Source organism: Ceratotherium simum, chromosome 30 (genome assembly GCF_057802395.1).
Source record: "Ceratotherium simum simum isolate JZ-2026a chromosome 30, ASM5780239v1, whole genome shotgun sequence".
Classification (NCBI taxonomy): Eukaryota; Metazoa; Chordata; class Mammalia; order Perissodactyla; family Rhinocerotidae; genus Ceratotherium; species Ceratotherium simum.
In genome coordinates, this window is record NC_141929.1 from 5,467,130 (window position 1) to 5,537,947 (window position 70,818).

The 70,818-nt window shown below is 50.9% G+C and overlaps 1 protein-coding gene across 1 annotated transcript; it reads left to right on the forward strand.

Moving 5' to 3' along the window:
- Window positions 1-2,200: 2,200 nt before the first annotated feature.
- COTL1 (coactosin like F-actin binding protein 1) lies at window positions 2,201-45,019 on the forward strand. The gene is made up of 4 exons (XM_004437056.3): window positions 2,201-2,413; window positions 2,670-2,752; window positions 26,847-27,004; window positions 43,691-45,019. The coding sequence occupies exons 1-4, from the start codon at window positions 2,337-2,339 to the stop codon at window positions 43,799-43,801; spliced, it is 429 nt and encodes a 142-aa protein (XP_004437113.1). The 5' UTR covers window positions 2,201-2,336; the 3' UTR covers window positions 43,802-45,019.
- Window positions 45,020-70,818: the final 25,799 nt, after the last annotated feature.

The following is a 70,818-nucleotide window of genomic DNA, read 5'->3' on the forward strand; positions in this document are numbered from 1 at the left end:
AAGGAGGAGGATTGGCAATAGATGTTAGCTCAGAGCTGGTCTTCCTCAGCGAAAAGAGGAGGATTCGCATGGATGTTAGCTCAGGGCTGATCTTCCTCAAAAAAAAAAAAAAAAGCCATTTGATCTGTCTGGTGGTATCCTGTACCCATTCTACTTTTGTTTTTTTTAGGTTGGCTTCTCTATAAGTCAGCAAGACTAATTCTTTGTGATTTGAGTTGCAAATAATTTTCATTGCTTTGTCTCTTGTTTTTACACTTTGCATGAGGTGATATGTTTTTTTCTCCCTTGAAGATTTTATATATATTTGAATGCATCCATCTTTTTTATGGCTTCTGGATTTTGAGTCATAGTTAGAAAGGCCTTTCCCATTCCAGACTTCCAAAGGGTGCTTCCCATGTTTTCTTTTGGAACTTTTGTGGCTTCTTTTGTCTATATTTAAATCTTTGACCCTTTTGGAATTTATCTGATCAATGGTGTGAGATATGGATCCATCCTTGTTTGTTTTTCTTTCTAATGGCCAACTGTCTCATCACCTTTATCAAGGAGTAAGGCAGGAACTGCTTCAGGCTGCATCAAATTCTAATTTCTTTGTTTTTGTCTTTTTATTTATAGCAACAGCTGCTCCATTTTCCTGAAAATGGGGGCCCATCCACCCACGCATTTACCCATCCACTGATTGATTGATGTTGTTTGCCACTGAGAATTTCATTTTATTTATTTATTTTTTGTGAGGATGATCAGCCCTGTGCTAACATCTGCCAATCCTCCTCTTTTTTCTGAGGAAGACTGGCCTCGGGCTAACATCCGTGCCCATCTTCCTCTACTTTATATGCGACACCGCCACAGCATGCCTTAACAAGCGGTGCAGAGGTGGACGCCTGGGATCCGAACTGGCGAACCCAGGGCCTGCGCAGCGGAGCGCGTGCACTTAACCGCTTGCGCCACCGAAGAATTTTATTATTAATTGGACATGATCCCTGACCTTTTGGGTTTCTATTTAGGATTTATTTTAATTACTTAATGACCGACAACAATGACCTTTTATTGAATATCTAACATATTTGTTTACATGTGTCATTTCACTTAAACCATAAAACAAACCTACGGGGTCAGTACTATTATTATTCCCTTCGAGGAAAGTAATCTCAGAGAGTTTCTGAGGCTTGCCCGAGGGCCCACAGTTAGAGAGTGGCAGCACAGTATACAATTCAAGAGCCCGGTCTCCAGGGTCCCCCGTTTTTACCTGCCTTGACACTGTAACTGGTCTTTGTGGAAGGACTGGAGGAGGGAACGAATGAGTGAGCCAGAGAGGGGAGGAAGAAGACAGAATGAGTCATCTCTTGCTCTCAGGGGACCCAAAGGGCGAGATAAGACCTGAATGCAAATAACCAGAATACAAAGTAAACAGTGATTCCCCCTCAGCGTTTTGGAAGCAATCCACTTTCTACCCTCTCCAATTGGAAACGCTTAATTCTTTCCAATTCCTCCTCACCTAGAAACCTTGGAGCCGAACACTGGGGGCGGGGGGCAGTCTCCTTTGGTTTGGTGCATTGAGTCACCCACCCGGAGGTCCCCTGTGGGGCTGTGGAGCGCTCCGCAGCCTAGTGGGGGAGGGAGGAGGGAGGGAAAAGGAGGAGGAGGAAGATGCAAGGAAGGGGAGGGAAGAGGAAGCAGGGAGAAGGGAATAGAGGAGGAGGGGAGGGAGGAGTGAGGAGGGGGAAGAAGAGAGCTTGAGGAGGAGGGAATGGGGAGGAGGGAGAAACAAGGAGCGGGAGGAGGGAGAGGGAATAGAGAAGAAGGAGGGAAAGGAGACACAGGGGTTGGAGGGAGGAAATGGAAAGGAGCAGTTGGGGGAGTGGGAGAACGAGGAGCGCGTTGAGAGGAAGGGGAGGAGGAGGAAGAAGAGAGGAGAAGGGAAGAGGGAGACAGAGGAGAAGACGAGGAGGGAGGAGCAGGCGGGAGGAGGAAAGAGCCCCTTCTCCAGCCCCCACCGCGGAGTTGCGCAACCCGCCCGGGCCGGGATTGGCCGCCGGCGAGTAAAGACGCCCCGCCCCCGACGCCCGGTCGCCAATGGCGAGGGGGGGCGGGGCGGGCCGCGGCCCGGGCGACCAATGGCCGGGGGGGGCGTGGCGGCACGGCCTGGGTCCCGGCGCGCGCTCGGGGCGCACTCGGAGCCGCCGCCGCGCTCGGAGCCCGCAGCTCACATCGCCGCGCCGCTCTCGCCGCCGCCGCGCCCGCCCGCCCTCCGCGCGTCCCTGCCGCGCTCCGATCCCTGCGGCCAGCCCGGGGCGCGCTCGGTGCTCCGGGCAGAGTGTCCCCGCTGCGGCCCTGCGGCCATGGCCACCAAGATCGACAAAGAGGCTTGCCGGGCGGCGTACAACCTGGTGCGCGACGACGGCTCGGCCGTCATCTGGTGAGAACTTCCCATTGCTCTCCGAGCCCCGCTCCCGAGCTCGCGGCGGGCCTGGTGCGCTGAGCCGGCTTCCAAACCGGGCGGATTAAGGGTCATCTGTGCCGTCTTCCGCAGCCCTAACCCGGGACAGCGTGGGAAGCCAGCGCTGGCTTCTCCCCAGCCAGAGCATCTCTTAGCTTGTCCTGCTGGAAGCTTGGCACCATGCAGCTACCAACGCTGATGTGTGTGTGTGTGTTTTTCTTCTCTCCATCCAAAGGGTGACTTTTAAATATGACGGCTCCACCATCGTCCCCGGCGAGCAAGGAGCGGAATATCAGGACTTCATCCAACAATGCACAGGTAGGGAGACGCGCTTTTGGGGGGAATTCCTGATCTTTTGGGAAATTGTCAAAGCCTGGGGAGGAGCGACGGAGGCCAAACTGGGAGGAGCCGTGGCCACTCTAGGCGCCTCTGGCGCTGCAGGAACCAGATTTGAGCGTTTTAAAACCTCATCAAGTCTTCTCCCCTCTGGACATCCAGAGGAGCCCGAGGTGACCACCTGGCTTCCTTGCTTCCGCAGTACTCTCTCCAGATGGGACAGCTCCTTTGCCCTCTGCGGGTCACTGGTTTTCCACAGTCAGCTCAAGCGGTTCCAAACTCCAGTGCTCAGCCCTCCCACCTCCCCTTTGATGGGTCAGTGAGCCAAAATAAAAATCCTGGAGCTTACTGCAGGAGCAGGAAACTGTCAGCAGCACCCTCCTGTCTCTCGCAGTCATTGTCCCTGTGCTGGTTATATACGTGTCTTTTATGTGAAGAATATAAAGCCGGATATGAAAGGGTACACACCATATGCCACTATTTATGGGAAATTGTAGAAAAGGCAGAGCTAATCTATGGTGTGAAAAGTCAGAAGAGTGGTCCCATTTTGGGGTAGACAGCTACTGACTGGGAGGGGGCACACGGAAGGCTGGGGTGGGGTGGGGTGGAAATCTCTCACATTTTGATCTGGGAGGTGGTTACACAGGTGTGTACCTATGTAAGAAATCATCAGCAAAATACTTAAGATTTGTAAACTTTGTGCACTTCCCTGGGTGTGTGAACCACGAAAAGGAAAGAACGCACGGTGTGTATGACTGTTAACCCCTCCGTAGAGGCGGAGGTGCAGCCTCATTGGTAATAGGACCCTTTAAAGCTGAGACTGGAGAACGGGCTCTCTGGGTCCCTGGTCTCTAGCTTGGAGGCAGATATGTTCAGACAAAGGCAGCGCAGCCTGGAGGTTAGGGCAGGGACTCTGAGCCAGCCGGTGGGTCTGAATCCTGGAGTGGCCACTTCCTAGCTGTGTGGTTTGGCGCAGGTTGCTTAACCTCTCGGGGCCTCGATTTCTTCTTCTGTGATTTTGGAGGGCTCATGAGGATAAATGAGTCCGTGTGTGTGAAATGCTCAGGACCGTGCCCATACAAGCTACATGGTCATTTGTGAAATAAATAAAAAGTACAAAATTGTGCCAAGGTTCGTGTGGCTGCGCCTTTTCTTAACTGCTTCCCTAATCAGATGATATTTGCATTTAGTTTGATTCAAAGAATATTTATGAAGTATCTGCTATGGGCTGGGTGGTACTATGGTTTGTTTGGGTTTTTTTTAATGTTCTCCCAACTAAAATGTCTCCCTGAGAGCTCTCTCTAGACAGTCACTCATTGCTTTTGTAGAGGGTAGGTTTAAAATATTAGATGCAGTAAGTACTATAAAAACTCACGTTTAATTAGGTGCACAGGGCCTCTTGTGGAGAGTCGGTGGGGCAGGATTTGAACCCAGACCTCTGGCTCAGGAGCTCTGTCTCCACGATGTCTTTCCCTCTGCCACCGTGGTGAATGCTTCTGCAAGTAGAAAAGTGCGAACTATTGACTTGGTCCTTGATTTGGTGCACAGCTAGGAGATTCAGCACAACTGGGATGTTTTTTGCCTTGCCGTCTCTGAGGCTTTGTCTCACAGGCCAGCTTCCCTCCTCCCGGAACTCAGGACGGTCAACTAGCAGTTTCTTTCTCCTGCTGGCCATCCATCACCCCACCCCCATCAGACCGGGTTCCGCCTTTGAAGCTATTGTTCTCTCCACCAAGGAGGACAAGGTGACAGAGAAGAAAGAGCATCCTGTTAGTAGATTTCCAACAGATGCTCCTGGCCGTGGGCGAAGCTGGGAGGGCTCGGTGCGGTCACCGCTTCCTTCCTCCCTCTGGCTCTGCCGGTGTCTGCTCCGACCCTTCCCCCTACGACTCGGGTGGGAGTGGGGAGTGTCTGGTGGGGGAACTAAAAATGTTTTGCCTGCTGCTTGTTGATCTTATGAATGGGCCGTGGGATCTGCAGGCTCTGTCTGCTTTGGCTAGAAGTCTGCCTTCCTTCCCCAGCCATCTGTTGGACAAACGTACAGGCGAGGTGTGGTTGCCGTGTTTGCTCTTGTTCCTCTCGGAAAAGCTTGTTCCCTCCCACTGTCGTGTCCCCATAACCCAGTGACAAAGGAATCAGAACACCGACTGGTAACTTTCTATATGCAAATCACTGCACTTGACATGCCTTGTCTCCATTACTGAGATTGTTCCCCTTCCACAGAAGAGTAAACCAAGGCCCAGAGAGGTTAAGTGACTTGCCTGAGATCACACAGCTAGGACGTGGCAGAGCTGGGACTTGAACCCAGGCAGGCTGGCTCTGAGGCCCATGCTCTTGGCCTCCTCCCTCAGGAAGTGGTTTAGATTCTCATCTTCAAGCCATGAGACTTCTTCAGTGGCGCAGCAGGTTCTGGTCGGGGCTTGTGGGATTGTCTGCAGGTTATGAAGACATATTTGCCCACTTGTGTGATGCAGGGAGGGCTCTTTGTGGCCCTAATTCCCGGCCAGGTATCCTGACAGGCCCATGCTGTGAAGACAAGCACCCAGTCTGGCACAGCCTTCCTATTCCAAACATCTTCTCGCAGGGTGCGCAGGGTTCTTGGAAGCCCGAAAGAGCACCTGGTCTCTTCCTCCATCAGCTCTGGGGGGGTGAAGGGGGGGTTTCCTCCTGGGCTTTCTCTCCTCCCTGACAGCCCCCCCTCAGGCATTCTGTCTCTGAAACACCCTCCTTCCCCTTTCCTCTGCCCTCTGGCTAATTGTCAGCGTTTTCTCCTGCTCTCATCTCTCCTCAGCCCCCTGGCCTGGCCTTTCCTTGTCTACTGCAGCTGTTTTCTGGAAGGTCGCCGATCTCAAAATTGCTGGGCCCTCATGCTGCTGTTTCTTTCTGCTGGCAGGCCTTGGAGCCCTCTGTGCCCCTGCTCTTCCTCGTCTGGCGCTGGACTTGCCTGGCTTCTTTCTTTCTGTGCTGACCGCTCCGTCAGCGCCTCTGCTCTTGCTTTTTGCCCCATTCAGTCCCGGTGGGATGCTCAGAGATCTTTCAGGTGCACTGAGAGAAGCCCAATGCAGATTAGTTTAAGCAGAAAGTCAGTCTGTAGCTTCCCCACTTGGAGAGTCCAGGGGAAGTATGAGGTGCAGGGAAGGCTGCCCGAACTCGAAGCCCGTCTCCTCCATCTCCTAGCTCTGCCTTCCTCTTTTATCCCTCTTCTTGGGGGCCGGAGGGCAGATTCTCCCTGAGTGGTGATGCAGATGACCACCAACTGCCCCGGCTTCCAGGCCACGGGCAAAGCCATCCCCATGGGGAGAGCGAGACCCTTTGCCAGTGATTTCAGTGGAAGTCTCCAGACTGACAGACTCGCCTTGGTGGGCATTTGAACCCATCCTGACCCAACCACTGGGACTCCTGAACCTCCGCTGGCTAGGCCTGGATCAGTGCCCACCCTGGAGCCGAGGAGGGGCAGCTCCACCCAAGCCAGGAGACAGAGTGGGGGCGGGTGGCCTCCTAAGGGAAGAGTGGGGGGGCGTGCCACTTCTAGAAGAGGGGCAAACCAAAAACAGGTCCCTTGCTCCTCACCCCCTACCCCTTTGTTGCAGGTCTCAGCCCTTGGTCTTGCTTGTCTTATATCCATTCTACCCTCCATTGCTGGAATAACTTGCTAAAGCACATCTCTAATCAAGTCACTCCTCTGGTCATTAACCTTCCATGGCTCCCCTCTACCCACTGAATTAAGCACAGGCTGTCTGATAGGCATTCCACTCTGTTTGTCCTCACCCACATCTCCTGCCCAGTAGCTTCCCTCACCCTGATGCTATGTAACACTCCCAGCCTGGCGGCCTTCAATTTTGGAGGTTCCCACTGGGTAGAATTCCTCTTCCCTATCTCAGCCCATGTAGGAGTCAGCCACCCACCGAGCCTACTGTGATCCCTTCTTTATTTCAACAGCCAGGACACTTTGGAATCTGAAAAGCTCTAGATTCACATCCCAACTCTGCCTCTCACTCACTGTGTGGCCTTGGGCAAGAATGTCCCTTCCTCTGTGCTGCAGTTTCCTGAGCTGTAAAATGGGGGTCCTGACAGTGTCTACCGCTGATGGTAACTGGGAGGGTTAACTGAAATAATCTGTCTCAAGTGAGAACACAGGCCCCTGATGCACATTGGCTGTCGTTACTGTTGCTTTGGTATCGTTATTTTTACTCTTATAGCACCTATGATGACAGTGTGCTTTCTGTTCTGAAGCTTCCAGTGCATGCCCCAGCTCAGCGCACAGTAGGCACTCAACCCCAGTTAGCTCACAGTGGGCGCGTTAGGCATTCGGCCCCATGTGGGCACACATTAGACTGTTGGCCCAGGTGCGCATGCAGTAGGTGCTCAGCACATGGTAAGAGGTGGTTAGCACAGTGGTTAAAGGTTTAGGCTGCATCGGACAGCCTGGGTTCAAATACTCGCCAGTCATGTGAGCTGGAGCAGGTGAGTTACCCACCTGCTCATCCTTCTGCTATAATGTGGTCATTAGGAGGATTAAGGAAGCAAGCAAGTCCATGGTGCCAAGGACGTAGTAAGTACTCCATAAGTGTTAATAACTGTGATTGCCATCTCATTGGTGGAATGTAATTGACACGGAAGTAGAGTATGTAGTCTGAGCACCAGACAGGTGGGAGGGTGAAGAGATGATGGGGAGGAAATGGGTACTGAGCTGTGCTAGAGGGTCTCTGGATCCCCCGACAGAGCCATGGGGAGTCAGGAGCCACGTGGAGGAGGAGCAGGGCTCAGCTGGCAAAGGCCACGGGGAAGGAGCCATTTGGCAGACTGATTGGACACAGGACCTCTCTGCGGCAGAAAGGCTTCCAGATCACGTCTGTGTGATGAGGCAGTGTCTCGGGCTGGCCATGAAATCACGTTTTGTTTTGCACCTTACAAGTAGTACATGTTCCCTTGTAGAATTTCAGAAAGCAAGACTGAGCAAAAAGAAGAGAATCAAAACCAGATGTAGTTCAGGTATAGCTTTCCCACTCAGAAGTTTGTTCATTCATTCTCTTTCCTTCCTTCCTGCAATGTACAGGAGCAGCTATTCTGCAGGGTACTGTTCTGGGCACAGAGGATAAATATAGAAGCAGAGAAGGCCCCTGTCCTCATGGAGCTGATAATTTATTGTCCTCCCCCAGCTTTTAAAATGGCTGCATAACGTTCTCTCATATAAATGTAACATTGTTTAACGGATCCTTTATTGATGGACCCCAAAGTATTCTGTTGCAAGCAGTTTTATTTTGGAAAGAATCCAGGCATCTGGGAATGAATCCAGTTTTCTGTTGGTGCAGATTTTAGAGCTGGTGGGTTATGAGCATCGATGCTGGAGGCAGGGTGTCTTGCCTTGACTTGTAGCCTTGGACAAATCTCCCAGATTCTCTGTTTCCTCATCTGTAAGATGGGGATAATGATTGCACATAATACACGGGGTTGTTGTGAGGATAAATTGACAAGATACCAGTGCCTGGTATCGCTTCAGTGCTTGATAAATGTGGTTATTGTTAACGTAGCACCTTCTTGGAAGGTGTTGGACATCAATGGATAGGTTGAAATAAGCTTGATGTGTGGGGTGGTTACCAGAAAAATGCATTCGTTGAGGACGGTGTCAGCATGAAGCTGGATTTGGGGTAGATGCCCTGTGACGTGGGCTGAATGATGCTCTGGGTGCACATGATATTCCCCTGATGCTGTGGAGTGTTCAGCTGAAAACATCACTCACAGAGAGATGTGGGGTTCGATGTTTTTGTCTGTTCAGCAGCCCATCGTTTAGGGGAACTTCTCCCGCTCATTTCATGATAATCCTGCTCAGCTAATGTAGTTCCAGTGGGGCTGACTCTGCCCCTCCCCACTGGGAAGGCACATGACCCAAACCTGGCCAATCAGAGTAAGCCATCCCTTCTGTTAACTGATTGGTTCAGGGTTGGGCCCATGTGACTCAAGTCACCCAATCAGGTTCATCCCTGAGACTTTGGATAGAGTTGTTGGGAAAGAGTCCTTTTGTCTTTCCCTGGGATTAAGACCTGTAAGCATAATGAAGGCTTGGAGCTTGTGGGACCTGTCTACCGTTTGGAGAGAGAACCTGTCTGAGAACTCAGGAACAGAGCCAAAGATGGGAATGAAGACCAGATGACATGGCTTAAACTCTGGGATCCAGCCATGCCTGAAGCTCTTGCTTTAGCTTGTTTGCTTTATGAGCCAATTAAATTTGTTTTTTCTTAAGCCAGCTTGAGTGGGTTCTCTATCATTTCTATCTAAATGAATCCTTGGGCCGGCTCCGTGGCTTAGCGGTTAAGTGCGCGCGCTCTGATGCTGGCGGCCCGGGTTCGGATCCCGGGCGCGCCCCGAGGCACCACTTCTCTGTCCAACCCGGGGCCGAGTCCCACGTACAGCAACTAGAAGGATGCGGACCTATGACGTACAACTATCTACTGGGGCTTTGGGGGGAAAAAATGAATAAATAAAATCTTTAAATGAATCCTGGCCATAGCCCCAGGGGAGACAGCTTGACAGGCTAAGAGAGGAGAATCCGGGTTGGGCAAGGAATTCAAACCCTCTCATGTGAGAATTGACTGAGGAAATTGAGCATTTTTAGCTTGGAGAGTACCTCAGGGGGACATGAGTGTTGTCTTCAGATGTTCGAAGGGCTGTTGTGTGGAAGGTGTGGACTTCTTCAGTGTTCCTACCCACCCCCCCAACCCCATGTGGTAGAAGAAGGTTAAATAGTAGAAATTTCAGGGGTAGATTTTTGAGTTCACCTAAGGAAGAACTGTCATCAAGTTAGAATGGGCTGTCACTGGAGGTAGTGAGACCCTCATCATAAGAGGTATGTCAGGAGACATACCTGCCCAACCACTTGGCATAGGTGTTTAAGAAAGGGATTGAAAGAGGCCTTCATTGGCCATGCACTCTCCTTCTCTCTCACAGCCCCCTTCTCTGATCTGTTCTGCTCCCAGGAAGAGTGACACAATGCATTAGCAGAGGCCTGGGTGATGCCCCTCTGGGATGGGGTCAGCCCTACCCGGGACTGAGGGTGGTAATGGGATAGTTCCTAAGGAAAACGGGGGTGTGTTTACTGTTAAAGAAAAAATTATTCATTCTGACACTCGTTAAAGAACGGTAAGGTAGACTTGATGCAGGGGAACTGTTGGGGTGGGGATGGGGTTTTGCAGTAGGGGCGAGAGATGGGCTCAACTCTGAATACAATAAGGAAAAGTGGGAATTTTTAGTCGAGGAGCAGGATGGGAGGTCAGAAAGTTACCAAGAGGAAATGTGAGGGTGAGGGGGGATTCTGGTAAACTGACCTAACAGGATTCTTGCTGAACACAGGCCAGGTGGTCAGACGTCACCTGGGGGTGGTGGAGGATGAGGAACCCATTAGATATCGAGGGTGATCTGACTCACAGTGTGGGAGATTCTGGCTAAACTGACTTAGCAGGATTCTTGTTAAAACTGGATAGTGCAGAGATGAACACGGAAGCCCAAAAGTTGAGACCTAGTTGAAAAAGAACTCAGAAGAGCCTGATTAGAGTTTGTTCAAGGAGAGAATCTTTGCCGTTACCAAGAGAAGAGAGATGGGTGCAGAAGAGACAAAGACACTGGCTGTGGGTGGCCTGCGTGTGTAGCTGTACAACACGCATGCGGTCGGCAGCCTATTCATCATGCCGTTGCGTGCTTGGATTTTTCCCCCTAGCTGCACATACACATATGGATTTCAGAAATTTGAGTGAGAAGGAAGCGAGAGAAATTGTCTAGTGAGTCTCAGGGAATATGAGGTCTAAAGGAAGCTTTAAATCTGTGACAGTGCTTTGGACACTGCAAAGTGCTGAACAGTCGGTCAGTCATGCAGTCAACAAACATTAATTGAGCATCTGCTTTGTTCCAGAAACAACGTTGGGTTATGATTTTTAAATGGCACCCTGAGGGCTATTGAGCCATTACCTTCATAGTTTTCTGCAATATCCAGTCTCCCACTGCCTTTTTTTCCTGCACATCTATTGTTGGAGGTCCTGAGCCACATTGCGTGCCTTCTTTGTGTCATGAGATGCATGGGCTTTGTGACAGATCTTTTGGATTGCCTCTTGATATTTGTGTTTGCTTTTGAGTTTGTGGCCACGTCTCCCATGGGGAAGGTTAGTAGATGTCCATCTTCCTGGTGAGAAGGGTGTCCCTTGTTCAGAAAAAGTCTTCAGTTAGTTGAATTGAATTGAGTTTTTGCTCCTTGAAAATCCTTTGGAGTTAATGCAAACTTTTTGAAAGTACTGCTTGTGGACTGTAGAGGTGTAATCTCTGCCTCCTCGTCTCTATCCTTTCCTCACCCCCTTCCATGCTGCTGTCCCCCCGCACCCAGAGCGTGGAACCCCTTGCGTAGGTCTTCAGGAATCTTCTGGGTGCCAGATTTCGTGGCTGTTTATTCCTCTTCACCTCCCTCCAGCATTTGGCAGTGACTTCTGCTTACTGAAGAAATGATTTCCCCGCCCCCTGCTTCTGCCCGACACCGACACCGCTCACTCAGTTCTCCTTTTATGTCTCTCATCTCTTGTTCTCGCTTCCTGCTGCTGGTTCTCCTTCCCCTTTGTGTGGGTGTTTCCAAGGGCTCCACCCTTGACCATGGCTTTCCCTCTCCAGGACATGTCGAGCGGCTACTGTGCGCTGAGCCCTTCCCCGAGTGCTGAGTTGGGCCCTTCCCATGACCCCAGTGAACTTGCGGTCGGGGCCAGAGGTGGCTTCTGAACTTCCCAGCAGGTTGCATCCACTCCTCTCCCCTTAGGAACCTTTGGGAGCGTCTGCCCATATGGTCCAGAATCTTAGAGATGACATGGAATGCCCTTTATGACGGATGCTTACCAGCTAACCCCTCCAGGGCACGTCCCCAACATGTTTGATTCTGACCTCATGGATGGCCGAGTGCCAGGCACTGTGTGGGCGCTTTGCATGTGTTAGCTCATCTGATTTTCCTTCTCCAGGAGGGAATCATGAATGCAGTGACACCTGTAAGTAGGAGTTATCCCCATTTTACTGATGAGGAATCTGATGGTTTCCTTGGAGAGTCGAAAGTCACTTGCTTGAAATGGCGCAGTACGTGGAAAAACTGGACTTGGAACCCAGATCTGTGTTGGAGGCTCCTAGCTTGTCCCCTGCACTGTGCTGCCGTGCCCTCCCCCTTCTGTATGACTTGTGCACAGTCTCCCCTCTTCCTGCACTGTCTTCATCCATTTTGCTTTTCTGGAGGACTTCTATACATCCGTCAAGACCCAGCGTAAATGTCCCCTCTGCTCAGATGCCCTCCTTGTCTTTGTGATGCTTGCCACATTGTGTGGTGGTTGTGTGCGTGTCTGTTTCCTCAATTCCATGGCGAGATCCTGGAATGAGGGACTTTGTCTCTCTGGAGGTGGTGTCCTCAGTGGAGAATCCCCAACCCTCATGGTCTGCCAGTCCTTGGGTGTGTCACTCCCTCGTGTGGGCCCAAGTCATGGGCGGTAGCACCTACCAGTTTCCCAAGCTATATCCGCATGACACTCATGTATCTGTCGTCTGACTCTCCTGCTAGAATCTGAGCTCCTGCGGGGCAGAATCCTGGTCCGTTTGGCTCTGCTGTACCGTCAGTGCCCGGAACAGCACCTGCCGTTCTCCTCAGGTGATGGCTGAGTAGAGGAATGCACGAGTCCCCTGACACGTGTGCGAGCTGAGCTCGCCCCTGGAAGGCCTGCTGTCCCCTCTGCTGGCCCGGATGGAGGGTCTCAGGCACTGGGGCTCCCTGGCCGATGCCCCCGTGCTCCACTGGCCTCTGGCCTAGGTCTTCTGCCCCGGAGCCCCTGCTTGGCTGCATTCCGCACAGACTTAATTTTTTACGTTTGGCTTTCAGATTCAGCTCTGTGGCCTCGGCAGGGCCGGGTCCGCAGAAGCCTGTGTCTGAAGGCGGGGCTGTTACCTCAGCATTTTGTATTTTATTTCATCAGTGAATTTGAAGTTAACCTTCCTTAGATCCTGTTTTAGTTCTGGACTTAGTCTGTGGTCATCTGTCTCATTTTTCTGTGTGCATTTGTTTTATCTTCTATGCATTTATGTAAGCTTCCTTGCCAATAATAAGTAATAATTATGCTTAAAAAAATATGGTGAACACTGGGCCTTTATTGTGCCAGGCATTGTGCTGAGGTCATTGTATGTATGTCTTATGGCTGCTGTAACAAATGACCACAAACTTAGTGGCTTAAAACAACATAATTTTATCATCTTACAGTTCTGGAGTTCAGAAGTCCAAAATCAGTCTCAAGGGGCTAAAATCAAGGTTTGAGCAGGGCTGCTTCCTTCTGAAGGCTCTGGGGGAGCATCATTTCCTTGCCTTTTCTAGCTTCTAGAGACTCCTGTGTTCCTTGGCTCATGGCCCCTCCCTCCACCTTCAAGGCCAGCAATGGCCGGTTGAGTCCTTCTCACGAAGCCATCTCTGGTTCTGCTCTCCTGTCTCCCACTGCCCCATTCGAGGATGTTCATGATGAGATTGGACCCACCCGTGTCATCTGGGATCATCTCCCCATGTCGAGATCCTTCACTTAATCACTTCTGCCAAGTCCCTTTTGCTGCATCAGGTCACATAGTCCCAGGTCCCAGAGATTAGGACACAGACATCTTTGGGGGCCTTTGTTTTGCCTGCCGTAGACGTCTAATCATGATTTCCTTTCATCTATACCACGACCCAGTGTGGTTGGCCCTGTTCTTGTCCCCACTTCATAGATGGGGAAACTGAGGCTCAGAGACATGAAGGCAGTGGCCTAAGGTTGCACAGAGGCTGAGCTGTGTTCCTTCCCTGGTGCCTGTGCTCCTGGCGCCACTCCTCACACCATGCTGCTTCCAGACACTGGCAACTGAAATTCTTTTGAACAAGGAGGGAAGATCATAGACAAGCTCTTTTCTTTTTCTTTCTCTCTTTTTTTTTTCAGTTTTATTGAGAAATAATTGACGTACATCACTGTATAAGTTTAAGGTGTACAGCATGATGGTTTGACTTACATATATTATGACAAGATTACCACCATAGGTTTAGATAACATCCATCATCTGGTCTAGAGACAGTAATAAGAAAAGAAAAAAAACCTTCTCCTTGTTATGAGAACTTGTAGGATCTACTCTTAACGACTTTCCACAAGCTCTTTTCTTGAAAGTTGAAAGTTAGGGGACGGACCTGAGGCCGGTGTCTCTGGCTGGTGGCACATTTGTGGGAATACGCAGCTCAGAGCTACTTTTTCTGCCTTTGTTGAAGTGGAAACCCTGTGCTGGTCTCTGGGGAGCGACACTCTGTAATTCAAACGCCTCCATCCTTCCCAGGGTAAAATTCTTTTTTTTTTTTTTATTTACTTTTTCTTTTTTTATTTTTGTGAGGAAGATCAGCCCTGAGCTAACATCCGTGCTAATCCTCCTCTTTTCGCTGAGGAAGACTGGCCCTGAGCTAACATCTATTGCCAATCCTCCTCCTTTTTTTCCCCTAAAGCCCCAGTAGATAGTTGTATGTCATAGTTGCACATCCTCTGGTTGCTGTATGTGGGACGCGGCCTCAGCATGGCCCGACAAGCAGTGCGTTGGTGTGCGCCCGGGATCCGAACCCCAGCCGCCAGTAGCGGAGCGCGCGCACTTAACCGCTAAGCCACGAGGCTGGCCCCCCAGGGTAAAATTCTGATTTCGCTACTTTTGTCTGAAAGGATGTCCCTTGGAGGTCGTCTGATCTGACCCGGAAGTAGTTTTCTTCCCTTTTTTGGCTATAATTCTACCCTGACTATAGAATGGAGTGGATTGTTCATGGTTTGCAAATAAAGGAAGTTGCTGCCTTGGGCAGGCCAGGGGCCCCTGTGGGTCATGCTGGGGCTTCTGGGGAGGAGGGAAAGGAGCCAGGCTCTGGGCAGCCCCTGGCTGAGCCCCCTGCCCGACAGAGGAGGGCCTGTGTGCACTCCTGTGAGCTCTTGCAGCCCTGAACTGGGATACCACTCACTCTGTGGCTTTTTTTTTTTTATTGGTGAGGAAGATTAGCCCTGAGCTAACATCTGTTGCCAGTCCTCCTCTTTTTGCTGAGGAAGATTGGCCTTCGGCTAACATCTGTGCCCAACTTCCACTACTTTATGTGTGGGACGCCACCACAGCATGGCTTGATGAGCGGTGCGTAGGTCTGTGCCCAGGATCCGAACCTGGGAACCCTGGGCTGCCGAAGCAGGGCGCGCGAACTTAACCGCTGCACCACCAGGCCGGCCCCTGACCCGCCGTGTTCTTGATTTGGCAAAACCTACTGCTGTGTGTCCGATTTTGGGAAAGTAACTTACCTTCTTCTTTGGCGACTTGTAATTACTCATTCATCCAACAAATATAAATCGAGGACCTACTATGTGCAAGGTGCTTTGGACCCTGGGGAGGTTGAGTGAGCTGAGTCACAGGCCTACGTTCTGCTGGGAGAGCAGGGACAGGTGATAGACAAGCCAGCAAATCAGATCATTTCAGACTGAGATGAGGGCCATAAAGAGAAGAGAACAAAGCAGTGGGCTGGAGAGAGACTGCAGAGAGGCCGCCGTTAGCCAGCGTGCTCAGGGGAGGCCTAAAAGGAGGTGACACCAAGACAAGACCTGAACGAGGAGCTGGACTTGCAGGTATCTGGGTGAGGATTGGGCCCAGCGAAAGGGAAGGCCCTCAAGTCACTAGAATCCGATATTCTAGTGTCCAGAATATATAAAGAACTCTTACAACTCAATAACAGCAAGACAAACAATCCAATTAAAAATGAGCAAGGAATTTGAATGGATATTTCTCCAAAGAAGACATACAAATGGCCAATAAACACATGGAAAGATGCTCAACATCATTAGCCATTAGGGAGCAAATCAAACCACAGTGAGATATCACTTCACACGCACTAACAGGCTGTAATAACAGGTGTTGGTGAGGATGTGGAGAATCAGGACCCTCGTGCACTGCTGGTGGGAGAGGAAAATAGTGTAGCCACTGTGAAAAACAGTTTGGTAGTTCCTGAACAGATTAAGCCTAGCAGTCCCAAGAGAATTGAAAACATATGTCCTCACAAACACTTGTAAATAAATGTTCACAGCAGCATTATTCATATTAGCTAAAAAGTGGAAACCACCCAAGTGTCTTTCAACTGATGAATGGATAGACAAAATGTGGTCTGTCCATACAATGGAATAGTATTCAATCATGAAAAGGAATGAAATAGTGACACATGCTACAACATGGCTAAAACCTTGAAAACATTGTGCTCAGTGAAAGAAGCCAGGTATGAAAAGGCCACATATTGTATGATTCCATTATATGAAGTTTCCAGAACAAGCAAATCTGTGGAGACAGAAAGCAGATTAGTGGTTGCCAGGGGTGGGGACAGGAGATGAGGAGTGACTGCTAATGGGTATGAGGTCTCGTTTTGGGGTGATGAAATGTTCTGGAATTAGACAGTGGTGATGGTTGCACAACCTTGTGAATATACTAAAACCCACTGAATTGTACACTTAAAAGGGGTACATTTTATGGTGTGTAAACACTATCTCAGTTTTTAAGATGTAAAGAAGAAAAGGGGTGAGCGGCAGGACAGAAACCGAGCAGGGCCCGGGTGCCTGTGTGCAGGGAGCTGGGGCTGGGGGTGGGCGGGGGCCAGAGCACGGGGCGGGCCTTGAGGGCAGTGGTGGTGAGGACTCTGGATTTTACTTGAGTGCTGTGCATTTTATTCCCACTCCTTTGGTTCTACGACCTTCTAGAATTTCACCTTGGCCCTTTTTGTGGCTAATTCCCCGGTCAGTTCTGTCCCTTTTCCATCCATTTCAGACCTACCTTTCCCCTCGGGGACTCTCCAGTACCCCCATCCCACAGCTGCACTCAGCCCGCCCCTGCCTGGCGCGCCTCCGTGTGGACTTGACTGTGTGTGTTCTCATTTGCCCGCTGCCTCCACGTGCTCCGTAATGTTAGCACTGTCCTTCTCCTGGGGGTCATCTAATGCTTCTCGCCACCTGCCATGTGCCAGGCCCGATTCCGAGGGCTTTCCACTATTGACTCATCCCGATGACTTAAGAAAAGCCGGCACTTAAGAAAAGTGGAAGCTCTGCCTTGGGTATTCATGTGGGTTAATAAATAAGGGAATCAATTCAAGAGTAAAATGAGTCAGCTGTCAGCATGGGGGCAGACTCCAGGGCTGCCAGTGTGAACAGCCACGGGCATGGAAACCCTCTGTGGTTCTGTCCCCACCACCCAGGGGCTCTGGGGCAGAGACGGAGAAGCCACCCCAGCCCAGAGAGCTGAGGGTTGGGAGGGGAAGCCACTGGGCTGTGGTCACAGGTGGAGAGGCAGAGCCGGACGTGAAGGGTCTCCTGGCCCTCTGGGGCTGCTGAGGATGAGCGCTGGCTTTGCTCCTCTGCGGTGCTGCCCTTGGTGACGTGGGCGGGAAGGTGGAGAGGAGCCCCCACAGTATGCAGGCGGTGCCCACTTAGCCGCATCGCGCTGTTGGTCTGCCCTTCCCACACACTTTGACTTAAAGGGCACTTTTGTCCAGACCAGTCGGTTGTTATCTGTCCACTTCTGATCATTCTGCCCGTCTATTCATTCCTGCTCTCTGTGGGTGGAAGCCACACCTTTAAAATCCGGGAAGGGGATTGGTTTTGTCCTTACAAGATGGCATGCCCCATGGAATGGAACACAGCTGAGAACTGGGGACTGAAAAACCTCTGGGCAGCTAAAGCAGAGGGGCAGAGGCTCTTCATTTCCTCAAGAAGCGTTTATCAAGTGTGTCAGGCACCATTCTGGTGGCCTGAGCTATAACAGAGAGCAAGATTCCTGCCCTCCTGGAGTGGGGATGAGCAGGCGGGAGGAGCCCTCAGGGAAGTCACTCTGAGCCTTTAAACTCTTATTTTACGCACTGTAATAATAAGCCAGTTATATGCCCCTCTAGCCTGTGGCAATCAGAAATAGAGAGGAGGGCTGGTAGAGGAAAGCATTTTGAACTTGCCCGCAGAAGCTGTTGCTTTTGTCTGTGGAGTTCTGCCAGAATCTATCCCTCAAGTTGCTAACATGAGTCCCCTTCATCCGTACCCTGTTCGCTGGATGAACTCTAAGTCATCCTTAAAGATCCAGGGCAAACATCACCTCCTCTGTGAAGCCTGCCCTGATCACTACCTTCCAGGCAGAGTTAATTTCCTCCCTTCTTTGATGTTCCTGTTGGCCCTGTGATAGATAACTCGCTGCTGTAGCACTAACTTCATTGTGTTCACATACTTCGTTTTTGTTTGCCAGGCTGGATTGTGTATTTTTGGGGAGTAAGGATTGTGTCTTGTTCAGCAAAATCCCTGGATCACAGATTGTCAATAAGTGTTTGTCAAATGACTAACTGATAGCACTGGAAGAAACAGCAAAGTGGCTACAAGAAGGCAGAGCAGTATACACCAGGGGCATTCAGTGCTCAGGCAAACAGACACTGAATCCTTCGTGGCTCCCCAGGGTGTCTCATTGTGGATGCTGTAATAATGTGCTCAGAGCCTCCAGGAACTGGTTGGCTCCGCAGTTCTCTAAGTCAGAAGGTGAAGTTGGGTGTAACACACTGACTTCCATTTAAGGAAGTAAAAGTAACCATTTAAAAAAAAGTTCTGGTGCTTTGTCATGGGGGGGGAACCTTTAGCTCTCCTTATAATTTGGATATCTGGATCAGCCCAGTCCCTGAGGGTTCCTCAGTAGTAATCATCTTTCTTTCCTCTGGCTATCCTGTACTCCATTTTCTTGTGTTCTCTGTCAGACTAGGAAAGCTGGGTCATTTGGCATTTGATGAAAATTCATTAATCATTTGAGAAGTCTACTGCTTTGAGGAATGGGTGGAACAAAGTATCAAACTGGATATACAGTGAGATCTCAAATGCAGACTATGTATATATACATATATATACGTATAGTATAACTCATATAAATACATGAAATCTCCATTCATTCTCTGTGAGGAATAACCCAAAATGTGAACATGGGTTTTATTCCTGGGATAATGAGTTTCTTTATTTTTTATGCTTTTTAATACTTTCTAAAATGATTTTGAGTGGGATGGGAGGGTTTTTTGTTGTTTGTTTTAGCAATCAGGGCTAGCAATAAAAGTCACTTTGGAAAAGAGAGAGCGCGTGATTTGGGGCTTTTCAGTAACGAAGCTGTCGCTTCAAGGGAGGAACCCGGCTCCTCTCAGCCTCAGGCGTCAGTCCCCTCCGGGGCACCCCGCAATCCCTCCATCCTCTGTGTCTGAGAGAGGACATCTTCCTCTCCCCAAGTCCTTGTCGCTTGTCCTGTCGCCGCCTGGGCTCCCGCATTAGCAGCCAGCTGGGAGCGAGCGCTGCCGTGGCCACTGTCCAGTGGTCCCCTCGCCCCGGGCGGGCGGCAGGATGTTAGAATTCTTTCCATTTCCTTTCATACCCTCTCCGTGAGCTCGAGCTTGCTGGTAGAAGCTGACAGCTCAGCTTTTTGGTGTGTGGGTTTCTTCCTTACTGACCCATGTTTGCATAACTTCTCAGGGAGTCTATATAAGGTAAGGTCAGCCTTAGAGCGAGCTGCAATCATGTCGTGCTCTGGGGCAATTTCCTCCCCTCTTCTTCCTCCTTTCTTTTGTCTTGCTCTTAAGTTCAGTGTTGGGTGGTAATTATGAAATGATGAGTTCTCTCTCCTTTTTCTTTCTGTTGACCAGCAGACATGTGGTGGGCGCCCACTCTGTGCCTGGCCCTGGGGGAGTAACAAGAACTGGACAGATAGGAAAGTAGCTAAAAAGATCAGGAGGACGTGCACCAACAAGTTTCCCTAGGTGTGACTTAGGGTGTTCACTTAGGGTTATAGGTGGTGAGACACTTCTTTTTGCTTATTTGTACTTCTAATTATTCTATGTTTAGTATGTTTTGTGTGTAACAAAAAAAATCGTTCAAAGCATTTGCAGAAGTGTGTGAAAGTTGCACACTGCTTGGCCCATTGCGGATCCTCAGTCCCCTCTGGGTTTGTCCTCCAGCCGGGACTGGCTTTGGGGGCAGGCGGAGGGGAACTCTAGGATCCCTTTTGGGAGAAGGTGGGGGGCCCTCGATCAATGTGGATCCTGTGTTGGGTCACCCTGGTGAGAATTGATCAGAATCTGCCCCTCAGTGATTACCTGAACCTCGGGAGATTTCCAATCTGGGTGGGAGGGGTGGGGAGGGCAGGGGGAGTCCTTGAGAACTTGGTGGGGATTATATGCTGTTCATAGTTTTTGGAAGAATATTAGAGCGGCTCATCCTTGTGGCCTTGGTGAGTCCAGAGAAGTCTGAATTCCCCCTTTTTTCTTTATCCCTCTTCCCATGCCCTTTTATGGTCATCTCCCCCTCTTTGTGTCATTATATTTCCTCCCATGTCCCCTTGCTATAACTGCTTAGCATCACACCTTTGGTCCTCCTGCCTTCCCTCTCTCTTCCTATATCCCTCCCTCCTTTATAGCCCTGGACAGAGAGTGCAGGAGGAGAGAAGAGATGGAGCGAGGAGACCTGGATGGGGAGGAGGTGAGGCATAGTAAAGGCAGTGGACAGGAGAGAAAGAAAGGAAATGCAGGATCTCGGAGGGGTGTTAGAGGAGAGCGAGGGAGGACGGGGCTGCAGAGGAGAGAATGCAACGTGATGACAGCCAGCATTTCTGAGTGCTTACTCCGTGCTGGGCAGTATCCCAAGAACTTTACGTGTGGTGACTTACTGCTGTGAATTAACTGACTTAGTGAATGAAGATGAGGAGCCTTGAAGAGAGGACATTGAACCGAGGGGCCCTGCCTAGGGCTTCTCGGTCCCGAGGGATCTGTAAGGGTGGCGGGATTGGCTGGTCCAGGAGCTCTTCCAGATTGATAAACCATCACTGGCCTCTGACAAGGCTTCACAGATCAACCAAAGGGTCAAGTTCATTTGGGAGTGGAGTTTTATTAACACCATGTGAGGACCAAGGGGAGGGTGTCACAGTCCCTCACGGGGACACCTAACGTGCAGGAGACCTGGGCTTGGAGCTCACGGCGCCGGCCAGAAGGCAGCAAACAGTGGTGTCGATAGTCCTCGGGGACGGCGCTCCTGCCCTTGCTTTGTCCCTGGCTGACGTCTCCCCTGGGACGGGCCCTGTGTGATTTTATGATGCACTGGGAGTCCTGGTTAATGATGGCTTATGTCAAGTAGATGATCTAGAGGCAACAGAAAGAACTCCCTGACACCCAGTGCCGAGTTCAGAGGCTCTTTTTCTGAGTACCACTCTTTGCCCTGTCTTGGGCTGTGGGGTTTGGGCGGAGGGAGACTCACTGGGGGCCAGTCCCAGTGGTCTTTGGTGGTGAGATGCTCGGGAACCATGCCTAGATACCTCGAATTCTGTAGATTATACTGTTGAGAAGCGAGGCCATAGGAAGCTCCTTGACATGATCACTTCCTTCAAATGAAAGGGGTGTGGGCGGGAAGGAAGAGGGTGGGGGCTGAACTGTGAGCACTTCAGCGTTTCTGCCGGGAGACTTGTCTCGCCCTCTTTCCCTCCAGGGATGGAGTGCTTTCCCCCTGCTGAGAGCCTCACTGTTTCCTCTTCTCACATCTTTCTCTAGGTCAGTGGTTCTCAAGCCCTGGAGGCATCAGAATCCCCCTCGGGGCTTGTTCAAACCCGGTTTCCAGGCCCCGTTCCTGAGTTTCTGAATTCACATTTCTTATGAGTTCCTGGGTGATGCTGACGCTGCTGGCCCAAGGACTCTCACTTTGAGAACTGCTGCTCTGGACTTAACTAGTTCTCCCTCGGGCAGGGAAAGGGTTGCCTGGCTCCTCATCGCTTCACCTCTCTGAGCCCCAGTTTCTTTATCTGTAAAATGGTACTGTGAGCAGAGCTGACCTCACAGAGAGGTTGAGATGGAGAAATGTGCGAAATTGTTTAAATGCTTAGAAGGGTGCCTAGTACATCGTAAGCGCTCAAAAATGGTGGCCTGTCATCCTCAGGACCCTTACTGGTCTTATCTGTACCGCCAGTGCTAAGCACTGTGCTTGGCATGTAGTGGATCCTCAAGAAATACTCATGGAACGAGTGATGAAATGACTGAGGAGTGAGCGTTAAGACACAGAACACCAGCAAAGAAGGCAGAGGCAGGGAGGCTGTCCGTTGGGTTTGGCTGTTAGGAGGCCACTGGGGACCTCCAAGTGCAGTGTCACAGAAGAGGTGGGGATAGAGAAACAGCGACCATCCCCATCAGCCAAGCCCTTCACGTCTCAGTTTTTCATTGAATCCTCACAACCACCCTATGAGGAAGGTGAATGACCCATTTTGCAGATGCGGAAACTGAGGCTTAGAGACATTCGGGAATTGGTCTGTGTCACAGAGCTGGTACCCAGTGGGGCTGTGCTTCTAATGGATTCCAGAACTTGGACTCTTAACCTGGACGTGGTAGAGCAGAAGGTTGAGGATGAACGGCCGAGGGAACAGCAGGTGTAGACAGCTGTGCTGAGAGGGAGCAGCAGGTGTAGACATCTGTGCTGAGCCTCACAGAGGAGCTCGGGGTCTGTCTCCTGGTGCGAGTGTTTGGGTAAGGTCTGGGGCCCAGCTCTCCCGCTGGGGTCATCCAGAGGGCACCCTCCGCTCCTCACTCGCAGTCTGAAAAGATGTGCCGTTGGCCCCATTGGGGACCGAGTGGAGCCGTGGGGGTGACAGCAACCTCCAGAACTGGCCTTCTTCTGGCCAGTGTTGCCATCATAGTGTACGTGTGCACACACACGCACGTGCATGCACGCACCCAGGCACACGCACGCACACACATACACATGTGCGTCTGTGATGAGGTCTAGCTGTGCCTTTCAGTTGACACACCCACGAGTGCGTCTGTGTTGTGCTGTACGGTTTGTTCAGAGGGGGAAAGTAGCCCAACCAGCGACTCAGAACTAGAACTTCCTCCTGCCCAGGCCAGTTTGAGGTCAAAATGGGCTTAGAGCCTCCTTCAGGGCGAGTGAGGGAGAGAGAGGCTGCAGGTCTGCGTGGGCAGCCACGAAAATGTTGCTCAGACCAACAGGTTTTTCATCTCGGAATCAGCTGACGTTTCAATGTCGTGCCAGATCTTAGCGGCAAACGACTGTAAGCATAACGTGACTCTTGGATTTTGAAAGATGGCAGCAATCTCGTCGGCCAAACCCTTGTCAGATAAGCACCGCACAGCCACCCAGGAAAACAGTCCCTCCTGCCACGATCATTTAAATGACATCAGCCTGCAGTTCTGGAAAGTCTGTAAAGGTCAGGCTCCCCGTGTCCTTGGAAGTGGGGGTGTGCTTTACTTATTCTGCATCTGTCTTGTGCCAGGTCCTGGGCTGGTACTTGGGGCATGTGGTTTGCAACTTTCCCACGGTGGGGCTTTGGCCAGTGATGGGGCCCTTGCGATCCACATGCAGTCACGGGAACCCAAAGGCCAGACTGACCGATGTGGAAATGGGGAATAGGGTGGTTGCCGTGGAAACAGACTGCCGGCCTTTGGCTTGTGTTGCCTCTGCATTAAGGCGCTAACAAGTCAGGAGGGAGGCATCTGATGTGTGGCCCCACCTCCCCCTCAGGTCCAGGCAGCAATTTAATTAAACACTTGGGTGCTGGTTTTCCTTTTCCTCCAATAACACCACTCAAAACAGCACGCTGGCTTCCCAGACATGGCCGTGAAAGCTGGGAGGTGCTCAGGAGCTAACGGGCTTCTCCCCCACGCACTGTCTGCATCCGCCGGCCCCTGTGTGCATTTCAGTTCCTCAGTCCCGTCAGCCTCATTTCCTGTGCTCACTGTCCACCTAGCAGCTCCACCCTGGGCTACAGCTTCAGGGAGAAGATTCTACCAGGTTGGGCCCAGCAGGTTTCCCAGTGTTCTTGTTTAATCCTCATCGTCGACTCAGGAGGGAATTCTTGTTTAATCCTCAGCGTCGACTCACGAGCGAGGTATAAATTCACCCCAATTTGGAAACATCCCTGCTGTCCATCAGCAGATGAATGGGTGAACAGAATGTGGCATATCCATACAATGGAATATTATCCAGCCATAAAAGGAATGAAGGACTGACCTCCCTCCAATGTGGGTGAACCTTGAAAACATGCTGAGTGAGAGAAGCCAGACACAAAAGACCACACAGTGTGTGAGTCCATCTGTGTGAAATGTCCAGAACAGGCAAATTCAGAGACAGAAAGTGGATTAGTGGTTGCTTAGGGCTGGGGGAGGGGGGCTGGGAAGTGACTGCTGGTTCGTGTGGGGTTTCTTTTTGGGGGTGATGAAAATGTTCTGGAATTAGATAGGGGTGATGGTTGCACAACATTGTGAGTGTACTAAATGCCACTGAATTGTACTCTTTAAAATAAAGTGGTGAATTTTATGTTATGTGACTTTTACCTCAATAAAGAAAAAAAATGGGAGGGACAGAAAGAATTACCCTATTTTACAGATGAGGCAGCTGAGGCTGGGATGTTTGGCGATTAAATCAGAGTCCCTGGGGAGTAAGAGATGGAGCTTGCACCCCACATGGGAATCCCCTGGACCTCTTCCTTACTTCCCATGGCCAGTCGGTCACCAAGCCCTGTCGATTTGGCCTGTGAAGTGTCTCTGAGACACTTTCTTCTCTGTGCCCACTGCCTTGTCACCCACTGACCCCCTTGGTCGGGTCCCACAGTGGGCACCCACCAGACTCCCATGGCCGGGTGGAAGCAGTTCCCCAAGGAGGGGGCGCTGGGCAGACACACCCGAGATGTCCCCACGCTTGGCTTTGTCATTGTTTTCACCTTGGACACATCACACGACCTCTGAGCCTCATCTATCAAACAGTGATCTGGGTGTTGATGAAGGTGATGATGGTGCTGCCCCCCCATTGCCCACCTCACAGCATTGTTGTGAAGACCAAATGGGATAGTCAAACATACACGTGTCTCATAAACCGAAGGCTGCTGTGCCACGTGAATGGTGGTCAGGGTCTGTTTCCTTTAAGACATGAGTCTTTGGAGTCCCTGGCCCGGAGTGTAGAGTTTGAGTCACAGTCGTGGCCTCTGAGAACTGTTTCTTCACTCCCCTGGGAGAGGTGGTCACCCGTTAGACGGTGCAGCTTGCTGTCCAGCATGCGCTCAGGCTGTGAGGTACTGGCCAGGCAGTGAACTTCGTCACTCCACACCGTGTCTCCATCACACGCAGAGGGCTTGTGGCCTGGGGTCTTGGTGTAAACCTCCACATTGTGTGAGATTCAGCATGGAGGCACACATGGAGGCACCTAGGATTCTAGAAAGATTCTAGGAAGAAAGGCACCTTGATTTAAAAAAAATAGTAAAACCTCAAAACGTGGTTCTTTGAGCAGGAGCGTCAGCCTCACCTGGGAGATGCTTAGAACTGCAGTCTCCACGGCCCCATCCTGGACCTGCTGAGTCAGAACCCACATTTTAGCAAGATCCCCGAGTGATTCAGATACACAGGAATGTTTGAGGAGCACTGCTCTGTGGTGTCATTGGGTGCCTGAGAAATCCCACAGCCAACAGCCAAAAGCCGTTTGAGAACATAAGAGCTGAGCAGAGCAGCAAGTGCAAGATGAATAACCCAACCAGCAGCATCCCCACGTGCCAGCCATCCCCAGTCAAGGGTTGTCATGAGATCTCACTGATAGTTGCAATTAAAATATGAAATATGTAGAAATTAAGCGAGTAAGGATATGTGATTTCCTCAACGAAAGCACAGAATTTTGGTGGAAAACACAAAGTGGATCCCAATTAAGTGGGGACACAAACTGTGTCTAGACATTCATTCTCACCTGGGGGCGGTTCTGCCCCCCAGGGGACACTGGGCAACGTCTGGAGACATTTCTAGGTGTCATGACTGGGTTGGGGGTGTGATACTGGCGTCTAGTGGGTGGAGGCCAGGCGTGCTGCTCAGCATCCTACTGTGCCCAGGACAGCCCCCCATAAAGGACGACCCGGCCCCAAGCGTCAAGAGTGCTGAGGTGGAGAACCCTGGTCTATCCTCATGGGACACACACACACACACACACACACACACACACACGTACGTCACTTTAAAAACTCAAGAATGTCACATAACATTTTGGGAACACAGAGCAGTGGAGGACGGGGATCTTAGCACAGTGGATGGTGGAAGAGATTCTAAAGTGACAATAATGAAAATGATGTGGTCATCAAACAAACGTAAGTGTAGATGAAGGGAACAGAGTGGCCCCTAGAGTCATTGTTTTTTTTTTTTGTGAGGAAGACTAGCCCTGAGCTAACATCCGATGCCAATCCTCCTCTTTTTGCTGAGGAAGATTGGCCCTGGGCTAACATCAGTGCCCATCTTCCTCTATACAGGATGCCACCACAGCATGGCTTGACAAGTAGTGCGTCAGTGCACACCCAGGATCCGAACCTGGGAACTCCAGGCCGTCGAAGCAGAGCGTGCGACCTTAACCGCTATGCCACTGGGCCGGCCCCCCCCCAAGTCATTTTAATAAAAACGAATATATAAGATACAACAATCATAACACACCCAATGGAAAAATATCAGACTTCTTTATTGGCCTGATTGTCTAGCATAAGCTAGCCGTGCCCGTGGACCTGGAGCTGTACCCGGGCCCAAATAAGGGCTTTGCTTGCTTTGTCTGTCTGTGCCTCCCACCCTCCCCTAGCCCGGGTCCCATCTCTCCCGTGCGGCTTTCCCAGTCCAGGTAGGGCCTTGACGACTGGGGATAAGAGGAGTTGAAGGACTTCTGCTCCCCAAATAAGATCCAGAATCTGAGCCTTGGCTGTGTGAAGAGAGGGGAGGGTCGCAGGTGCAGCAGCCAGAGGCCTGGGTTCAAATCCCAGCGTGGCCTCCAGCTGCCTGTGTGGCCTGGAGAGTGACCCGTGACGTCTCTGAACCTCCGTGTCCATCTGTGACATGGGCATCAAAGCCTGTGGTGATGGTGTGGGGTTTAGGAGGGAATGTGGCAAGGTCAGTGTTGGGCCCTGCTGTGCCACTCAGGGCGCACTCGTGGCTCACGGCCCCTCCTTGGGGACTCGTGGTCTTGGGGTGTTTTAACCGAGCACCACTCCCTCTTTTTGCCCTTGGCTGCAGATGACATCCGGCTGTTCGCCTTCGTGCGCTTCACCACCGGGGATGCCATGAGCAAGAGGTCCAAGTTCGCCCTCATCACGTGGATCGGCGAGAACGTCAGCGGGCTGCAGCGAGCCAAAACCGGCACGGACAAGACCCTGGTGAAGGAAGTCGTGCAGGTGATTGTCTCTGTGTTCTCTTAGGGTCTGGGGGTCACACCCCACAAACGGGCACCATCCAGCCGGGTCAGAGAGGGCTGGGCTTGGCTCCTGGGTCTTTGACTTAGATATGACTTCAAATGTGCCATGCCAGGTCTCTGGACCACTAGAGCCACTGGGTGACACGTTACTAAGGTTGTTTTCAGGGTGCGGGCTAGGAGGTGGGTAGCTGCATTTGTGGTCCTGACCATCACGTGATAGAAACATGGCGGCTGGGAGTCTCCCTTTGAGGGTCAGGCAGAGGCAGTTCATGGAGGAGGGGCTGGAGGGATGACCAAAAGGGCGGCCACTCCCTGGTTGAATCATGATTAACTTCCAGTGGTGGCCATGAGGACCCAATGGGAGAATTCATGCGTGCCCTCTCTGAACAGTGTCTGGCACACAGTAGGTACTCATGATACTTGTTGAATGAATAGGTGTCAACCTTATGTCAACTTTATGAGGGCCAGTGGGGGTGTTATGATTTTGGTGGCCATAGAATGACAAAGGCCATGTCACCAATGGCCCAGACGCCTGGGCAGGGCAGCTGGCCCCTGGCTGTGGCTGACTTCCTCCCCAACCCCATTAGACTGGGAGGAAGGAGGAGAAGGTGGACCTATGCTTGGTTTTGTCTCTCAGCTCCTGAACAGTTCTACGTGTAGAGCTCTCTATTTTAAAGTTTTTTTCCATTCTGGACATAACAAAAATTGACACTATCAGAAACCTCCAAGGTGGTTCATTTGGGGCTGGCGCATGGGATCGTACTGAGAAAAGAAAATTTGAATTCCAGAGAGATCACCAGGAGAAGGGAGGTGAGGGAGAGAGTTGTCTCCTTGCCCAAAGGGTTCTCCATTTTGCAAAAGGATTTCTCAAAACCCGGGGTCGGGAGGTAGTGGCTCACGGGTACGGGGCTTTTTTTGAAGGTGATGGAAATACTCTAAAATTGACTGTGGCGATGGTTGCACGTATCTGCGAATATATTAAAAGCCGTTGAATTGTAAAAAACAAACAAAACACACACACACAAAAATAGGCTGTGTGCCATGTGGAATTCTGGATTGGATCCTAGAACAGAAAAACTGGTGAAATGGGAATGAAGTCTGGAGTTTAGTTGATAGTAACGTTCCTGTGTTGGCTCCGTAGTTGTGACAAAGGTACCACAGTATCATACGACGTTAACAGTTGTGAAAACAGCCTGCGGGGTATATGGGAACTCTCGGTACTGTCTCTGCAATTTTTCTGTAAATCTAAAACTGTCCCCAAATAAAACTTTGATTTAAAAAATAATAATAGGAAAGAAAAAAATTCCTATCATTCCATTATCATGGCCTGTTTTTCCATCTTCCCTCCCAGCCGCGTGGGCGAGCTCACCCACCTCTGAGCTGTGCCGCAGTCACAGCCTGCAAATCACGCTCCGCTTGGCTTCTTTTTTTTCTGTCTTACTTAACATAATTTCATAAATTATGTGGCTGCAGAGTCTTTGTGATGAACATTTTTCTGGTGGCTGAGTGTCCCATTTCACAAGTGCACTGTAATGTCCTAAATGCTCCCTTGTTGTTGGCCTCTTGAGTTGCTTCCAAGTTTTATTTTTGTAAATAATGTTGCAACCAACATTTTAATCCACGCAGCTCCTATCTGAATTATTTCTTTAGAATACATTTGCAGGAGGTGGGGTTCCGGAGTTAATAGGCATGATGATCATTTTAAAAAGGTGTGAGGGGGCTGGCTCGGTGGTATAATGGTTAAGGTCGCACGCTCTACTTCGGTGGCCTGGGGTTCGCAGGTTCGGATCCTGGGGACGCACTGATGCACCGCTTGTCAGGCCATGCTGTGGCGGCGTCCCATGTGAAGTAGAGGAAGATGGGCACGGATGTTAGCCCGGAGCCAGTCTTCCTCAGCAAACAAGAGGAGGATTGGCAACAGATGTTAGCTCAGGGCTAATCTTCCTCACCAAAAAAAAAGGGCTGGGGTGTCAGATTACCTTCCAAGAGGGTTAGCCCCATGCGTGGACATAGTAAATGCTGAGTAAACGTCGTTTACTTCACCTCCTCATCAGCATTACTGGTTAGCACCGCTGTCTGCACCGTGTCCACCACCGACACCCTGGCTTTGCGAGGCCACCTATTCAACCCTACGGGCTATTTTTCTCCAGGCCAGTTTGAGTTTTAATGGTTAACGCTTTTAGAGGTCTGCTTTGTGGCGGCAGAATGGAAAATGCAAAAGAATGCATGTTCCATGGCCAAAGGTCTACTTAATTCTACCAGCTACGCTTAGCCCTCCGCTGGTCAGCCTGGACGTGGCCAGGAGAAAAAGGGACACAGGGAGGAAGTGTTGGCCAGGATGCCTCCGGTGGGGGGAAGAGGGGGCAGTCTTTCAAATCTTTCAGAGCTCCTTTTTCTTTTCCATTTTAAAAATGGTGGCAGAATACAATAACATAAAATTTATCATTTTAGCCATTTTAAAGAACATTTTAAAGTATACAATTCCATGGCCTTAAGTGTATCCAGTGTTGTGTAATTATTACCATTGTCTAGTTCCAGAACTTTTCCATCACCCCCAAAGGAAACCCTGTACCCATTAGCAGTCTGCAGAGTTCCTCTTAAATTGAGAACTCTTCTCAATTTGGTTAAGTGGGCCAGTGACTGAGGGTGACTTGGAAATATGATATTTTGGTGGGGACCTTCCGTTGGGAGTGTTGGTTATAATTCATTTGTTTGCAAGCTCAAATACTTGAAGCAGAAAGGGGAACTGCCTGGCTCTCTGAACTGGAAAGTGCAGGGGTTTCCAGCTTTAGGTGTGGCTGGGTGAAGGGCTCAAGCAATATCTTCTTCTCATCTGGCTTTTTGTGGGTTGGGCCTCAGGTGGCCTCTGTCCAGCAGGAGGAATGGTCCAGGCTATGGTGGTTCTTCTGAGTCTTGATCTGAGGGTAGAGAGCCCTCTTCCCTCAGAGTCATCATTCCCTTAAAGGACCCCCCTGGGCCCAGCTTACGTCACATGCACATCCTGTGGGGCAGGGAGGCGGAGCTTCATGATTGGCAGCTCCAGCACGATGCCAGTTATTAAAAGAAAGGGATGCTGGTAAATGGAAAAGCAGGGGCGCCATCTTGAACTGCAGGTGCCATGTAATATTTTGACCATTACTTTTGCATTTTCCACCTCTGCATTTAAAAAGCTTCATTATTTGAAGTTATTACAAGACCTCATGTTTATTCTACAGTTACAAATACAGCCATTTAAGTTGCAAAGGGTGAATTATGCTGGCATAACGGTGTCTTTCGACAATCACTAAAATCATGCTGATCTTGGCACGTGTGTTAATTTTTCCCTCTGTTTAATGGGGACTCGGACCAGGTGTTTGCTAAGGGGCCTTCCAGATGGGCCGTTCTGGGTTCCATGTCTTGGGGACTGGATCACAAGTCCAGTGGGGATAAAATCCCTTTTACCACGATTTCCATGTGAAGAAGAAGTGTATTGACTTCTGGTTTAAGATTACTAACACACCCTTAGCTTTTATTGTAATGAAAGCCATATACCCACATCCTTTACTTTGTATAAAACACAGAGAATGTAAATGGATGTAGAGACACTGGAATCTAGAAAGGTGGGTCTTTATGCTACCCCCCTGACTGCAGGTGAGTCTCTCTCCCTTCCTGGGCCTCCGTTTCCCCATTTATAAAGTGAGTTGGATGAGTTGACTTGCTGTGTCATATTCCGTTGTGACTCACTCTGACATTTTTTCCTTTTTTTTAAACGGGGACTTTGTTTATGAAGGCATCTTATCTTTAAAGGAACCTTATTTTCCTTTGTCGGACAAAGAGACAGTGCAGTGTGATGGCCTGGAATGTAGCCTTCTGAGCCAGATGGCGAGGGTTCAGATTACAGCTCCGCCACTTAATGTGTGGCGTTGGGCACAGTGCTTACCCTCTCTGGGCCTCAGTCCCCTGAAGTCTCAAACAGAGGTGATGTAGTATCTGCCTCTTAGGGTTGTTGTGGGGATAAATGGGCAAATAAAGGGGAAGTGCTTAGATTAGAACTGCGTCTGGTGAAGACCTGGAAGCAGCAGCTGTTGTCGTTTTCGGTTTTCCACTGTAGACAACACTGTGATGCACAGCTTTCCACACTGTGGAGCATTTCCTTAGGAGAGGGTGGGTCCCCGTGTTGATCCACATCGCCTAATTGTCTTACAGATGGCTTGGACTAAGTCACAGCTGTCAGCAGCACAAGAAGGTCCCCGCCTCCCCCACCCTTGCCGGTGCTTCAAACAAGTCATCCTCACCCGGGGCTGGCCTCACAGGTGCATCAGCATTTGGGGAAACTGAGGCCCAGAGCAGTGACAGGACTTGCCCCAAACCCACAGCTAACAAGCAGCAGGGCCAGGGCTGGAGCCTGGAGAGGTTAAAGGTCAGGAGGTTCAACCCCGGGTCTCTTCAGTCTGTTCAGAGCCAGGCTGAGACACTGAGAGGTGTCTGTGGCCGCGTCTGGGGAAAACAAGACAAAACAAGGCACGCCAGCACGGCCGCGGCAGCAGAGGCTGGGTGGTGGTGACACCCGGACTTGAGCCCCGGGAATGCGCCGAGTGGACGGCATGCGTGGCTGCCGTCTCTGCTGCACAGAGGTGCCTGGCCGGGGCCGGGGACAGAACACCCGTCCCATTGTTCTGGCGCCTCTGTGGGGTTACGGGGACAATGCTGTCACCACCGTTAGAGACCTGCCCTTGCCAGGCCAGACCGTCCTGATTTAGAGCAGACTCGGTCAGGGGTGCATCGTGCTTGCCTTGCAGGATGACTTTATTCACGTGATCCTTTTATTTATTTTTTAACATCATATGAATGTTCACAGAGCCAAGTAGCCAGAGGGTACATCTCAGCTTTCAGCGCTGGGGAAAGCGAACAGCAGAGTGTTTCCTCCAAGGAGCAGTGGAGGTGGGAAGGACAGACATTCAGTGACGGAGTGGAACTGTCAGCTCGGTGTGCATTCTGATCGCTTCTAAACCAGGAGCAGGGGCGGCTTCCATTCTGGACCTCCTCCCACCCCCAGGGCCGGGACCAGATGTACCTACCACTCCTCCGGGAGGGTCACGTGTGTACCAGTGTGGTAATAATGTTGATAACAGTAGTTTTATTGTGCCCCATCATGTGCCTGGCACTTTTAAGGACTTTCCACATATTGAAATCATTTATTCTTCACAAGGCCAGTTCTGTCATTAGCGCCATTTTATAGACGAGGAGCCTGGGGCCTGGGAAGTTGAGTAACTTGCTTGAGGTTCCAGCGCCTGGACATGGTGGAGCTCTGCCTGCAGCCCAGACCGTCCGGCCCCAGAGCCCCGACTCACACGCTTCACCCCTCTGTGCGTTTCCCCAAGTCCTCCAGCACCAGGAAAAATACTCTGAGCCACATGCATTTTGGAAACTCTACTTTTGTAGACTCATGTTGCACAGGGCACGTTAAAGGCTCTGAGAAGTTCTGTAGGAAACAAACCTTTTACATTTATTTTTAAATTTCCTGGTTCTCCATCTTCCTTCATGGTAGAACCTTTGTTTTTTCCAAACTGGAAACTGAACATCATTGCTCAGTGCTTATTAAAAAAAATCCTGCTGTGTCAAATGGAAAAGATCACGGGCATAGGGGGAGTGAGACCCAAGCTGATACTCCAGCTGCCTCAACTCTTTGTTTTAGGACCTTGGGCAAGTAACTTCATCTCTAGAATCTGTTTTTACTTATGAAGAAGGGAGTGTAAATTTTCACAGAGTTGTTGGAAGGAGTAAAGAAAAGCAAAGAGTGTGAAGAGGGTTTCTCCATTTTAGTGAGTGGTGAACTCCAATTCATCCTGCAAAACCCTGATTCTTTACCTTATTCTCCTACCAGCCTCCATCAGAATTGATTGCTCCTTTGTCTGTGTGTCTACTATGATCCAGATTCCGTGAATTATAATTGACCCTAGAAAGTAATCTCGAGGGCAGGGACCATGGCTGCTTTATTACATAGTACTCCTCGTGCCTAGAAGAATACTAAAACAGGTGCTAAAAAGTGAAGAAATGAATCTGTTTGCAGAGGCTCTAGACTGTCTCTTATTCTTTGTGTATTCCTGGACAGATGCTAGTAAATGTTTAATAACTGTTCTTTGGGTTGATTTAACTGTGGAAGCCAGTTGCAGTCAGGGAGGGATTTGGGGCTGGGTTGGGCTTTCCAGAGGCTCTGCTTTTGTAACAATAGAAAGCAGAAGTGAGAGCTGGTAGGGTCAGCCGGGAGAACCCCGCACCTCCCTGATGAGATTTTTTTTTTTTTTAAAGATTTTATTTATTTGTTTTTCCCCCAAAGCCCCAGTAGATAGTTGTATGTCATAGCTGCACATCCTTCTAGTTGCTGTATGTGGGACGCGGCCTCAGCATGGCTGGAGAAGCGGTGCGTCGGTGCGCGCCCGGGATCCGAACCCGGGCCGCCAGCCGCGGAGCGCGCGCACTTAACCGCTAAGCCACCGGGCCGGCCCCCTAATGAGATTTACAGGGCCGCCGCTCCCCCTCGCAGAGCCCGGTACTCGGGCACCAACCGTAGACACTCCATTGCTCTCCAGAGGGTTTCAGTATTTGTTTTCACGGGGCGTGTTGGTGCTTCTTCCAGCCCATGGTTCGTGGAAAGTCCCTTTATTCTTCTCAGAACCAGAAAGGGCCTTTTGTGCTGGTGCGTTTCACCTGGACGCAGGCAAGGGGGCTCTGTGTTGCTCACATCGTATATTTAAAACACAGACCACCTGGTTACAAACGCAAAGCCCCCACGCAGCCTGTGAGCGGCGGGGCTGGGTATCGTGTGCGGAGGGCCTGGCTTATTCACTGTGGGCTAGGTGCTGTTACTACCCCCAAGATACAGATGGGGAAACCGAGGCTTGGAGAGATGGCTCCTTAAGCCAAGGTGAGTGTTGAGGCAGAAACTAGATGACAAGGGATTGGAGGCCACTTGAATGGTTGGGCAGGCAGCAGGGAGCCCTGCGGCCAGCTCTGTGCTCCAGCTACCTAGAGGTGAAAAGGAGAAAGAGGGGGGCACCCTGCACCCGGAGCCTGGCGTGGAAATGGAAGCCGCTTTTACAAGCCAAGAGCTCTGCCCAGCAGTTGTGGCCTGGGTGCCCTCACTAAACCCCCAGACAGGTCCCAGCCCCGGGCCAGCCGGCCCTGGCACGGCACCTGCCTGGTGGCCCACCAGCAGCTGGCCTCCTGTCGCCTCACTGTCACCAGTGTATGGTTTCCACGCTGTGGGGACGCCGGATTAGACATGTGCAGGTCTCAACTGAAGCAGCCTGGAGCGCTGAGTCCAGACAGCTGTCATGTGAAATGCAGACCCCACGTTGCTCGTGGGGGCTGAAGGCTGCTGCTCCCTTTACAACTTGTTCTTGCAGATTTTTCCTCCCTCTTTTTCTTCCCTTCTATGCGTCCCTCTTCACGTTTGTCCTCCTCTTGTTAGTTGTCCCTCGACATTCTCCCTTTTCAGAGTGCCTTCCGGAACAAGCCACAAGCCGCATGCTCTCCATTTTCTCCCCCACAGTGGGTTATCCCAGGGCATTGTGGTTTTTAAAATTAGTTCAGACATTGGATCAAGAAAATGTGATATATATATACACACACAATGGAATACTACTCAGCCATAAAAAAAGACAAAATCGTCCCGTTTGCAATGAGATGGATGGGCCTGGAAGGTATTATGTTAAGTGAAATAAGCCAGAAGGAGAAAGACAAACACTGTATGATCTCACTCATATGTGGAATATAAACCAACACATGGACAGAGAAAACTGTATTGTGGTTACCAGGGGCAATGGCGGTGGGGGGTGGGCACAAGGGGTGAAGGGAGACATATATATGGTGATGGACAAACAAAAATGTACAACCCCAAATTTCACAATGTTAAAAACTATTAAAACATCAATAAAAAAATACTTCAAAAAAAATCAAAACCCAATTATACGCTGTTGACAAAAGACATGTCAAAAAATCATAGAGAAGATTAAAAATGAAGGAAAAGGCAAGAGAGCATCAGGTGAACACCAAGAAAAGAGAGCAAAGCAGATAAAATAAAATTCAAGAAAAACTCATTAAACCAGAGAGATGGTTATTTTTCTGTTGATAAAGGGAATAATCCATAATGAAGCTATAAAAGGCTGAATAATAAGACTGACATACAGAAAACAAAATCTGTTAGAAAAACAAAGAGAAATTAAAAACAAATCACAGTGGGAGATTTTAAGAGCTCTCTCACACTTTGACAGATCAAACAGACAAATCTAAGTAAGAACAGAGAGAGTGAATACTATCAGCTTCGTTGGAAATATATATACAAACAACAGTATGTATTATATGTCATATCTTTGAAATAGAAAGGGCATGTTTTTCCTCAGATGCGCCAGGAAGATGCATAAAAGTGAATCGCAACTCAGACATAAAGAAAACCACAATAGACACCCCCAAAGAAGATACTGTTCAGACAAAATTCCCTGACTTTACAAAGGTAGGCATTGGTAACAAACATATAAACATGAAAATTCAAACCACTCGCATATTAGATCTCCACACAATCCCCCCACCCCCCAAAAAATTCCTCTTAACTAACTCTTTTGTCTAAAAAGAAATAAAACATCTATTGCATTGTGGGAAAAAAAAAAATTAGTTCAGACAAACTTCAGGGACTAAATAACGATCGGCCACAATCTCCCTCCTCGCACAGCGATTTCTGCTAATTCTTGTGGAGCCCTCGCCACCTGGTACGTGTTTTTACAAACAGTTAATCGCAGCAGAGGTGGGACGTGTGTCCTTTCACTTAGTTCATAAATGTTTTCAGTTTGCATACTTTTCATGGTTGAATACTGTTCCGTGAATGTTGTACAGTGTGTGCGTGTGTGAGTTCACTCTCCTGTAAAGACCTCGGCCTGGAGCTAAGTGTGGGGCTCAGTCGCAGCCCACCCCTCTCCATGGTGTGACCCTCTGCTGGCGGCTTCCCTTCCCTGAGCTTCAGCGCTTCCTCCTCTCAAAATTTGGGATGATAATCCCTAACTCATGGAATTGTAAAAGTTAAATAAAATACTGTATATAATAAGTGCCTGATGTGTGTGTTCAGTGTAGATACTGTTTACTTATTTATTCAACTTTGGTTGAAAAATGAAGACAGTCTGGTGTTTACTGACAGTGAACATCTTTGAGTATAGGTGTAAGTAATGCGTTGCTTAACGACGGGGATACGTTCCGAGAAATGCGTTGTCAGGCGATGTTGTGGGAACATTGCAGAGTGTACTTCCACAAACCTAGGTCGTACAGCCTACTACACACCTACGCTGTATGGTACTAATCTGATGGGACCACCGTCGTATATGCAGTCTATCGTTGATCAAAACATCGTTATGCAGCACATGACTGTACTGTAGTTTTAAAAAATCTGTTGAATTATCTCTTTTTTGTGTGTGTGTGAGGAAGATCGGCCCTGAGCTAACATCTGCCAATCCTCCTCTTTTTTTTTTTACTAAGAAAGACTGGCCCTGAGCTAACATCCGTGCCCGTCTTCCTCTACTTTATATGGGACGCCGCCACAGCATGGCTTGCCAAGCGGTGTGTTGGTGCGCACCCGGGATCCGAACCGGCGAACCCCAGGCCCCCGCAGCGGAGCGCGAGCACTTAACCACTTGGGCCACCGGGCTGGACCCTGTTGAATTATTTCTTTGGGAAAAAGTCCCAAAAGTGGGTGTCACTAAGGAATAAGCAATGCGAAGCACAATTTTAACCAGGCAGAAATTGAGACCTAAACCTGGATTTTGAATTGCTTGTCAATTGATCAACTGCAGGGGCTATTTGGAGCCTTGGGTTAAGAAGGATTCTGAGGCTAAGTCTGGACTCAGCAGGAAAAGTGCCATGATTGCTTCGTGATGCCTGCCATGGATACAGGAGGCGAGAGTGGAGTGTTTCCCATGTTCCTGCCATCCCCGATCTACAGGTAGCCATTAGTCAGACATCAGGTGAAGTGGAGTTAGGGCTTCTGTGGATGTCCACCAGCAGGAAAGCAGGGGTCAGAATCCAGGCAGTCGCCCAAATGCTAAGGAGGTGTGTGGCCCTGCAGGCGCCAGGATTCGAGGCATGCAGACAGCTGCCCTATTTGGTCTTGGCACACACCCACCCACAGCACGCTTTAGGACGTGACGCCTTCCTGCAGCCCACCTGTGCTGGACAGCCCCCTGTGCCCACCTGAAAGATGGGTGACACATGCCTCCCTCTTGTCCTCTGTCCTCTCCCTACTGAACAGTGTTGCCTCATTCCTGAACTGTGACGGTGACGCAGGTGCCTTTGTTCCCGAATCTGTCAGACGCCCGACCATACCATTTTGATCTGTTTGTTTTTTCCCTTTTCTGTGGTGACTCACGCCTGTTAGAAGAACCTGTTCTTGTGGAGTAAATTACACCTTGCTGGAAGGATTTTTCAAACCTTGGTCTTTGAGCACTTTAGAACGCTTATAGGAGGGGAGGTGTAGGGGGCCCAAGGGGGGTGGGCAGCTGAATGCCTAGCAAGGTGGATGCTGTGCATTTTCATCTGGCTCATGTTCCCCAGAAGGTGCCCTTTCTCTTAGCAAGATGCAGCCTCCTGGGGGCTGATGGCTTTTCTTCAGCACGCTAAGGTCTTTGGTTTATAATTAATCTTCGCCCATGTGGGGAAAAGATACATTATTGTGGCCAGGATGTGCCTTGCCCACCCCCTGCCCCATCTCACACATGCGGGAGGAGAGATTCCATCCCCCACACTTTTTTGCAAGGGTTTGGGATGCACCTGCAGCTAGCACACAGCCTTCCTTTGGAAAGCCACACTCTGATCCCAAAGGTAACTCTTCTTGTGCCAGTTTTCCCCATTGCCCCTCGGATTCTGGTGTCTTCAGTGGAAGTTTGTTCCATGTGCTCGGGAGGCTTAGGTGCAAATCCGTGGATGGCTGGTGGAAGAGGGCTAGGAGAACCTGTTGTCCAGCCCTCTTCTTTCACGGAGACAGAAACCAGGGCCCAGAGCCATAGACTGCTTCCTTCAGAGCATTTCAGAACCCCTGGTTCTCTTTTTCTGCTCTCAGACTCTCAGAGAGACCCATAAGTACCAGAATTGTGACTTCCCAGGGCCTAGAGGCATGTGTGGGATATAATCCGTGTTCAGTAAGCATGTGTTGGTTGGAGGAATGAATTGCATTGGCTTCATTGTCTTTGGATACAACGAAGGTCACCTCTCCTCCCTGCCCCCGCTGTGTGGAAATATGCATTGCTCACCTTACAACTTTAACTGTCAGACTCCCCACTCATTTTTCTTCCCAGACCTTCCCCTGCCTCCACGTTCTCTGCATCGGTTAGCAACCCACCATAGTCCTGTTGTTCTGGGTAGAAGCCCTGACACTTCTACTCCCACAGGCTTCCTCCCCGTCCTCCCGTGGCTAACCCTGTGCCCAGCTTTTGAGTGTGCAGCTGGATTTACCATCTTCTCTCTGCAAGGACCAGGAGATGCCAGTGTCACTGCCTTGGTTATTGGTTATTCTGAAGAATTCCCCGGACTTCCCTTCTTTAAAAAATACATAGTGGAGATGGAGAAATCAGTGTGGGGTGAGAGAAGAGGAACCAGCCACGCCCTGTGCCCTCACTCTGAGTGTGTCAGAAAACTTCTTTACATCTCAGACCCCCTAACCATCTTGAGAATGAAGGTGAAGCCAGGATCATTTAGGATGCGACCTAATCATTCTTGAGCACTTACTCTGCACCAGGCACACTCATCCACTGTCATGCCCTTTGCACACTCATCAGATCCTCACAGCAACCCCAGGATGTAGGGCCTCTTATTGTCCCCATTTGCGGATGAGGAGACTGAGGCTCAGGGAGGTCCCTGGGGAGAGTCAGGCTGTTGGAGTTGCATATGGACAACTGTCCCTGTTTGTATTTGGTCCAGATCTATTCCCAGAACGCTTTAGGACTGACGCTGGGGTTTAAACTCTTCTTCCTTTGAAAAGTCCTGCTGTGGTAGAAAAGGGAGAGACCTTGTCTGGAAGCTATCAACTAGGGACACCGTGTTCCTCCACAAGACAAAGAAGAGCTTTCCAGAACCACAGGTGACAGTGCCCCAGACCGGCACATTTTGCTTTGAAGTCTTTGACATGTGGCTTCGGCAGCCTTGAGGGTATGACAGATGCTGATGTGGGTGGGATGGGCAGTCTGGGATGCAGAGGAGAGAGGACAGGACAGACCTGGGGTGAGAACTGGCTGGCAGGACCCCTGCTGTGAGGCTGCTGGGTGCCCTGGGATGAATTGCTTCCCCTCTCTGGCTCTCTTGCTGCTCCTGTATCAAACGAGGGGGTGAATGTTAGGGTTTCAAAGGCTCTTTCCTTTCAGTTCCATCTTCCCCACTTTTTTTGTTAACCATAGTATAATTTACATAGAGGAAAACACACATTTTAGGTGTATAGCTTGATAAACTTTTGAATTTTAAAATTTTGAATTTTCATACCCGCCTGTGAAACCACCACCCAGATCAAGACATGGAACATTTCCTGCGCCCGCAGAAGGCCCCCCCTCCCCCACTCAGATCAGCTCTAAGGTTTTATGATGAATGATTCTCCTTGATTGAGCATATTGTTCTTTCAGACTCTTTCTTGTTCTGTCTAGACCTGTGCTGTCACCAGCGTGGCTGCCGAGCGCTTGAGGTTTGGCTCGTCTGTGCTGCTCTGTGTTGTACGTGTGAAATACACACGGGGTTTCTAAGACTTATCATGGAGAAAAGAATGTAGAAGGTCTCATTAATGACTTTGTGTATTGATTACATGTTAAAATGGCAATACTTTGGATATATAGAATTAGATAAAATACTATTAAAATTAATGTCATCTGTTTCTTTTTTACTTTTTTCAATGTGGCTACTAGAAAATTAAAAATTCTGTATGTATTAGCCTTGCTCTGGGCCCTGAAAGTCTCTTTCCTAGTGAGGACTTGCCTGCTGACTCTTGCAGCCTTTGTGTCGCCTGCCTCTGCCCCAGCAGGTGATTGGTGGCGTGGGGAGGGTGCCAGGGACAGTGGCTGAGAGTTTGGAGGTGTGAGCATGGCGAGGAGGTGGCCCTGCTCTGCACAGAAGTGTTCTTTGTGGTTTTCAGCCGCAGGCAAGTCCTTGTAGGCTCCTTCTTGCTGCCTACAGGTCAGAGCTGCCCACAGAGCTGTTTTTGCTGTTTCTGCCTCTTTTTGAAAACACACAATGAAGCCCATTCCTGGGGGGTGATGGCATCTCCCTTGCCAAGCTGAAGGCCCACTCTGCGAGGTCTGTTGGAAGGAACAGAGGTGGAGAAGTGTAGGGCTTGTTGTGAGTTGGTTTTTAGGTTGACTCAGACCTTCTGGGGACTTTTTGTAGAGTCCCCACCCTTAAGGGAAGCAATGACTCACCTTTGAAGCCTCTGGGGATGCCTGAGCATCCTCTGTGTGGAGGGGCTCCATGTGGAGCCCTCCTGCTTGCCCCTTTGTGCCTCTGGAGGGTGGGTGAGGTTGCTTTCTTATATACTTTTGTTTGATGGACTCATTTATTTGCTAATCTTTTGTTTTTAAACATGTCTCTTGTACGTAGCACAGGGTTTGGGGTTGCTTTTTCTTTGTAGTTTGAGACATAGCTTTTTTTTAAAGATAATTTTGTTCATTTACGTTTATTGTTATGTTTTTACCAGATTCTGCTATCCTGCTTGCTCCTTATTTTAGCCATAATTTGATTTCCCATATACTTGTGGTTTTAAATTGGACTTTGCACAGCTCCATGGACAGTTTCTCTGTCAATTTCTTAGACCTTATCAAACGTCTTCTTAATCTAAATCTTTTAATGGCTAACAGATACAAACAGGAGTGTTCTTATTTCTTTAGATTGCCATATATAGCTATCACGAAACAGAGGAACTTTGGACTTCCTTTTATAGGCATTTTGAGCTGTGGGCTTCCTCCTCCTTGGTCTGTGCTCTGCCTCTTCTCTGGGCCACTGGGGCTCAGGTTGAGAAACACGTTAATTCTCGGTTCTTCTTTCTGGCTCTCACATCCAGCTTGTGTTCACTCACTGTACTGCGGACATACACAGACACTTAGCAGCACAGGATGGTGGGATGGGAGTAGAACGGGTCAGGAGGATGTTGAGTCATCCTGAGATAGTCACACAATCTCTCCAAGCCAACCCGTGGGTCTTATCTTAAGAAAAAAAGCCAATATACTGAGGGAGGATTAAGAGAGAAAATGTGTGAGGCTGTGCCTGGCACATATTAGTTTCTTGATAAATATTAACCTCCTCATTCCCCCTTCCTGTTAGTATTCTTAGCATGGCAAACGGTTTGTCTTTATACGTAAAACTTGACCTTGAGTGTTCTCCTGGTTTAGTTATTCTTCTTGGAGGCATGGTGAGTTTTTTTTTGTATTCTTGTTTTTGTTAAATTGAGGTAAACTTCACGTAACATAAAATTAAACATCTTAAAATATACAAGTCAGTGGCATTTAGTATATTCACAATGTTGTGTAACCATCACCTCTATCTAGTTCCAAAATACTTTTAACATCATGGAAGGAGATGGTGATGCTTTTAAGAATGCCAGCTTTGGAGTCAGCTGGACCTTCCAACTATGTGACTTTGGGCAGGTATTGTAATCTTTAGCCTTTGTTTTCTCATCTTTAAAACAGAAATAATATTGATCATTTTACATGATTTTTTAAAAAACAGCTTTATCAAAGTATCATTTACATACCACAAAATTAACTCATCCTAAGTGTACAATTCAGTGACTTTTAGTGAATTTAAAGAGTTGTGCAACCATCAGCACAATCTAATTTTAGAACATTTCTATCATTTCCTGTTCCCATTTCCAGTACCTGGAAACTATAATCTACTTTCTATCTCTATGGATTTGCCTTTTCTGGAGATTTCATATAAATGAAATTGTACAATATGTGGTCTTTTATGTCTGGCGTCTTTCACTGAGCATGATGTCTTCAAGGTTCACCCATGTTGTAGCTTGTGTCAGTACCTCATTCCTTTTTATGGCTGAATAATATTCTGTTGTATGGATAGACCATATTTTGTTTATCTGTTCACCTGCTGATGGACATTGGGTTGTTTCCACTTTTTCGCTGTCACGAATAATGCTGCTGTGAACATTTGTGTCCTTTCATTTCTCTTGGGTAGATTTATAGGAGTGGAATTGCTGGGTCGCAGGAAAGGGTTTTAAGAATGAAGTTTGCGGGGGCCGGCCCGGTGGTGCAAGCGGTTAAGTGCGCGCGCTCCGCTGCGGCGGCCCGGGGTTCGCTGGTTCGGATCCCGGGCGCACACTGATGCACTGCTTGGCAAGCCATGCTGTGGCGGCGTCCCATATAAAGTGGAGGAAGATGGGCACAGACGTTAGCCCAGGGCCGTCTTCCTCAGCAAAAAAAGAGGAGGATTGGCGGATGTTAGCACAGGGCTGATCTCCTCACAAAAAAAAAAACAAAAGCAAACAAACAAAAAACCATACTGTGAAAAAATTCATTATTAAAATAACCATCGTCCTTTAAAAAAAAAAAAAAGAATGATGTTTGCCAATGTGTGCAGTGTCCGGTACAAATAGGTGCTTAATAAATGGGGTCATTGTTTACATGATTTCCTTGTGGACTTTTTTTTATGTGGATGATTTTCTGACCTTCAGACTTGTTATTCATATTTTGGTAGATTTCTCTATATTCTTATCTGTTCCCATCCTCAAATTTTCCTTGTTTATAGAAGTCTTATGATCCATGGATTAAAATAACTGTTATTCTTCATGGCTCGGGGTCATCTGATAAGCCAGATCACCTGCTTTGCTCATTCATGCCACAAGCTTTTACCCAGAGCCTCCTGTTTGCCAGGCCTGGGGGGTTTTATGGCTGAAATCTGTGCACCCCAAGAGGAAACAGTGACTGCATCCATTTTGTTAATTGCCATAGCCCCATCACATGGCACGGTGTTTGCTGAATGAATGCAAACAAACCCCCTGCCCTCAAGTAACTGAGTATGGCTGGAAGGCCCAGTATTGACTCTCGTGCATTCGTGCCTAGGCTGATCACTCAGACCTGGGACCAGAAGTTCTGTCTTGTCACAGCTGGGGGTGCCTGAAGCTAGCTTGTGCCAGCTTATGAGAGCCAGTCAAGTCTCTCTTCCCAACTCCAACCAATCATTGCGAGAATATTTATATGATGGAAATGGGCAAAAGCTACAAAGCAGGCCTCTCCCCTTTTTCTCTTTTTGTTCTGGAGAGCCTGGTATTAAACATTTACCAGCATACTAGCCTGCCTTTCCAACCTCATCTATTATTCTCCTGACAAGATGGTTTTTCACAGATAAGGAAACTGAGGCACAGAGAGTTGAAGGCATTTGCCCAAGGTCACAGAGCCAGAAAAGGACAGAGCCAGAATTGAAACCCAGATCTGACCTTGGCCCATCTCCATGGTCTTGGGACAACACAGTACCCCGACTTTACCTGTTTTCTGATCTCTAGTCATGTGTTGCGTTTTTTTTTTTGCCAAACCACTCTGCCACCAAATTTTCATTTTGATCATTTCTTAGTGTTTTAGGTGCCAAGACTTCCTGGCGGGTTGCCTGAGCAACGTTTAGATCCTGTTTCTTCTTAACAGGAACTCTGTGTTTTATTTTGTTCTTGCAGAATTTTGCTAAAGAGTTTGTGATCAGTGATCGGAAGGAGCTGGAGGAAGATTTCATCAAAAGCGAGCTGAAGAAGGCTGGGGGAGCCAATTACGACGCCCAGACAGAGTAACCCCAGCCCTCCCCCTGTCCCTTGCCAAAGTCATCTGCCTGCTCCCCGGGGGAGGGGACCGCGGCCTCAGCTACCAGCCCACCAGCCCACCAGGGAGAGGAGACGCAATGAGAGGCAACGCCCGCCACCCTGTCTGCACCCCAGCTCCCCTTCCTTCCCTGCTTCCCTTGTGAGCCCTGTTATGTCCTAAATCATGAAGCTCATGGAACATCTTTCTTTTATCTTCTTTTTCTCCCCGCCCGTTCTTTCATGTTCTAAAGAAAAATCATTTTGATGCCAAGGTCATGCCCATCATCAGATCTGAGGCGCCTCCTTGGGTGACCCCTTTTCCTGGCATTTCTCTGACGTGCACCTAGCCTGCCTGGCCTTGCCCACCATGGCCTCATGCTGCTTCTGGAACCTAGGTCTGTGCCGTCATCTTGGTTTTCCATGGCGTGCCTGCCTGCTGACCGCTGAGGAGGCAGCGGTGCCAGCTGTGCCCCCGCCGCCGCCGGCCTTCATGAGCACATACATTTCTCCCATTCTCAGGCTCCGACTCTCAGAGTGTGCCCCCGAGTCCCTCACCCCACCCCATCAAAGTTGCCTGAGCTACATGGCCAACAGAGCCGGTGCTGGGTGGGGAGACGTTCAGGCCTGACTCAGACCAAGAGAGGAGAGAAAATTTGCCTTAAACGTTGCCCAGCAGTGGCTTGGCCACGTGGTCTGAAATGGCTCGTTCCCGCCCTTTTGGTGGTGTCTCACTATGGCATGGAGTGGGGCAAAGGAACGAGTCCAGATTTGACAAGAGGAGTCTTTCAGGTTAACTTCAGGGGCTCCCAAAGTGACAAGGCTGTTAGGGAGAGAGGCCCGGGGTGCGGAATGGGATTGAGGTAGAGCTGGGAACAGATTCCTTACTTTCGGGAAGGTCTGCCGACAGCAAGGACAGCAGGGGCCGAGGGCTGCTCTGCCACCCCGGCCGTGTGGAGCGGGGGCCCCGCCCTCGCAGACCAGAGCATCTGTGGTTCTAATCCTGGGTCTGTACCACATATTCAAAAGGATTTTTTTTCCAAAGAAAGATGAGATCAGCTTGGTTCTTCATGAGCACATTTGTATGGTTCTTTCTCTTCTTTTCCTTGCTCACTTCATTGGGGGAGATCTGTGCTGTATTGGGGTTGCCAGGAACATCTGCACTCAAACAGTTTACAGAAATAAATGTTTGTTTTGTTTTTCAAAAAACAAGTTTGTCTGCTTTGTGTTATAAAGCTTCTTTCTTTACTGTAAAGACAAAGGCAATTGTCATGTTCAGATTTAATAGGCATTTATGGAGCTCCTGGGGGCTAGGCACGTTGATATTCAGTAGTTTAATGTTTAACAACAACCTTACGAAGTAGGTGCTGTTTGCATTCCCATTTATGGAAACTGAGGCTCAGAGAGACAAAGTGACTCACTGAGGCCACCCAGCTAGAAGGTGGCAGAGCTCTCCACTCTGTCTCTTCAGGAAAAGCTGAGAGAAAGCGCCCCCCTCAGCTGGGCCATGACATGCTTTCCGAGGTTGTCTTAGAACTTAAAAACTGGACTTCCAGCCCGCCAGACCCAGTGGGGACTCAGAGTCGGGCTGGAGGAGCTTCAGAGCCACAGAGGGCTGGGTTTGGAGGAGCCGAGTGTGGGGCAGGGTGGGCGGGGGGCGCGTGGAGGGGGCAGAAACCAAAATCAGAGCAGGAAGGATCCTGCAAGGTGTGGGCAAGGCCCGGATTATGCTGCTCCACACCAGCCACGTCTGGGTTCTAATACCTGCTCCTCTGCGCACATCTGTGTGGCTTTAGGCAAGTTAGTTAACCTGTCTGGGCCTCAGTTTCCTCATCTGCAAAACGGGCAACAGTATTACCTACTGTGATAGGTGGGCAGGCTTACAGTGCAGCGAGACTGAGGGTGTCCGGTACGGGCTCGGTTCTCATTACATCATGCCTGCCACTAGGTCTTGTTAGCTCTGCATGCCCCAGTTTTTTCCTACACCTAAAACAGGTCTCTGGCTTCCCAGCTTATGGGCTTTGAGCTCCAGTTAGAGAACTTGGGACAATTATAGATGAGGGTAAGCCCCCTCTGGAAGAAAAGCCAGGTTCTAGGAGAGAAAATTACAAGGCACTGGGCCTGGTCAGGAGCATCAAGGAGGGTTTCCCTGAGGAGGTGACACCTGAGCTGAGAACCGAAGGAGAGAAGTGAAGTGGGCAAAGAGGGTGGAGGGACAAGGGGACCCAGGACAAAGGCTCCCTGGGGACGTTTGCTGAGGGGAAGGGCAGGGAGGGTGGAGCTGGGTTAGTGTGCCAGCAGCTTGGTTTTGATGGGAAGCTGCGGCTCAGGCCTCTGCTGGGATTCAGAGGGCGGCTGGTGGACCGCGAGGCTTCAAGGGCAGAGAGAGGCCTCTCCTTTGTCACCTCTTTTTCCCCCGTAACGGGCACCTAGTGGGCGTCTGGAATGTCGCCTGGGCTGCCTCCACTTGCTCCTGTCTCCGCCCGAGGCCTGGAGGCCCTGATCTGGCCTCTGTCAGGGCCTGGTGGGGGTGGGATGGAGCCTCGGTACCCGAGTCTTTGCTTAGACACGCTTTGAAGTACCTTACATGTTGGTCATCCAACAGCTGTTCCAGATTACCCAAAATCGAACGGTGTAAAACAACCACCATTCCACCTTGCCCTTCATTTGGAAGGACAGGAGTTCAGGAAGGGCTCAGCTGGGCGATTCTGGCTGGCGGGGTCTCTCATTTGGTTGCGGGCAGATCGCCTGGGCTGGATGTCCGAGCTGGCCCTTTCACGTGGCGGCAGCTGATGCTGCTCAGCTGGGTGGGAGCACCCAGCGTGGCCTCTCCGGCCTGGCGGTCTCGGGTTGTCGGACTTGTTATATGGAGGCTGGCTTCCCCCAGAGGACCAGGAGGAAGCTGCGTGGCCTTTTCTGACCAAGCCTCAGGAGTCACAGGGCAGCACTTCCACTGGACTCTGCTGGGGAAGCGGTCCTAAGCCCCCTCAACTCAAGGGAAGGGATGTTGATCTCCACCTCTCCATGGGAACTGTGCCGAGACATCTGTGACTCTTTTCGAAGCACCACACCTGCTGGGACCGGGCGCTGTGCGAGGCCCCTGGGCGCCCTCATGCTCAGGGGACCTGTGCGAGTGTAGGGGTGAGAGGGGGCGGGGCAGAGGCCATCGACAGTAAAACAAGCCATAATTGCAGAGGGCATTCCTGGTCCTCCCGGAGGTGGCTGCTCCTAGCTGACTGACCCCTGGGGGAGGCTGCGTTTCTCAACCCTGCCCAGCCCTCCCGATGGACGTTTACTCTCCAGGGGCTCTGAGGCTGGAAAGGGGGGCCAGCTCCAGGGTGCCGCCCCCGTCCCAGGATGGGTTGTCCTCATCACAGTCTCCTGCTGCTTCCTGTTCCCGGGTTCTTAGTGAGTCAGAGAAAAAGGGAGAAAACAAGAACCAAAAGCCAAATCGGCTGGGAGGAGATGACTCATCACGGGACAGGAGGCGGCTCTGCGCTCAGCTGAGTCAGGCCGGAGGTGACCAGCCAGGTGGTCTGGCTCACCCCTCACCCCTCTGAGCCCCAGGTTCCTCCTCTGTAAACCAGGGCCACGATACCCCTGCTTACCTGTCTTAGTTGGCTGGGCTGCTATCACAAATACCACAGGCTGGGTAGCTTATGAACAGCAGAAATTTCTTTCTTTTAGTTCTGGAGGCTGCAAGTCTGAGCTCAGGGTGCCTGAAGGCTCGGGTGAGGGGCCTTTCCTGGTTGCAGACTTCTCGCTGTGTCCTCACACGGTGGAAGCGGCAGGGAGCTCTGTGGCGTCTCCATTATACGGGCCCTAATCCACCCTCGTGACCTCAGCACCTCCCAAAGGCCCCACCTCCTAATACCAATGCAGGGGTTAGGATTCCAACATGTGAATTTAGGGGGACACTAACATTCAGACCACAGCATTACCCCCCACATTTATAGGAGGACTAAAGGAGGTGAGGCGCAAACTGCTCATCACCATGTCATCTGTTAATATGATGATGGCTACTCTGCATAGTCCTGGGAGACCATCCTTGGTCTGGGGAAGGGCTGGGCCACAAGCAGCGTCAGCCTAACACCAAGGCAGTGACAGAGCATCTAGAACCTTCTACCCCTGCTTGGCGCCACCATCCATGGGCCTGCCATTATAGCTCTGGGTTTGGCAGACGTCACGTGGAGAACACAAATGCCTCTAGGATGTGCTTTGCCAGAGCAGGCTGACACCTAGATGGAGCTTGCAGGGGTGGGGGTGGGGGGGCCCTTGGACCCACTGGTGGGGACGGGGGGCTGGCACTGGGAGTCAGCATGGTGTGAGGTGGAAGGGTTCAAATCCCAACTCCACCACTTACAGGCTGTGTGACCTCAGGTGGGATACTTGAGTTCTCTGAGGAGTAGCCAAGGCAAGTCATATAGCGGCGCCAAGTGAGTGGGGCAGGGATGTTTCACCAAATAATTGTGAACAGAAATAAAACCTGCCACACACACCTAGGAACTGGCTGAGCCAGGATTTGAACCCAACCAGTCCCAGATACAAGTATCTTTTCATTAGCCCATGCTGTGGGGTCTGCCACAGGAATGAATGAATGAGTGAGCCCAAACATTCTGCCCAATAGGAAGTGACTGGTTAGCCTCACTTGGCCAGGATAAGGCCCCTTGGCAGGTGGCCCCTCGAGGCTGTGGCAGGATGGAGCAGGAATTCCGGCCATTGGGCTCCTATCCGAAGAAAGAGGCATAAATGCCAGGCAGCCACACCCCACCGTGGCCACGGCGCCACGACAGCGTGGAACCATCGCCACTTTTTCTCCAGCTGGAGAAAAGGGCAAAGGAAAACCGAAGGCAGCTCTAAGGGACCATGTGAGGCCTCTGTTGGGGCCTTTGGACACGAGGGACTTCCCTCAAAGACAGACCGGCAAGTTCACCAGATGGGGCGATTGCCCCGGTGTTGATCCTCCTCGTCTTGGTCAGAAGGTGTTGAGCCAGCCTCAGAAACCATAACCAGGAGAAGAGGAGTCAAGCATTTGGCTGGAAGCCACTCGCAAATCTGGCCAAACAAGGAACAGGTTCAAGGTGACCTTGCACAAGGATGCCGGGGATACAGGACGTGAAGCCCTGAGACAGGGCTTGGCCGTGATCTGAGGCATCCTCTGAGGACTCCGTTCTGATGCAGGAAAATCTCGGGCGGTAGGCGATTGCCCATCTCCCTGCTCCTCTGTGAGTGGATACTGGTCATAACGGCTTCCCCTAAGCCTCGGGGGACATTCCAACTCGTGGACAGAGTGCGACGAGGCTGAGGTACCCGGGCTGCAGGACCTGCAGAGTCACGGGGAGCAATCCTGTCTCGTCCGCCGTCACTCATGACTGGAGGGAGAATCGCGACGGCAGGTGAAGCCTGACCGTCCCCTCGCCATGAGCTCTCAGCCTCCGCCCGGGGGCCTGGCGGTCTGGGGCCTGCAACACTCTGCTTTTGTTTCAATGTAAATTCTGTAGTCATGAAACTCAGAGAAAAACATATTTAGAACTTATTTTTTTCCAACACTATGCTTTAATTTTGAGCCTTCTCTTGCCCATTGGAAAGTTCATCCTAAATTTAGATCACTCCCAAATAGCAGGTCCGTTATCAGCCCTTTGCTGACCCCCAGGAGCGCCTCATTGCCCTGTGATCGCCTTTACACTTCCCAGGGGGCCAAGGGGGCCCTGTTTGCCTCTCCAGCCGGGACTCAGTCCACTCCTCTCCTTGGACCCCTGGTCTGGCCCTCCTTCCTTCACTCTCCTGAAGACCCTGCTCCCTTCCTCGAGAGACAGATTGGTCTCTGCTCTGACCTCCTTCTTCCAGAAGGTCCCCCCACACCCCATGTAGTGAGCTGAATGGCAGTCCCCAAAAGATACGTCCACGCCCCAGAAACTGTGCATGTGACCTCATTTGGAAATAGAGGCTGTTAGCTGTAATTAAGTTAAGGATCTCCAGATGAGATCATCCTGGATTTAGGGTGGGCCCTGAATCTAATGACGGGTGTCCCTTGTAAGAGAAAGCAGAGGGAGACTTGAGACACAAAGATACACAAGAGAGGCCATGTGAAGACGGAGGCAGAGACTGGAGAGATGCGGCCACACGCCCAGGAACGCCTGGAGGACGAGGCAGGAAGGACCCTCCCCAGAGCCTCCAACATCTGGAGGGAGCGCCGCCCTGCCGACACCTTGATTTCAGATTTCCGGCCTCCAGAACTGTTAGAGAGAATACATTTCTGCTGTTATAAGCCCCCAGTTTGTGGTCATTTGTTACAGGAGCATCAGAACACTTCCCTCCCTCATTTGCTTCTCTCCCTCCACCACCACCTGGAAACCTCTCCAGGGCAGGGACTGTGTTCCCAGTGCCTCGCACAGAGTAGGTGCTCAGTAAACAGTTGGTGAGTGAGGCTTCATGGGAGAAGATGCACACAACCCAAGATGCACACATCTCTCCAAGATGCACATGGAACCCAGACCTGCTCAGGCTGGGTCAGCCCTGTGCTGTGCTGAACCAGGCAAAGGGGCCAGGGGGCTTCCGGGCTTCCCCACCCTGGGAGCTGGCTCCTACTTCTGGCTCTGCCTCCTGTCCCGCCCGTGGAGGTGGGCTCGTATCTCGTGTACCTGTCTGCCTGTCCACCTGTCTCGTGCACCTGTCCAGCTCCTTTACCTCCAGAAGCTTGAACCCTTTACCCTGACTCCTCCTCACTTTTAATTGTCTCTGGAAAAGTCTTAAGATACCGTGGGAAGGCTGCTTCCGAGGCTGGGGCAGGTGTGGGATCTTGGCTCCCTCTGGGTGGGACTGGAGGGACAGATGTTGCCCTGACGCCAAGAGCCACACCAGGGAGTCTGGGGCCCTGGGGACGATTCAGCCTGCGGAGACTCGCAGATCCCCCAGAGAGGGGCAACTCCTGCCACGTGAGCCTGGGGAGGGTCTGTTCTGTCCGCCTGTGCCCAGGGCCTGGACGGGGGAGCCCCTCTCCATCCCCGGTTTGGGGAGCTTCTTGCCGCTGGTGGGTAAGAGAGTGAAGAGGCCCCTTTGAACTGAGGGCTAACAGTCTGCCACGGTTATTTCTGGTAAATCCTGGAGAACTACAGCAGACATCGACAGGTCGTTCTTTGCGCATTGGCTCGTTCCCAGCAGTTCCTGTGTCTGGTGTCACTGCTGAGGACACGCTAAACCGTGGATGGTGTGCACAGGGAAGACAAACTTTGATTCTTCTGATAAATCCCCAAGCGTAAAGGTGGGTGTAAAAGGCACTTTGCAAAAGGATAAGGGTACAGAATGATAACACGGGAGCTAAATTTTCGAGCAAAATGATATGACATATTGGTTATGAATATGTACACAGGAGCAGACATACATCAGATGCCGTGAGAAGGAGCGGCGAGCCTTGGGGAGGGAGGGGTGGAGAGAAAGATAATGTCAGTGGGACTCCAGCTTGTCTGCTGGTTTCATTTATTTTTAAAAGAGCGGAAGGAAATATATACAATAAAATGGAAGCATCTGTAGATGGGCAGGTAGGAATTTGTTAGGTTATTTTCTCCAGTTTCCTGTCTGTTTGGAATACAGAAGTTCAGAAAATTTTAAAAACAGACAAACAAAAGAATTCACACAGTGTACCCTGCAGGGAGGCGTGTCAAACCGCTCAGCTGGAACAGACGACTTTGTCTGGAGTAGAACTGATGGCAGAGTCGGGGGAAGCTAAGGAAAAAATTGATAAGCGCTCTTAGAGGTCCAGCTGAGAACGGAACAGACGGATTGCTGCGCAACAGCCCGAGTTTTGAGTTTGAAGATTCAAACACCGAATGAAATGAGGCTGGTGGCTGTTGAGAACCAGATTGCTGGTCTGAAGAGCAAGAGGAAGAATGTCCCCAGAGGTCCCCAGCGCCCTCCTGCAGGCTGCCTCCCTCAGGTCCACGGGGCACCCACTGCCCAGGCCCCCGCCTCCTGTCTCCCTGCACCGAATCTTGTCAGCATCCCCAGACGCCTTCCACCTGGGTGCCTGCTGCTTCTGGCTCTGCCCCCCGTGACGTCCCTGGAGGGCAGGGGCGTGTCTTATGCACCTGTCCAGCTCCTCCAACCCCTGACAGTGCCTGGCACACAGTAGGAGCCCAGTTAATACTCACTTGATAATTGGGTACCACTAAATCGGTTTGCACCACATAGAGGTCTGTGCTTCTCAAAGGGCGTGCCCAGACACCCACAGCCAAACTTCCTGGCATATTTGCTAAAATGCAGATTCCCGGGCCCCACCCCAGACCCAGGGAGTCACGATTTTTGGGGATCAGCCCAGAATCTGCATTTTTAGCAAGTTTACTGAGTGATTCTTAGATACTCTAATGAGGAGCTCTTTACACAGGGTAGAGCCTAAAGATGCTCTTTCCCAGTGAAGGGCCTGGTCCGGGACTGTGTTGGCATCACCTAGGAATCTGGTGAAAGGCAATTCCACAGGCCTATCCCTGGCCTGAGTCACACTCAGGGCTGGGCGGAAGTCTGCATTTAAACACGGCCCCTGGGCGACGCTGACGCGCCTTTGAGCTTGAGAACCACCGTTTTTGATCACAGCCCCGCTGTCCTCTCTTTTGCTAGAAAAAATCTGATTCCATTTTTAGAATGAACTTAAACTTTTTCATTTTTTGAGTATTACTTGCCATCATAAAAGTATTTAGAATAGAGACAAAGAAGATAAAATACTCTACCTCCCAGAGGTGACCATTGTTGAATTTGGGGGTACAGCCTTCTAGACTTGTTAATGCAGCATATGCATTTTTATTTTCAAAACTTGAGATTCCACTCCTCTCATGTTTGTGCAACCTGCTTTTTCTACTTATCAACATATGGTGAACAGTTTTTCACATCAGTGAATACTACGATAGTCATCGTTTTTTTGTGGCTTGTACTGGATGGTTGGACAATTATTAATTTAGCTAAACCTCTATGGCCAGATATTTAGAGAGCTGGAATGGGCAAGCTGGTGGCCCACAAGCCAGATTTGGCCCCTTGATGTTATGGGACTGCACATACAGAGCTGCACAGTGTGCCAATGCACAACCGCAGAGGGCACTGCTCATTTGAACTTACATGAGACTGGTGACCCCAGAATTGTATAGTGCACAACCTGCACAACAGTACTCAGAGGCCCCACCCCAAATTTTGAATGGGTTGCCAATGTTTAAAAGTGGAAAGATGTGACATAAAAACCCAGCTCTCAACTTTTCTTGACAAATCTGAAGATCCAGTAACACTAGGATTGCATTCCTACAGAGCAAGGAGGGGCTGGGACTGAGATGGCTGCCCATACAGATTGGGGGGTGTACTCTCTAGGGCCTTACAGCCCCCAACTCTCCAGTTAATCCCCCTGCCATCCTTTGACATGAACTCCTTCATGTTAACAGCGTTTGAGTTTGCCACCCTGGATGACACTTGTAAGTATTTGTTGAATGAAGGAGTCACTCTTCAAAGCCTAGAGAAAGAGGATGCTTCCTTTATTTCGTTTAAATAGCCCAGATGGGGAGTTGCTATGGCAACTCTGGGACCCGTATTGTAGATCCCTTCAGGGATGCTGACAGAGTGTCCTGAAAGAAGTAGTGTCGCCACCCCACCCTGACCCCCAGGCAGTCACTTCCAGTGTGGCTGTGGTGATGACCAGTGTCTAGCAGTGTCGGTCGACTCGCTTTAGAACAGGACGTTAGCTCTGAGAGGGGTCCAGGGACCACTCAGCACTGTGATTCTGGTGCCTGCCCCACAAAGCGTTCCTCTTATCGTTTACCTCCCCGTGCATTCTGTATTTTGGAATAATTGTCCGCTAGACCAACTGCATTTAGGAAGCACAGATTCATTTTCTCATTTAAAGACAAAAGCAGAGATGAATAGCAGTACCCCAGTGTCCTGTTGTGGTCAGGTAGATGGACTCTAACCTGGCTCTGCCACTCAGTTGCTGTGCCACCTCGAGCAAGCTACGAAACTCCTCTGAGACTCAGTTTTATCACTTTTTAAATAATAATGATAATAATAACAACAGTCCCCATCTTATAAGGTTGCTGTAAATTATCCGATACTTGGTTGTGCATGGGGCCCTCAGCACGGGGCTTGGCTGATGATGGTGCCCCCCATACAGAACGGCCACTAGGATGTTGATTATCCACAATAATCAGAGCGTGAGCTCAGCAGGACTTCGTCTGTGTAGCCACACTGAGGTTAGAGAAGAGAAACCTGCCCCCGTTGCTACATCTAAGGGCCACTGGTCATCCAAGAAACCCGGATTGGAGGCTGTGTCAAGGCTGTCCTTGCCAGTGGGACTGTGAACGTGTGGTGGGGCCTTGGAGCCGGATTCTGCTGTCTCCTCTCTGTGCCTTGACCTCCCGTGGCATAGTCCCTCTACTGGGTAATGACCGTTGGTACTCGGTATTCATTCCTACCTCCTTCTAGCGCTGCCGATGCTGAAAAGTTAACAATGAAGCCCTCGGACTCCCTGGGAGCAAGGGTTCTGGGTGCAGATTTGATTATGCCAATCAGCTGCGTTCACGTGAAATCTGGAAGGCGGGAAGGAGGGGGCGGCTGTCTCTCTTGTGGCCTGTTCTCTTGTCAAGCAAGGTCGTCCAGTCTCCAGCTCTGTGGGAGCCTAGAGCAGGGTAGGGCAGCCATGGGGCTCTGACCCCTGGACTGCAGCTCTGAGGTCACTATTGACTCAGCAGTCCCCTTGCAGCTGTCTGGTTCTCCGCGCTCGTGATTGTGGCAGCTCTGTTGGCAGGTCAGTTCTGCAGTGTCTGGGGCTCATTACCGCAGCTGAGCCTGGAGCTGCTCCCCAGCCCGCCATCGGTTTTGTAAGCACCTAGTACCTTGTGCTAAATTGCTTTCAGCCAGAAATACTTAGAATCGTGTCTACTTTCTGCGTTGAGGCTGACTCATACCACCTCCCTGGGTGCCCATCCCCACTGGCCGCCTGGAGTGCGTGTCCGCCCTGACCTTCCATCACCAGCTGGGTCTTGCTCGCAGCCTGACTCACACCTCAGGGGCTGCTGCTTGCCTCCAGTGTAGACAACCCACTCAGAGCTCGGCCCACCCCCCTCCTTGTGAAGAACATTGTGCTGGAGGTGTTGTTCCAGGTTACACCTCACTCTGAGTTCCGGGCTCTCTCACTTAGCAATGAGTAAGTTCAAGAGTCACTGAGGAATATTTCAAAACTGAAAATGACGAGTCTGGCTTGAAAATTACTCCCGTGTCATCACATCAAAAGGCCTGTGGGGGCAGACAGTTTCATGTGCCTTAAAAATGTAGTGATTAGACTAGTGACTAAGTCATGAGCTTTTTCTTATTAATGTTTCATCATTTTCAGCTACAAAAATAATAGATATTCAATGTAACTAATTCTAATAGTACAGAAGTGTATAAAATAAAAGGAAAACGTCTAGAAGAATACAGACCAAACTATAAATAGCGGTTACCCCAATCATCTGTATTCTTCCAGATTTTTCTTTCCTTTGTGCATGTACAAAGATACACACACATATACAGGCATGCATAGATAGAATTTTTTTGATAAAATGAAATTACATAAGTGAAATTATATATCTATACATATATATAAAATGTACATACTTATAGTTTTGCAATGTGCTATTTTCATTTAACGATGCATCAAGGAAAACGTTCTCCATCAGTTCATGTAGATATATCTCATTTAAATTCTCTTTAGTTTTCAAGATTGTGGAGGTATCATAGTTTACTGAACTAGGCCCTTACTGATGGGCACTGTGGCAGGCAGAATTCTACAATGACCTCCAGGGACCCACATCCTTGAAGAGCCCCCTCCCCTTGAATGTGGGAGGAAACTGTAAATATGATGAGGTGTCACTCTTATGACTAGGGTATGTTATATGGCGCTGTTGATTTTAAGAAAGAGAGACTATCCTCGGTGGGCCTGACCTAATCAGGCGATCCCTTAAAAGGGACTGGTTCCTCCTGGCGGGGAGATTGAAAGTGTCAGAGAGGAAAGGGCCTGAGAGAGGCCTCCAGGCACTGACAGCAACTCCTGGCTGATGGTCTGCAAGAAATGAATTCTGCCACCACACTGGATGAGCCTAGAAGAGGCCCCTGAGCTCATGGTGGGACTGCAGCTTGCTGACGTCTTGGTTTCGGCCTTGATGCAGAGAGGTCAGTGTGTCGTGTCAGGACTTCTGACCTATTAAACTGTGAAATTGTAAATGGGGGGGAGGGGGCTGGGGGTGTCTTGTTTTAAATTGCCAAGTGGGTGGCGGTTTGTTCTGCAAAAACAGAAACCTAATGCAGCATTTAGGTTGTTTCCAGCTTTTGTTTGTCTGTTTCCAATTAACATCTCTGTCTTGAACCTCTTTGCACATGCATCTTTATTCCAGAGTTTCTGAAAGATTTTTGGGTGAACCATCTAAATCATGACATGAACCACCCACCCACCCTCCTGAGGCCCTGCGCCGACCTACACTCCACCCACGTCTCCCTGTGTCCTCGCCAACACTGGATATTATCCATCTTTTTTCTACTGCGGTAAAATACATGTGACATGAAATCTACCATTTTAACCATTTTAAAGGGAACCATTCAGTGGCATTATGCACATTCACAACATTGTGCAACCATCACCACTATCTAGTTCCAGAACTTTCCATCACCCCAAAAGGACACCTCATACCTGTTAAGCAGTCTCTCCCTAAACCCACCCCCAACCCCCGCCCCTGGCAGCCACTAATCTGCTTTCTGTCTCTCGTTATTAATCTTTTTAGTTTTTGCCAAGCGGATGTGAAAATAGCGGTGTTTATTTCAAGCTGCTCTGAGGACAGGATCATGCTTGTGGAAGACTGCGTGTGCTCTCCTCCAGGTCAGACTTGGATGTTTCAGTTGCTGACTGAACAGCTCCCCAGGCGAGGGGCTCAACATACAAACAAATGAGGACATCCTTTGCCCTCCCTTCCTCCCTGCACTCCCCATCTGCCAGCCCCCCATCTCCTCATCAACCCCAGCTCTCCAGCCCGAGACCTCAGCGTGTCCTCCCTTCCTTGTTCCCAGGTCTATTGAATCTAACTGCAAAAGCCTCCTGCACCTTGTTCTGCCCCCCACCTCCTCCAGGCATGGGGCTTGCCTCCCAGAGGCCTCTCTGGGCAGGGGCCAGGGAAGGAGGCTGAGTGCCAAGGAGACAGCATGGAGAGGTGGGGAGTGAGGCCAAGGGGAGAGGTTGTGCCCTGCTAAAGAGAGCAGCTCTCGCCCCTCACTGTGGTGGCCGTGTGTTCCCGGTTCTTCTGATTTTCAAAAGAAGCCCCAGTTTGGGTATTTGTATAAAAGTGATTGGCATTCATTCAGCAGGCACGTTCTGGTTGCTCTGGACAACATGGAGGAGTGGGGGTGGGGGGAGCGGGGAGCCATTTTGCCCCACAGGCTGGCTCCTCTGCCAAAAGAACAAGAGGTGCAGGTCCCAGGTTGCTGGTGGCTTGAAAAGCGCCAGACACCGCCCTGCTCTGCCTCCAGGCCCAGCTCACTCCTGCCAGGCCCTTTAAAGATCCTAGAACATTCTCTTCAGCTGGTTATGTGACCATGGCTGTTTCCATAGTGCTACAGAGCATCTGAGGAAAAGCAAGCCCGTGTGTGTCGCTTTTCGGGAGCATCTCGAGGCCCCCTTTGGGCTGTGCACCCCCACCCGTGTGACACGGAGATGCCCTGGGCAGGGATTGTTCGAGTGGATTTATGAGCCCACGAGCAGATGCTGTGGGAGGGCTCTGACCTTCCCAGCCTGCTGAATTGTGCTGAGATGGCGTTGGGGGCTGGGGCTGTTACCGGGCTGAGAGAAAGAGAAAGAAAACCCCAACCACAAGCCCAGTCTTTGGGGGCGGGCTGGGGGCACACCAGCTGTCAGGGCGGAGTGCTGGAGAGTTCTAGGGGGGCAGGCGGCCCTCCCTAGGGCTGCTTGGCTGTGGGGGTAATGCTGGCTCTAACAAGCCCTCAGGGGCCTTGAAACCTGGCCCCTGCTTGGAAGTTCTTCTAAAAGGCTCTTCTTGACAATAGCCATCAGGCCCGCAGGTCTGCGGTCACATGAACTCAGGATCTCAGGTTTCGTCTGCACGTGGGAAGGCTGAGCTCTGGGCCTCCCAGGAGCCCTGGCCTGAGGCCTCTGTGCTGAGCTGAGAGATTGGCTGGGTGTGTGGGGGAGGGGAGCAAGAACACCTCCCATGCAGGGGAAGCTGCCATTTTAACTGAGGGCCTACTACGTGACAAGCATATGTCATTCTCATCTATGAGGGAGGCGATATTGTCAAACCATTTTACAGATGAGGAGACTGAGGCTCAGAGAGGTGACGCTACTTGCCTAAGATCGCAAAGCTAGGGAGTGGTGGGGCTGGGATTGGAGCCCATCTGTTGGCTCCAAAGTCCATGCTGATGTCTTTCCCTCCCTCTCTCCCTCTCCTCCTCCTTCCCCTTCTCCCTCCCCATTACCTCCAGACCCACCCATCCTATGGCGTCCTTACATTCCCAGTGGGCTATTCCACCGGCATCTCAAGCTTAAGGGGTGGAGATGGTCCAAACTGCCACCACCCCTTGCACGGAGTGTTGCCACCGTCTGCTGACTTCCCTCCTGGTTCCCCACTGTCTGTTTATTCTCAGCCAGCAGCCAAAGTGATGCTTTCAAGACCTAAGACAGATGACATCTGCTCAGACCCTGTGTGCTTCCTGTTCACACAGAGCAAACCCAGTCATTACAATGGCAGCAAGGCCAGCTGTGATGGGGACCCTGATGTCTCACGACCTCATCACCTACCACTCATCCCACTCTCTCCGGTCCAGGCACGCAGGCCTCCTCCCTGTGCTTCACACACACGTGGCACAGTCGGCCTCAGGGCCTTTGCACGACTCCCTCCCTCTGCCTGGAGGACACTCACCCCCATGTTCTTGTGCGCACTCCCTCCTTCACGCAGCTTTCTGCTCAGTGTCGCCTTCTCAGAGAGGCCTGCCCTGACCCCTGTTCCAGTCAGCACCCTGTGTGCTCTCTAGGCCCTGGGCCCAGTTATTTTTCAGAGCACTGCTCACCACCTGACCAGGTGTCTTTGTTCCTTGCCAGCCTCTCCCCTCCAGAGAGCAACCCCAGGAGAGCAGGGGGTCCGTGTTGTTCGTGCTCTTTCCCGGTAGCAAGAGCAGTTCCGGGCATGGAGCAGGGAATCAGGAAAACTTGTTGTGTGGTCGCATCTGTGTCTGCGTCTGTGTCCGTCTGTGTCTAGGTCTGCGTCTGTGGCTGTGGCTGTCCACTTTATCTGTGTCTGTACGGGCACCTCTCTGTATATCTACATAGATAAATAGCTTAGGCTTGTTTTAAAAAAATGCATCCAGTTCTATAAGTTCGTCTCACTTATCGGTCTGTGTTGGCTCTTTATGCTTCATTGTAGGGAGACCTGTGATTCTTAACCAGAGGCAATTTTGTCTGCTAGGAGACATCTGGCAGTGCCGGGAGATGTTTGTGATGATCTCGACTGGCAAGGGAGGGGGTGGTACTGGCATCCCGTGGGTCGAGGCCAGGGTTGCTGTTAAACGTCTGCCAGTGCACAGCCAGCCCCCACCGCAAAGAATGACCCGGCCCAAAATGTCACCAGTGCCAAGGCTTAGAAACCCTGATGTAGACGTGGCATTCTTTTTTACGACAGCATAATTCATGTAAGCACTTGCGTACTGATGAACAGTGAGGCTGTTTCCAATTCCTCACCATTGTAGACAATGCTGCGAGGAACGTGTGCGGCCTCCGTCTGCACCTGCGCAGGTATTTCCTGAGGACAGAGAACCAGCAGAGGGTCCAAGGAGGACACACCTCTGGAATAGGGAGGGCCCTGCCGAGTCACGCTGCACACAGGTTGTGCCACTGCACCCCGGCACAGAACGTGGTGGCACTGAGCTCCACCTGCGCTGTGGGCGCCTGTGCCCAGACCTTCTCCTGTGGCTCTCGGCACAGTGCACCCACCGGAGGAGGCGGGGCTTGTGCTGAGAACAGAGCAAAGGCGGGTCCCTCTGGCTCTTTCCCTCTTGATGCCAGCTCCTCACCACACCTTTCTGTGAGAGTTCAGATCTCAGCTCTGCACTTACCGGCTCTGTGCCCCAGGCAAGTGGCTTCACCCCTCTGTGCCTCAGTTTCTCCATGTGTTAAATCAAGTTAACAAGAGCACTTCCAGCTCAAGGGGTGCTGGGGATGAAAGTAATTAATTCTGGTAAGGGTTAACGAAGACCCTCTGGCCGGCTAAGCACTCTGTGAACACGGGCTCTTCTTGTGTGACGTTCCTTTAAGGACAGACGTTTGCATTGTTTGTAAAGCTGGAAACGTGGATGCAGCCCGAGGTCCCACTGTACGGGAAACAGCAAGTGCCATACAGGATGCCCCCTAAGTAGTGCGAGAGCCAGGCCTTAAATCTGCCTTGGTCTGCTCGGGCTGCCATGACAAAACACCAGAGATGGGGGGCTTCAACACCAGACATTGATTTCTCACAGTTCTGGAGGCTGGGAATCTAAGATCAAGGTCCAGCTGAGGTGGTTTCTGGTGAGGGCTCCTTCCTGGCTTGCCGTCGGCCGCCTTCTTACTATGTCCTCACAGGTTCTTTCCCTGGTGTGTGCACGTGGAGAGAGCACGTGAGCTCTCTGGTGTCTCTTTGTGTAAGGACGCTAGTCCTGTCAGAGCAGGGCCCCACCTTTATGGCCTAATTTAATCTTAATCACCTCCTTGATTAGGCCCCATCTCCAAATACAGCCATACTCGTTATGAGGTTGGGGCTTCAACGTAGGAATTTTGGGGAGACACAAACATTCAGTCCGTAACAGGGTTAATTATCCTCAAGTGCCAAGACTGAGAATGTTCTTCTACTTCACGAACAAATTGAGTGCACTTATAGAGAAATAAAGTTTTATTTTTGCACATTAAAAGAAATGATTCTGGGACTCTGCAAGAGGAAATGCCTGGAACATGAGAGCAGGAGGAGGTGGTGTGCGGCCCCCCGCCCAACCCCCTGGCCTCCGGGCCTCTCTGCCAATGGTGGGCTTTCTTTTCTTCCCAGGAGCGTCTCAGGCTGCAGGGACAGGATTTAGTCCTGTGTGAGCTCTCCCCTGTCGGCCTCCCTGTCCAGTGCTGGCTCCGGGCGGCAGCTCTGTCTGCCCCCTTCCCTTCTCCATGCCCAGCCCCTAGGAGGGCACCTGGGCCACAGTGGGCGCTCAGTAAATGGGGGCTACTGTCTCTCCTAAAATATTGGCAGTGTCACCAGGACTGGGAGGGAATGTGGGAAAGATGTCAAACATTGTGTTGATTAGGTTTATGACATAAAAACTGGGGAAAATTGAGATGGGTTGAATATAGATTTCTCTGAAGGCCAAACTGGCGACTTCACTCATTACTTGTACTGCAGTGAAAAGGGTCTTTAACAAACCTGAAGGGGAGGGTGGAGATGGCAGAGGTAAGGGCGCCAGGTGAGGAGGAGGATGGTGCAAATGCTGCTTACAGTCAATGTCCCCCCTTGGGGGTCCCCCGCAGAGGTGACCCCCTCTCGGGGGCCCTGGCAGAGAAGACCCAATCCGCACAACCCCAAATGCCCCAGGAAGCCCTGGGAATCCATCACAAGGACGGGACAAGACAGCTATTTAATTATTCATGATTTGCACTTCAGTTCAGTTAAAAGAGAAAAGCTAACGCCAGAGGCTGTTTTCACGGTATCAGGTTCCACTGCGAAACGCTGCTTCCGGGCTCTGGTTTCAGATTTGCGAGTTCACCCCTGTGACGACCCTGCGGCCCCTTTGCCTTCAGCGGCCAGGTGTTGGTGCAGCCTGTTGTGGATGAGCGAGGTGGCCCCACGTCCCCATCTGCCGCTGAAGGGTGCCCAGTGGGCACGGCTAAACCACCTGCCCTTCGTCACACGGCCAGAAGTGGCGGAACCAGCACTTGGAAAGTGATCTGGCCTCAAACCTGCGCTTTCTCACATGGAATCATGTTCCCTTCACCCCAGGGGCTTTTGAAAACCACAAGCCCCACCAAACAAGAAAAGTCAGAATACGAAAGGCGTTAGATGGACCCCCTGCCATCACTGGAGAGAAGGTCCGGGGCAGGGGACCTGGCGGGAGTGTGTGACCTGGCTCCCGTCCTGGTTCTGTCACAGACACGCTGTGTGGCCCTGGGGCTGTCCCTCTGCTCCTATGGCTCTCAGTGTCCCCAGGGATTAGGTGAATCTTCTCGAAAAGTGATGTATAAGGCTGACGATTTGCCTGGTGACTTCAGGGCACACAGAGGAACAGTCATTATGGTAATTGTTGGAATGTATTAAAACTTACACTAACAGAAGCTAACACTTCCATCAGCTGTTCTGACACTTAAACAGGCACAGAACACCTGGCGAGTGTGTTACCACGCAGATTGCCGGGCCCACCCCTAGCATTTCTGATCCAATGGGTCTGGATGGGGCCCAAGAATCTGCATTTCTAACCAGGCCCCAGGTGGTGCTGATGCTGCTGGTCCGGGGGCCTCCCTCTGAGAGCCACTGAGTAACGTTATGCTCCCCGGGTGCCATGCACTCAAAGGTGTGCTGGAGCCAGCGAGAACCGGCTCACAGGAGCCCACCGTGCTTGTCCCCTCCCAGCTCCTCGCTCCCTGACCTCACATTGGTGGCTCGAAATCAGCCATGATGGAAACCGGAAATCAGCCGTTGAAATCAGCCGCTACGGAAATGGGAAACCAGCAAACACTGCAAATCAGGGCTCACCACAGAGCCATGTGGCAGCCGTTTACCAGTACACCACTGCGTGCCCGGAGCTGTTCTAAGCGCCTTACATATATTAACTCCTTTAATCCTTTCAACCACCCTCTGCAGTACATGCTATCATTATTCCCATTCTATAGAGGTGGAAACAGAGGCCCAGGAAGTTTAAGTAACTTGCCCAAGGTCACACAGCTGTAGAGGACTCAGCCTTTCACCTAGATGTTCTGGATCCACTGTCTGTGTTGTTAATCACTGAACTACACAGCTCATCAGAACCCTGGTTTCACGGCTGTCACCTCCAGCAAGGCTAAGAAATGACAAACCACAGTGGGTTGATTTTTTAAAATATGAACTAAATAATAGTACTGCTGTGTTGCAGACAACAGTTAGCTCAGATGGCAGGTGGGCTTTCCTGGGCTTATTTATAAGGGAAGGGTGTGCCCTCCTTTGGAGATAAGGTTCCAGGGCACTTCCACAGTGTTTCACACCTGTGGACGAGCTGGGGCTGGTGTCAGAAGAGCAGTGCTTGACAAGCAGGGGACTCTTGGGGATCAACGTGTTCAGACAATGTTTCTAGAAGTCAGATGCACGTTATGGCTTTGACTTTTGAACACTGATGCCTGCTCAAACTTGTCCTAAAATTTGGATCTACTCACATTCCTTCAAGATCTTATCAATATATAAATAGAAAAACAAGGAGATTGAAAAAATCCACTCTAGGTAGTGCCTGCAAATGGGAAAGTCTGGCAAGGTGGCCTTGAGTGAAGAGGTCTGCGAGATGCCACGTGCTCTGAGTCCTCCCAGCTCTGCTAGTTTGTGAGGACCCAGCTGTGGGCTTTTCATGGGGGAAAGTAAAAGCAGGACCAGACCCAGTGCTTGCGGCACGCCTCGGAGGTGCCGGGCGTTTCGTGGGCATTACCTGCTTACATTACATTATAAGGACTGTCTGCCAACCGAGGCTCTAGGAGGCTGAGAAAAGAGAAATAACAGAGAAATCCAGAAGTCAAACTTGGGATTCTCTGACCTCCGACTCCTGAAAAGCCCCTGTGGATGATGAAGTTTAGGCTGAAATCTGAAGGTTGAGGAGACATTTTCCACGGAAGATCTGGGGCGTTTTGGGGAGAACTGTGGTCGGCTGAATAATGGCCTCCTAAGATGTCCAGGCTCTAATCCCTGGAACCTGTGGATGTTACTTTATATGGCCAGAGGGACATCGTGGGGGTGATTAAGTTGAGATTCTTGACGGGGGGGGGGGGGGCATTATCCTGGATTACCTGGATCCAGGTGGACTCTAAATGTAATCACAAGTGTCCTTACAAGAGGGAGGCAGAGGAATATTTGACTATAGAAGTAGATGTGACGACAAGATTAAGAGATTGGAGTCATGCAGCCATGAGCCAAGGAATGCTGGCAGCCTCTACAAGTCAGAAGAGGCAAGGAACGGATTCTGCCCTGGAGCCTCCGGAAGGAACCAGCCGTGCTGACACCTTGATTTTAGCCCCATAAGACTCATTTCAGACTTCTGAGCTCCAGAGCTGTAACAGAATAAATTTGAGTTGTTTTAGCCCACCACGTTTGTGGTTGTTATAACAGTATGCAGTAAAGGATTGGCCTTTGTCCTGGGAGGTGACCTCAAAGCCCTTGGAACATCCTGTCTGAGAGTGTCTTTGTTTACCTGGGGCCTTGGGCCACACTGCATGGTCTCTGCCAACAACGTGATTTGTGCTGGGGGCCTGGGGTCTACAGTCAGCTCCACCCCTGCAGGGGCTGGAGGTTAAGGTCAACCATGTGGTTGGTCAGCCATGTCTACATGACCGATCCCCAATAGAAACTGGACATCAAGGCTCGGGGGAGCTTCCCTACATGGCAATACTCTGACCATGTTGTCACACATCCGTGCTGCAAGAAATAAGTGCTGTCCACACAACTCCTTTGGGAGGGGACGACTGGACGCTAACTAGTACATGGTTTCTCCCGAACTCTGCCCCCTGTGCCTCTTCCCTTGCTGATGCTGAGCTGCATCCTTGCACTGTGGTCAACTGGAACCTAAGTATGCTGGCTTCTCTGAGTTCCACGAGTTCTTCTAGCAAATTATCAAACCTGTGGGTGATCTTGGGAACCCCTAAACTTGCACTTGGTGTAGGAAGTGAGGTGGTCGTGGGACTCCCAAACTCTGCAAGCAGCAATAGGAAACTATTACATGTGCAAAGGCCGCATGGTAGGAAGGGCATGTTATGCGCTGGGAGCTTAGAGACGGATGGGGGTGGTGGTGTCTGCCAGTCACGGAGACACAGGGACAGAGTCTCCAGTACTGACCACGGTGGGGGCTTGTCAACCCACTCGAATGTCTAGTGTCCTTGGCATCTATCCCCTGCTGGAGATGGATAATTCAGGCCTCAAGAACCGGGCCATTAAGCACGGACCCCTCACCTCCCTGCCTGGCTCTATGCCTGAGATGCAGAAACTGTTCTGGGATGTTCCCTGGGCTCCTCTCCGAACTTTGCTTCTGCTCTGGCCATTGTAAAATGTTCTCACTGAGTCAACTTCAGGCAGCTTGTCCGCCAACGCAAGTCCCGCTGGGAAGGAAAACTGGTTCATTCCGGCGGGTGTGCTTCAGCCTCCTGTGTCCTGGGGCAGCAGGAGCCCAAGCGCCCAGGAACCCGCCCTCAGGTGCTGACAATCTCATCATTAGACTGCTGGGCGTCCTCCTGGTCTGGGTAGATGGACACCAGTGACATCAACAAGGACCACACACGGTACTGCGTTTTGGGAGCACTCACCCCATGCCAGACACTGCCGTGAGCCTTCCTGCCTCCCCACCATCCTCACAACCACTCTTTGGGGCGAGTGGCGATTGTTCCTATTTCACAGATGAGGGCCTGAGGCTCAGAGGGGCAGTAACTGACCCTGGTAAGTGACACAAATGCGACTGGTCTCTGGGTCCGACTCTGAAGCCCGGCTCTTAGCCCCCAGTGTGCTGCCTGTCAGTTAGCAAGGAGGCTGCTTACCAAACCCCAGGAAACTGCTGCTTCACTGATGGGTTCAAAAATGTTTTTCGAGTGCCTTACATGCACTGGGTGCTGGGGATGTCGTGGTTGACCTAGTTTGGGTCCCCAACCAGCAGAACCTGAGGCAAGGATTCGAGTGCGAGGGGTTTATCTGGGAGGTGGTCTGAGATACAGGAGTAGGGGAGTTGCGGGGTGAGACAGGGGAGGGAGGGAGCCCACGACGGGCAGCGTTGCGGTGCCAGTGATCGCCACAGGAACCGGGGCTCAGTCCTGCTGGGGACCTGGAGGCTGCCCTGTGGGACACACTTGACCATCTTCCCACCCAAGGTCCAGGCAGCTGAGTGCTGGCCCTCTGCTCCCTCAAGGGTGGGCTCAGGGCTGCTCCCAGGGGCACCAGCCTTCAGCACTTCTGGCAGGCCAGCCTTACAGGTGGGCAAAGGGGGTCCCGGCCAAAGAAAGCTGCCAGGCAGAGAAATGCAGGTGCTGGTGGTGGAGGGCAGGTGGGGGCATCACACGATAAAGGGGAGTCAGGGGGTAGCGCAGCAAAGAGATAGGGTGTGGGAAGGCATGTGGTTAACATATATAATTAACATACAATTAACAAGGGGGTTGCAAACTCAGGCTCTGGGGCCAGACAGAGACCACAAGTGAGCAAACGTTCTGGATGAGGACCAGGCTGACAAACTGCCCTGGTTTGCCCCAGGACTGTCCGGTTTTAAAACTGAAAGGCCCACGCCCCGGGGTAATTTGGGTCGTTTGGGTCCTCCCATAATGGGGACTGTGGTGGCACGCAGAGCAGGGGCTCCCTCTGAAGTGACAACCACCACCCCGCTCCGTGAACTTGGTCATGTTGGGACTGTGGCTCAATTTTGCCAGATCATCTAATATTTCAAGAAGCGTCAGAAATCTGGGTTTTATTTGAAATCTCCCAATTTTGGTTGTTTGGAATTAATCCACTTAAAAAGCTCTGGGTGGACCCAACACTGTGTGTCTAGGGTATGATGGGGACAGCTTCTCGGGTAAAGTGGTCAGAGGTCACGGCTTTAGTGAGTAAGAGGCACCAAGGGGGCAGGACCCAGGGCAGAGCTGTTCGTCCTTTGCTCTTTTGCCCTCCAGACTGCATGTGAGGGGGGTCAGGGCCACCTGTGGGTGACCAGGAGGGAGCCCACGGTAAGGATTGTCCTCCTCTGAGTCTACAAAGCCCCCGTGGAAGGGAGCTGAGCACTAGAGTCCAGCTCATTTCACAAAAGAGGCACAGAGCCAGGAGAACCTTGTCCATGGCCACACAGCAAACCGTGAACCACTGTGGTTCTCTCATCCCTACTTCTGACCCTCACCGTCATATCCCAACCCAAACACGGGTGGTCCCTTCTGCGTAGCCACCCCTTCCACTGTTTCCAATACAGGGTCTCAGATTCTTCTTGAACACAGGCACCGTGGACTAAGTAACAAGATCCTTTGGCGAAAGGGAAAGGCCAAGGCACACAGCTGCTCTTGGGGTTTTGTTGGGCAGATCAGCCCAATTAAAGGAAGTCGCTGGTTGACTTTTTTTTTCAAAACAAGGAAGCTAATAAAACACTGTCTTTGGAAGGAGGATAAATATGCCCTTTCCTCGTCTACTTTTCAAGAATCCTGTTATGGAGAGAAGCCAGATCTTTGATGTTGCTTTATCACACAATGACTTTAATTACAGAGGTTGGGGTTTCCATGCTGCCTAGACAGTTAGTTCTGAATCCTTTCAAATGCAAGCCCCTGCTTCATGTAAAAACGGAAAGTGTGGGAGCAGTTGTCAGAGCTGTTAGGAACCACCTGGGTGGGCTTGAGGGGCAAGGGGGATAGATGGAGACACACGCCACCGACTCCTGCTGACCAAGGGCAGCAGGGCCTCAGGAGGGGTCAGACCAGGTGGAAGGCCATCAGAGACCCTGGTGGCATCCCTTCTCCATCTTCTGTGACTGCCAACCTGCTTGCTGTCCTCTATCCACGCGGCAGATGTTGGCCCCCGGCATCTAAAATTACGAACCGCAAACCCTAAACGCAACCTGGCGGAGGCGCACGCTCAGGGGAAGAATCTGATTGGCCCAGACTGAGTCAGGTGACCGCCCCTGGTCCAATCAGCTACAGCCAGAGCAGCTGACTGGCCAGGTGCAAATATGCCCGCCAGGGTCTGTGCTTGGGGGGCCGGAGAGCAGAGTCCCGGGGGAGGAGGGGTGGGGGGGCTCCAGGACTGAACCCCCACCTGTGCTCTCCATCATCTGGTGATTCAGAAAATGCCCGAGGGTAAAAGGCTACTGCAAATTTAGGACAGCAATGGTAAACAAGCCTATGTTTTATAAATTTGTGAAATAGCAAATATATACTGGAACCGTTGTTAAATTCTGTTCACTGGTGAATTTGCAGACCCCTTGCAAGGACCCCACCCACAGCCTGAAGTTAAGGAATGGAAGCCTCAGGCCACTCGCTTGATCAGCCCTTTGCCCGCATCCTATCAGCCTGTCTTCCAGGGATGCCCTCCAGCTCTGGCCCAGGAGAGGAAAGAGGTTGTCCCGGTATCTTTCTAGACTGCCCCTCTGAGCTAGAATAATCCCCACAAAGCCCAGAGGCAGGAGGACCCACTACTTGTTTTCTTTGCATCCTAAACCAGAGGGGAGCCAGGAGCCGGGACAGGAGGGGAAGGGAGGAAATGGGAGACTAGGCTTCCCTGTGGCCAGGAGCCAGAGGCTCAGCACATGGTTTATGGTCTAATCACTCCCTCCTCATTCACTCCTGCCTCACCAGCTTTATCAGTGTTGACTCATGTCTTGCACGCTCAGCCCTAGGCACTGAGTGGATGAGAAAACACGCTGTCATGTGCTGAGAGAGCACTGTGGGGTGAGGGGTGAGGGGTGCAGAGGAGCCCAGGGGAGGAGCAATCAGAAGTCAGAGAGGAGGTGCCATTTGAGCTAGCCTTGAAATGTGCATTCCTTCATTCACTCGGTCACAAGATACTTAGTGTCAACCCTGTGTAACATGGTTCTGGCTGCTGGGGAAACCCCGGGGGAAATCAACAACAAGGTTTCCACCCTCCTGGAGCTGCCAGGCTCAGGAACTGAATCCATCAGGTGGGATGAAGGGGAAGCCTCTGGGCCAACGAGACTCAGTGGGTAAGACTGTTGGTGAGAACCACCAGGCAGGGCCGGCCCCAAGCGCAATGGTGACGTCTCCTCCTTGCTTGCATTTATTGGGCACCTACTGCATGCCTGCACTGTGCTTAGTGCCTTCCTGAGTTTCTCACCCATGAAAGTCTCACTCACACAAGTTCATGACAGTCCTCCTCAGTGGGCGCTCGCATCACCCCCACTTTTCAGACAAGGAAGATAAGGCTTAACGACATTAAGTGACTTGAACCCTCTTCCATCTGTGTTTGCTTTCTCTCCTGTGTGCCCAGAACATTTGTCCCTGCTCCATTATAGTTCTTTGTCCATCTGGTGCCCTCTCTGGAGGGCAAGGACCTCACCCAAACACAGAAGGGGCTTACTACGCATTCTTCCCTGCTGCCCACTCTGCCATCCTCCCCGGCCCTCCTCTGTCCAGGGGCTAGTGCTCTGTGAGGGCCCCTCCTTCCACCTGGGAAAGCTGCTCTCAGCTCCTGCCTCCGCAGTGAGGTGCCCAGGACTGGCGATAGCGAAGCGGTGCCCTCCCAGGGGAAGAGAACTGATAACAGGATGGAAGCTTTCGTGGTGGAATTTCAGGCACCAGCTAGGGGAGAATACTTTAAGTCGCCACTTTCCTTGCTCCCGGAAGTTACCCCCAGAGAACTGGTTGCAATAAGAGGATCCAGGTTGTGGAAGGAGTTGAACCCAGGATTTTCCATTTCTGTGTTACTGGGATTACTAGCCCACAGGACACCCACCTGCGTTAATGCCCACGAGTCTCTCGATCTTGGGAGCGTACCCAGTGCTCTGCTCTCAGCAAAGTCACCCCTCAGCTTAGGCCTCAGCAGGGGGCCAGTACCCCTTTCTCAGTGGGTCTCAGTTGCTTTAAAAGTTAGAGAAAAATCAAGAGCAGCAGGACTTGAAACAATGGCAGTCGAGGATTAGAATCCAGAGGGGAAGGACGAGCGGCCTCCAGTTGCTGAAGTCGTAGTGAGAATTCGGCTTTAACCTTGAATCGGACATTTCTTCCTTCCAGCCCAGACGAGGTTAGCCTGGCCCGCATGGGGCGATGCCCTGAGGGCCTTGAAACTCGGTTCCAGCCGCTGCTCTGCCACCCGCATTGCTGTGTGGACCCAGGCAAGCCACGTCCTCTCTCTGAGCCTCAGCTTTGTCACCTCAGAAGTGACAGACTGCAGATGCCAGTGCCTGCGGGGCCAGGAGGTGGGTAAGGCAGTGGGGAGGCCGTGCCCGGGCTCGGTGAGCCTGGGAGGCCAGAGCCAGCTTTACCACGAGGGCTCTGCTCTCTAGAGCTTCTGATTTTTCAAGAGAAACCAGAACTTTGGGTTTTTTTTTTTTTTTAATGTCAAGATTTTATCATATTTGCTTTTGTCATTTTAAGGTTTTTGTTTTTAACTGAAGTGTGACATTCATAGCCAGCCCCGGTGGTCTAGTGGTTAAGATTCGGCGCTCTCACCACTGTGGCCCGGGTTCGTTTCCTGCTCAGGGAACCACACCACCGTCTGCTGGTTGTCACACTGTGTGTGCCTGTGATGCTGAAAGCTCTGCCGCCGGGATTTCCAATACCTGCAGGTCACCCGTGGTGGACGGGCGTCAGTGGGGCTTCCAGACTGAGACAGACTAGGAAGAAGGACCTGGGTACCCCCATCCGAAAAAACTGGCCACGAAAACCCCGTGAACAGCAGCGGAACGTTGTCTGATACAGCTCCAGAAGGAGAGAGCATGGTGCAAGAAAGACGGGGCAGGGCTCCGCTCTGCTGTGCACAGGGGCGCTAGGAGTCGGAACCCACAAATAACGTTCATGCCAAAAAAAGGTGTTCAAATCAAAAGTGTACAGCTGGGTGGATTTTTGAAAACGGAACACACAGTCCAGCAACCAGATGAAGAAACAGCACGCCTGGCTCCGAAATCCCACCTTCCCCCTCATGCCCCAGCATCACTGCCTCGATGTCCCCCCATCCCTGAGGTGACCCCTGTCCCGACCTCTAACACCAGGCATCAGCTCTGCTGGTTTGTATTCACACTTCACCTACAGGCTATGCTTTGGGGTCTGGCTTCTTTCCGTCACCTTGTGTCTGTAACTCATACCAGTT

Coding starts and splice junctions, on each gene's coding strand:
- COTL1 (XM_004437056.3), top strand. CDS start 2,337: ATGGCCACCAAGATCGACAAAGAGGCTTGCCGGGCGGCGTACAACCTG. Junction 2,414..2,669: donor GACGGCTCGGCCGTCATCTG/GTGAGAACTTCC, acceptor CTCCATCCAAAG/GGTGACTTTTAAATATGACG. Junction 2,753..26,846: donor CTTCATCCAACAATGCACAG/GTAGGGAGACGC, acceptor CCTTGGCTGCAG/ATGACATCCGGCTGTTCGCC.